The sequence below is a fragment of the Canis lupus genome, chromosome 36 (assembly GCF_048164855.1).
Source record: "Canis lupus baileyi chromosome 36, mCanLup2.hap1, whole genome shotgun sequence".
Lineage (NCBI taxonomy): Eukaryota > Metazoa > Chordata > Mammalia > Carnivora > Canidae > Canis > Canis lupus.
The window spans coordinates 7,034,764-7,106,852 of NC_132873.1; the positions used below are offsets into that span (position 1 = coordinate 7,034,764).

General features: G+C 44.8%; 2 long non-coding RNA genes across 2 annotated transcripts; one reads left to right on the plus strand and one right to left on the minus strand.

Moving 5' to 3' along the window:
- Positions 1-9,774: 9,774 nt before the first annotated feature.
- Positions 9,775-14,807, minus strand: LOC140625853 (uncharacterized). The gene is made up of 5 exons (XR_012025136.1): positions 14,704-14,807; positions 14,370-14,518; positions 12,821-12,913; positions 10,561-10,618; positions 9,775-9,981 (listed from the first exon to the last, which is right to left on the minus strand). It is a non-coding gene; the product is annotated as an uncharacterized lncRNA (long non-coding RNA).
- Positions 14,808-25,512: 10,705 nt separating this feature from the next.
- Positions 25,513-26,502, plus strand: LOC140625867 (uncharacterized). The gene is made up of 2 exons (XR_012025145.1): positions 25,513-25,646; positions 26,039-26,502. It is a non-coding gene; the product is annotated as an uncharacterized lncRNA (long non-coding RNA).
- Positions 26,503-72,089: the final 45,587 nt, after the last annotated feature.

Below are 72,089 nucleotides of genomic sequence, written 5' to 3' on the forward strand. Positions count from 1 at the left end.
AATTTAATCTACTTCAAATGCTGTGAGCATTAATATTATCCATGTGTAGTACTTAGTTCAGTGCCTGGCACCTCATAAACACTCAAAACACTTTAGCTTTTCATGTTATTACTGTACTGTCAACATCATTGTTCACATGATAATCATTGAAATGACACAGATCATTAAAAAGCTAAATATAGACTAGCCTCCTATAAACCTTACCTAAATTTCACACTCTCATTTACCTGTTCTGTCAAATTGGAAGTTTCTTCATTTTATTCTGGCCCTGGGTGTCCAAGACAATGCAGTCACACCTTGCTCTGTTGCTTTAGTTTCCTTCAGTTTCTGAAGGAGTTTGGGGCTGGAGGGTGGAGAAAGGGACAGTGACTTTGCATTTCCTGAGAAGGACAGCAGAGAAGGAAGAGGCAAACAGGTATGAAAAGAAGGGTGTAGGAGAAAACATTTTGTTAAAAAGTGGATGAGAGGTATATATCCTCTTCTTTCTAGGGGCAAAACCATATGTTTCCACACGCACCTGTAATAGTTCCCTTACTTTATGAGTTTTCTACACCAAAGAAGTCGGACCCAGGCCTTAGGCTCTTTGAGTTATAACCCGCATACAATGTCAAGACATTAGGGTGAATGAATGAAGGCAAACTCCTGTCAGAGACCTCTTTGGAGGAGTGAAAATGTTTCTTATAGGCTGAGCCACTGACCTGCTCAGTCCTGGATTCTCCTTGGCTCATCCCACCCTGCCACCCCACCCTCTGCCATCTGTACATCTGCACATTTGTACAGCTGGGGAGCTCATAGAAAAGCTAAAGTGGGACAAGACACCAGAAGATCCCAGAAGAATGTGGGCTTCTGGTGACCTTTCTCGCCTCTCCCAGTCTGGAAATGGTGACTCCCTCTGTATCCGCAGCTTCCTCTGGATGCAAGGCAAGAAAGCCCTGTCTCCCTGAGGATTCTCCTCAGAGAACATTCTCCAGCAAAGCTCCAAAACAATGGTAAGGAGAGTTGACTTAATACAGTGCTTCACACTTTACAGGACAGCCAAGAAAATTAATAAACACAATATGTTTGAAAGTACACATTACGGGTGCCACCTTACACACCTAAAAACTGAGTCCTTGTGGAACAACAACAACAAAAAAAACATGGCTAAAGTCATGTAAGGGATAAGAGGCAGGATTGTGGTTTGATCCTGTGTATCCCACCTCCCCACCCCTCTTTTCTCTTCATCACCTATGGAGAAGTCCCACCCTGGCTCACCAGCATGGCTGGGCTCTTATTTTTATAGGCACCCCTTGGGCACTTATTACATACAGGCTCAAAATTCTTTATCTTTTCCCATAGGTTTCATCTCTTCATCTGGCTAATAAGCCCCATAAGGAAAAAAGGCTTCACTTACACTCTTTTCTATCTCCAGCAGAGTCAAATATATATATACATATCTGTAGGTTGTGAGTACTTTTGACCCATTCAGCCGGGATATAGAAGCCAAGACACTTCTTTCCATGATATCCAAGCATGACATTCTGCAGGTCAGCAAGAAGCTTGACTGGTCTGGAGAACTTGCCTTGGCCCATGGATACAATGAAAGCCAAAGCTAAATCAGGCAGGGAGCCTAAACAAATGGAAAAGAAACTCTTTGCCTCATTATTAGATTCCTTGTTACTAGTGTGTTCCTTGGAATGTGAAATTATAATCACTTCTTTTTTTCTTCTCCCCTCCTTATTCATTTACGGCTTCCTTCTTGTCCTCTTTCTCCTCCTTTATTTCTCATATTTTTTCTCATGTTCTTTCTGCATCAATGCTTCCAGCAAGTCATCACCATTCAAAATGGGGTGGGTAAGTGCTGAAAGTGCTCACCTACCCCTCTGAATCCACAATGACTGAATGCTTTAGAGGGAACATCAGGAACCCTTGATCCTTGACATTTTAATTCATTCATTCAAATGGATCTTGGTTTTTGTTGCCATTGTTGCTGCTTCTGTTTCTCATTTATGGTTTCAATCAACTATATCCTCTTAGTGCTGGAATTAAACTGTTTTTGAGACTATGATCTAGTGATATGAAGGAAGATGAAAAACTAGACACCAAAGAACTTATGTCTATATAAATATTTATCATTCTACATCCAAAAATAATTATCAGTGGAAGTTTTTACTCAATAAGCACACTCCTTCCAAGCCAGAGTGTAAGGGTCTGTGCCTTGGACATAGATGGTCAGCACTTCCTGGTTCCTGGCCCATGTGCCCTCAGGCAGAGGTAGCAGTGAGGATGATGATGCTGGGTGGGGACACCAAGGTGATTGAGGATATTTGCAAGGTTGAAGTTTAGAGGAATAGGACCCACACTGGTCCTCCTTTGTCTCCTCTCTCTTATCAGTATAATCAGAAAGCAGCGAAGGGAAGGCCAGACAGCACAGAACAGAGGACCTCCATTTCCACAGTCAAGTGACAGGTGATACAGTCTAGAGAGGCTGACGAGAGAGGATGCTGGGGAGAGGGGGTTGAGGCAGGAAGGATTGCATGTGCCACAATGTCTACAGAACTTGATTTAAGGGTGGTCCAGAGGCAAAGGGGCTTCTGCTGGGGTTGGACAGTGATGTACATGCTGTACATAGTGGATACAGCAACCTCAGTGCTCAATAATCTGAGAACAGGACAAAGTCAGTGACGAAGAGGCACCAGGACTCATTGACAACATTTGCTAAAGCAAAAGAGAATGGATATCAAAAGAGACACTTTCCTCCCATGATTAAAGGTCTTTGAATAATTATGGAGATGGGAGACATGCCCAAATTATCAAAAGAGAAATATTTTATCAATTTTTAAAATAAAAGTTGATTCTAGAAATCAAAATGTAGAAGTTTGACATTAAAAACAGATATTTTGAATTTATTTTCCAGACCAAACAAGCTCTTGATGAGCCTTTGTAAAAATAATTGATGATCCCTGTGAGCCAGTGAATTCTCTGAGAAAATCCAAGTCAGATCAATACATATATTTCAATAAATTATAGATAGGTACAGGAATGCTATTAACATGGGATAATGAATTTTATCACAACTTAACACAAATCCATTGATATACCTATAGATGCCTTATATAGCTCTGTGGGTGTACCTTATTTTTCATTATATTGTACCAGATACAAAGAAGATGAATGGACTGAATAATAAAATCCTTCGGTATGTTTCTATATGCCCATAAAGAACAGTTAGTGTTTGACTCTATGTTTAAGTTCCCTTAGGAGGGGAGGAATATCTGAGCTCAGAGATATTTCTCTTTTTATTGAGTGATAGAAACTCAATTTTGAATTGACATAGTTGGCTACAGGGACCCAGTATTTGGTGAGTTTCTACCAAGCACGGAAATTATGTCTCAGGTGAGAAGCAAAGTTTCATTTATGGAATAGCGATAGGTCCAGATGAAAACTCACTGACTTATTCCAGGCACTTCTAGGGGTTTGGGAAGGGGTTACCGAGACTGTTCAGCAGCAGCTTTCATTTCCCACAAACACAACAATAACAACTGACAAACACCAAGAAATCCTGAACAGGCCTAAACCAACATTTGAAAATTATTGTAATGAAGAGATTGCCTCCCAGTTTCACAGGCTAAAAGCCTGGTTGGTGCTATTTAATGGCTCTCGATCCTGCAACCGGGACAGAATCTGAGATCATGACATAACTACTCTGCTCTGGCCTGATGCACAGGGTCTCTTGTTCCTTCTTATTTCCTTTTCAAAATATAAATAAACAAAATGTAGTATATTTAACTGACATCAAATGCCTAGAGTCAGGATTTCCTCATTCTGTGCTTGAAGGATTTTCGATATTTATCCCAGAAGGTAACATTGATTAAGTAAGACAGAGGTCTTGAATTCTAAAAAAAAAAGTTTCCATTGGATTATGTGAAAACAACTCAGGGCTTTCTTAGCTACAAGCTAAATATGAGCCCGAAACATGACTTGGCTGCTGGGAAGTAAATCCAGTCCCTGGCGACACTAGTAGAAGTATGATTACATGTTGGAGAGAAGTGATAGGTTTAGCGCTGTTTAGATCCCATCTGGTGTTAAGTCAGAGGCACACAGCACAGACGAGGGCATTAACAAACCTCATCATACACATACAGGCCAGTCTTGTGGTGAGAGCAATAGAAAGAAATTGAGGAATATAGAATATTTAAGAGGATGGCTGATGGCTTCTGCAGATATTTCTTCAATTAGATAATAGTAATAATTAGATCTACCAAGAATGAGACCTGCTGCCTCATGAGACATGAGTTCCAGTCACCAGCTAGTCCTGCCAGATATGCACTTCTAAAACATAACCCATTTCCATTATTTTAGGCATCATGATATATAACATACAGCAACAGCTAACATGAAATTTGTCCTAGGCATTCTTCAAGTATTAACCCACTTAATCCTCATGACATCTCATAGTCTCATTTTAAAGTAGAGGAAAGTGAATCGTAGAGATAACTTGCCCTGAGTCAATGTGCCTACTAGATGGAGGAGCTGGGTTTCAAACTTTTCTCTCTCTTTAAGTCATTTTAGGGAATAGCTTTATTCTCTCTAATTTCTAGAAGAAAAACTTGAAGCTAATGACCAGATGAGCATCAGAGCACAAAGGGACCTTATAGACCAGTTAGTTTGAAGAAGATGTAACCAAATACAGAGGAAGAAATTGACCCACAAACAGTCTTAAAATCACCCATCTATTTAATCTTTGAGCCAGGATTAGAACCCAAATTTAAATTTAAATTTAAATCCCCAGTTCGGTGGCCTTCCATTGTGTCCTGACTCTCATGGTGAAGAACATGGGCCACCCTCTCTCCCATGGGCCAAAACCTGGGCATTCAGAATAAGACAGTGTGTTAAAAAACATGGCAGCCTCATGGAATGGAATGTGTGCTGCTGCCTGGGGAACATTAGGGGGGAGAGACAGGCCAAGAGGCAGGAAATGAACCCCAAATTCTTCAGTTGCATTCCACTGGGCTTGAGTATGTGCTGCATGGGGATGCCCAAGTATGATAGGTAGGACTATGGAACCTAAACTATGGACAGAAAGAGGAAAGAGTTATGGAGAGGAGGAGGACTGAATTCTGGCCACATTGCATGACCATGTGACAATTTACTTCTAGAGCCCAACATCTTTGGTATGACCCCAGCATAATTTGTATGTTCCAGAGATGAAGGGTGATCTCAGATCTGCCTGGAGAAGAATAGGAATTCTCCTCACACCATCCACCTGCCACCTGTTGAAATGGAAATTGACTGTGCTTCCTGCCACATCCCCTCTCCTGAGAACAGCAGCCTAGTTTCCTTTAGATGAGCCACCATGCAGTTTGGGAAAGTTTACTCTTAACCCCAGGCTTTAGGGTCAGACACCTTGATGAGGCCAGGCTAATAACAAAAACATATTCTACTGGCCATTAATTATTTCAGAAGAGGCCCTATGAACCAGGGTGGACCCTTGAGAGCCCTCCCCATGACTCTGACTGGGAAATATTCCCTTTGTGCCTAGGGTTTTCTAAACTATAGGGTGACTTGAGAGCCCTCCCCATGACTCTGACTGGGAAATATTCCCTTTGTGCCTAGGGTTTTCTAAACTATAGGGTGACATTGCTGGAAAGCACCCTTGCCTTCTCTTGAATCAAGTCTGCCTGAGAAAGCAGAGAGAAAGAATGCTAAGAAACTACAGTCATCTGTGCCCAAAACCAGTTGTGCTACTGGACTTTCCAGTTCTGATGGCCATTAAATATCCTATAATATCCTAAACTAGTTTGACTCAGACATCTCTTGTTTGTAACCCAATGAATCCAGACAATTTTCGTTTTCTACTATTAAGTCTTAGAGGAGGAGGGGATGGATCAGAGAATGGAGGCCTCTCCAGGAAAGCCTTCACTCCTTCCAACACTTCCAAACCTCACCATGAAATGTGCCAAAGCCTCCTTTATTCTGACAATACAGGACTTGAAAAAGTCTTTCAAATCATCTTTCCTGAGTTTATATGAGTGTGCAACTAAACCTATTCAAAGAGATGGGCCTTTTCTCTGTTTTTGTTTTCATTAAGGCACTTCCAAAAAATATGTATTTGTAAAATGATCAGAGCTCAGTACTATGAAGTGTGTTTGAATGTGGTGATTGTATGTCAACCCTGTAGCCAAGGAGCTTATGCAGAGAAAAATAATGAAAGTGTGAGACATTATGCAAAATAGACACAATTCCTCTAGATTTTCACATACAATGTTGGGTCAGGCAGGGTGTGAGCATGAGAAAGACAAATGGAACATTTTCTGGTTTGGTGTTAACTTGGGAAGAGTTTTGAACTGTCTTAAGGGAAGGGAGGGACACTGACAACTGGGAGGGTGGAGCAAGTGGGGAACATATGCATAGAGCCGGCTAGGTCATATGCGTTTCCTGAACTAGAAGCTTGGTGGTCTAGAGTCCTTTCACCACCACCCCCAACTCCCACAATCCCGTTTCCTGTTCCCCTCAGCAGGAAAGGAACATAACGTAAACTGGACTCAACACTGATATCAACACACTCAAGCATGTTGAGCATAAAATTAACAGTCTCTGAAAAGAGGCAGACATTCTCAGGGAAGGAAACAGCAGGGTGGCCCATTGACACCAACCAAGTCATCCGAGAAGTCTCTGCTGACTCTGTCCTGACAGCATTGGGGTTTTCCTGGAGCCCCTCAGAACATGTGTAGGGTGAGCAGGGTGTGTTGGATTTCATTTTATTTCCTTAATTAAAGCAAAATCTAACCTCAAAAGAACCCTCAATGGTTCAGACAAGATGAATTGGAGGATTTGAAATTCCTTTTCCATGACCAGATGTCATTCTGAGCCCTACCTCCTTGGGAAGGAAGGGTTCAGGAAGGCCTGTAGTGGCCCACAGTTGATATGTGGCCCTAAATAGGACCCTTACTTCAATCAGAGCAGCAGCTGGCATCCTGCTTCGTAAAGAGGGTGGCTGGCCCAGAGAACCAACAGAATGGCTTCCCTCCCTTTGCTGGACCTTGTGCACCCACTGAAACTGCTTGGTCCTCACACTCCCTACCTAGAAGAAAAGCAACTGCATCAGGAAAAAATAACCCAAACCACAACCAGACTCCCTGGGCCATCTGCCCACGCAGCAATAAACATCTGGTCACCATGGAAAAGTCCTCTCCATCCCCAAGATGATGTCTTACTTACCTCCTCTGTGTACTCTGCTCTAGATCCTAGAGGTTTCAAGGTACATGTTTATAAATGTAACCCAGTCAACTGGTCTCAACCAAATTTCCAATAGAATATATGACATACTCCATAATCTAACTAAATTCTTCAGTTTGTACCTAAATTTTTGGAAGCAGGTATATCAATGATAATTCATTTTCCTTCCACCTGATTTCATCATAAATTCCACCCACTCTAATAACATACATAATTCAAGCTGGATTGACATGGTATAATTATGCCGTTCAAACTATCTGATGAGAAGTTTTCTCTGATGATGTCAACAATGGACTAGATTAAATGGGTGTGGAAACTGGAAGGAATAGGACTATTTATTTAGTAAACAGCGTGAGAAAAATTGATTATACGGAGAAAAAGAATGTAGCTTCTTATTTCACACCAGACACCAAAATGCATCACTACGGATTCAAAAGAAAAATAGATAACTATCATTTTTTAAAAATCTATTTACTTATTTATTTTAGAGAGAGATAGAGAGTGCAAGCGGGGGTGGAAGACAGAGGGAGAGAGAGAGAGAATCTCAAGCAGACTCCGCACTGAGCACAGAGCCTGACATGGGGCTCAATGCCAGGACTCTGGGATCATGACCTGAGCTGAAATCCAGAATCAGCTGCTTAACCAACCGGGCCACCCAAGCAATCCCAAAATAGATAACTATTATATGTGAAATGATCTGATTGGGAATAAAGAAGCTGCTTTAAAGGTAGAAAAGTAAAGAGTTCTTTTTTTTTTTAAGATTGCTTTTTTTTTAATAATAAATTTATTTTTTATTGGTGTTCAATTTGCCAACATACAGAATAACACCCGGTGCTCATCCCGTCAAGTGCCCCCCTCAGTGCCCATCACCCATTCACCCCCACGCCCCCACGCCCTCCTCCCCTTCCACCACCCCTAGTTCGTTTCTCAGAGTTAGGAGTCTTTATGTTCTGTCTCCCTTTCTGATATTTCCTACCCATGTCTTCTCCCTTCCCTTCTATTCTCTTTCACTATTATTTATATTCCCCAAATAAATGAAAACATATAATTTTTGTCCTTCTCCGATTGACTTATTTCACTCAGCATAATACCCTCCAGTTCCATCCACGTTGAAGCTATACATGAACATTTAAAAATGTTAATATCTGTAACTAAAAAAAGTACTTTTAAATGTTAAAAGTAACTTATGCATGGAGTTGAAAGGTAAGTCACAAACAGGAAAAAATATTTGCAAGAAAGGGTTGCAAATATGTAACAAGAAAGGGTTAACATTTAAATGTATAAAGCTCTCACAAATCATAACACACACAAAAAAAAATCAAGAAAACAAGGCATAGGATGCAAACAGTTAATTCTTGTGAGATGAAATGTAAATTGCCAATTACCATAAGGGGGGAAAGTCATCTATAATCACAAAGCAGCAAATTGAAGTAACAAGCAGATACTTTTTACACCCTAAAGTAGGCCCTCTTCTACATGAAGGTAATAGTAAAATTCAGTATATGCCTTGTGGATGTTAGTTTGATAAATGCTTCCATTGGCTCTAAAGTGTACATGCACTTGACCCAACCAAGCTGTGAGTGATGGAGCACATGCTACTAAAAAGGAGATCACTGACCCAGGGGAGGTTACAGCAGTGTCACAGAGCCTGCTGGCTGTCCTGGCCCTGCCTCTCATGCTCTGCAGGATGACACTGCCAGCCTGCACTGTGGGCATTCTCAAAACCATGGGGCTGTGCTTTGGTGTCTCGCAGCTGGACCTGGGGTTACACTGATTGAGATGTGGCTGAAGGAGCAGGCGGGAACTGGATACCATCTGCCTCTATCCTCCCATTTGATAAATGAGCAAGGGGGTGTGACAGTAACCTGCCCAATGACTCACAGCCAATGCACAGCAGAGCTTGGATCTGCGTCCCAGCCTCTGCACTTCTAACCCTGGCTCCTGCCACTCTTCAACTCTGCATGCTTTGTTCCAGCTAGTCAATCATCTGAACGATGTGGTTCGTGGTCCATCATCTGGTTTTCATTAATAACTAGCCAGTGTGGTATTTTGTAATGATCTGTCATAGTGTCCATGGCTGTTTCTTGGCCCTAGTCACTTCTGGTGTGGAGTAACAGGGAGGGGCCTGACCAGCAATGGTCTGGAGATGACACTGCACAGCAGACTATATCTGGGCAGGTCTTCTCCTCATAGGAAGCAAGAAGTTCAAAGTGACGATTTTAGATATGCTTTCCAAATCTGTATTGCTAATGTAAGTATTTTCTGAAAGTCTTGCTATTCTTCAAAAGAGCATAAACTACTTATGCAGACTGCATAGAACAGTAAACATGCAAGAAAACTCAAGGATGCCAAAGCAATTGTCATCCAAATGCAGATTCAGAAGATGACTCAAAGAATAAAGCTAGAGGTTGATGCATTTTCTTCAGCTGATGTGGGGTTCGAGTTAAAACCTTGAACCCTGTCATAGGGATGGCTAGGCCCAGGGAGTGGTCATGAAGCAAGGCAATGGTATACTTTAGATCAGTTTTGCTCAACAGAAACATAATATGAGCCATATTTGTAAATTTTTTAAAATATTATTTATTTATTTATTCATGAGAGACACAGAGAGAGAAAGAGGCAGAGACATAGGCACAGGGAGAAGCAGGCTCCATGCACGGAGCCTGAAGTGGAACTTGATCCCAGGACTCCAGGATTACACCCTGGGCCGAAGGCAGACCGTCAACTGCTGAGCCACCCAGGCATCCGTGTAATTTTCAATGTCTTAGTAGCCACATAAAAAAGTAAAGAGATAGATGAAATTAATTTTAATAATATGTTTTTATTTCACTTGATATATCCAAAATATTGTCATTTCAGCATGTAATCAATACAGAAATCATTTATCAAATATTTTACATTCCTTTTTCCTACTAATCTTCAAAATCTGGTATGTATTTTATACTTAGAGTACTTCTCAATTCTAAAGCCAAAATCTTTTTAGAAATACTTGAGCTGTATGTAGAGCTTCATAAAATTTACAGGTGAAACATGATCAAGTTGTTTCAAATATACGTAAAAGCTCTCCAATAACTGAAATGCACGTTAGTTCTTAAAATTTAAATTAAGTTAAAAATTCATTCCTCAGTTTCGTTCACTACATTTCAAGTACTCAATAGCTACATGTGGCTGGCTAGTGCTATCATTTTGGACTGCCTTAGACAGAGTCCTGTGATTTCTGAGTCATTTGACCGCCTGCCTCCATCCTGAGAATATTCAGTTCTGTAGCCCAAATCACCAGCTTATTCTAGCAGAGACACTAATGCTGAAAGATCTGAAGAACAAGAAAGAATGATCAGTCACCTTGTGGTGGGGGTAGGGATGGGAACCACTGAATAAAAAGAAGTGAAGTTTGCATGACCTGGGGAGAGAGGAGTGAAAGATTAGCTATCTCTCTGCTCCCAGAGAAAGCTATTGTCCCATCCTCCTGAGTAGAAATAGATATAAAGTATTTGATAAATACAAAAGTCCCAAAGCTCCAGCCCTCTATAACCCATTCTCTATCTGTAGGCAATATACATCAACCTGGTATGTCCCTACTTTCAAGAAATTATAGTCTAAGAAAATCTGATCTCTGAAAAAGAAAAGTGATTTTTATTTTTTTATTTTTTTAAAGATTTTATTTATTTATTCATGAGAGACATAGAGAGAGAGGCAGAGACACAGGCAGAGGGAGGAGAAGCAGGCTCCATGCAGGGAGCCCAATGTGGGACTCGATCCCTGGACTTCGGGATCAGGCCCTGAGCTGAAGGCAGACGCTCAACTGCTGAGCCACCCAGGCATCCCAGAAAAGTGATTTTTAAAGCTCTAATAGGGGGTACCTCGCTGGTACAGTCTGTCAAACAGCTAACTCTTGGTTTCTGCCAAGGTCATGATTTCAGGGTCATGTGATTGAACCCCACATTGGGGTCCACACTCAGCATGGAGCTTCCTTGAGATTATCTTGCTTTCTCCCTCTGCCTCTCCTGTTCATGTTCTGTCTGTCTGTCTCTCTCTCTAAAATAATAAATAAAAAAATCTTAAAAGTAAAATCAAACTCTAAAAGGACTTTGCAATGAGATCAACTACATGGTTTCTTTAAATATCCAGCTTCTCTCTTATATTTAGACTGTGATTAGATTAATGGGGAAAAAAATATTGACTCTCAACTTTTCAAGAACACACCTACTACAGAAAGCAAAGAACACCTGTTGTTGACCTTATCTTTTGAATCTTAATTTCAAAAGTTGTTTTCAAAGTTAAGACTCTGCTTATAGAATGGTCCCTCCCAATGCTCTTGGGTTTACTTAGGTGATTACTTAAAAGCATCCTGCCTTGATCTCAGTGTCTGGACAACTACCCTGATTCTCTACTCTCCAGGCCCATGTCAAATTAGCAAAAATATATTTTACCAGAGAAATAATTTCACTTATGAAATGTTGACGTTGTGTCATTTTGACTTAAGTCTTCTGTGTATACTGAAACTTTCCAATCTTGTAGAATGTGGAGTTTGACATTTTAAAAAGTCTACTATTTGCACATTCCCTTTACATTCATCCACATCTAGTCTTCCTATTGAGATAAACTTCAGAAGGTGTAGGACTGGATTAGACTGGCTCACTTAGAACCCCTGGCACTCTACTCCATGCCAATGGTACTTTAGAAAGTTTTCTCAATGGCATGGGAGAGTGAGAGGGAATGCACCAAAAATGTTTGGCATAGTAGAACCTTATTTGTTAAATAAAAACAGTAGAAAAAGGAAACCAGAAGAATGGTAGATGAATCAGAGGACAACGTTTGGGGAAAGAAGGTGGGCAGAAGCTGCCTAATTCACTTTATGTCTTCAATTGTCTTCATGTCAACACTCTTGGTCCCAGATTAGTCCAAGAGCAGCAGCAAAGCCAGCAATGGTGGATGACAAAGAGAGCCAAGCAGGAAATAAGATGAGAATTAACTCACCTGCCTCCCTCCTTAGGAAGCCATTTAGTTCTCTCCCCAGAGCACAGGCTCATTCTGACATACGTTGCTTAGGGTAAGTTTTATAAAGCAAGTGATTCAGGAAGTGAGTTGTCAAATGACTTCCAGACACGGATACTGTGGATTTTCACGATCACCACAGTGTAACCTGGAAAAGCTATACGTGCTTCTCATAGGTGCTTTGGGACGCTTCTGCTAAACTCATACAAGGTAGTAGGTTAATGGTGCAGCAGATGGGGGTAAGATGCAGCAGGTGCCAAGAGCGGGGACCCGTACTTCAAATCCCGCAGGCTGCTGATGTTCCCTGCCTCACCCCAGCTCACAACTCTTAGCCAGGCCTCCCTGCATAGATTCCAGAGGAAGAATGAAATGACCAAACAGGGATTGGGGCAGCACTAACTTGAGATAATTGCTAGTTGGTGTAGAGGTGAAGGGAGGATGGAAAGCAGATTAAAAGTGGTCTTGCGAAATAGATAGGGTTTCCATCAGGAGAATATCGCACTGTTGGCTATCACTGTGGGCAGCTACACAACAGGAAATGCTATTCATTCTAACAACAAGAAAGAGGGGCTGGATGAGGAGTTTGGGGAAAAGAAAGACAATTTACCTGGGAGTGAAAAGAACCATATTTGGTCTTGGCCATGCTACTGGCCACCTCTTCAGACTTCAGCAAGTCACTTCCTCTCTTGACTTCAATAGCCTATAATATATAACAATATAATCATCTTACTATGTGTTTTAAAGACATGGGATTTTAGAGGTGTTTATTTATCGGACCCTAATGTGGCACTTGAAACTGAAAGGCATTGTTCTAGGCATCCTGTAAATATTAACTCGGTTGATTCTCAAAATGACCCTTTGGGGTAGATGATTTTTGTGCCCCCATTTTACAGATGAAGAAGCTGAAGCACAGAGAGGCTTAGAAATGTGCCCCAGGTCACTCAGCTTGTTAAGTGGCAGAGCCTGGATTCAAAGGGACGGCATACAGAGTTTCTCCAAGTGTCCTCCATGGGTCACCTCCCCTGGAATCATCCGCAGTCTCTTAAAATGCAGGTTCCTGGGTGTAGCCGAAACTTACCTAATCATGCTGTCTGAGGGGTGGGACTTAGCACTTTTTATTTAGGCTGGTCCCTCAGGGACTTGGATGCATACCTGACTGTGAGAGCCACTGGACTCACACTGAGTCCACTGACGCTGACAGGAGAGCGTCATCACTTGAAGCCCTGCTTCTCTCAAAAAAGCACCCTGAGAAAACAGTTGAGCCTTAAACTCAACTGTGCATCTGGGCCAAAGGAGTAGAAAAGGCAGCGCACAACCAGGTTGGGGCCCCAGAAAGGTCTGTGGTCCATATGGGCAGTGAACCCCAGGGGACACCAGCCCCACCCCACTCCATTCCACCCCCAGCCTGGAAGGAACCACTCACGTGGAGTGCCACCCAGGTAACTCACACGGGCTGTAAAGCAAAGGGAGCTCAGGTGATAAAAGTCATTGCAAACTCTACAGCAGTTGGCGGGGGCTGCTGGACTCGAAATCCCACCCAAGAGGTGACAGCAGGCAGACCCCAAATCAAAGGAGACAACATCTGTCCTCCTTCCCCCAGGTCTTTCCATCCTCCCAGGTGTTGCTGGTTGACACTGAAGAAAACAACAATGGGAGGAGTCTGCTTGACGTCCGACCTCCTGGGGGTCACTGCTCAACAGTCTGACTCTCCGTCTCATGCTGTGAGCACGAGGGGCCTTCGTGCCACTGGGCAGTGAATAGAGGAAAGCACCCGATGCTCATGCCAGTTGTGCCATTGGGTGTGGGTTGCCAGGAGGTCACATCTGCCTTCTGGGCGCCTGGTGTCCTATATGTAAAATGAAAGCGCTGGAGATGTTCTCTCCAAGTCTCTTTCGTCTCTAACACCATCTGGGTCTAAGCAGCCTGAGCCTCCAGCAGGAATAAAACAACCTTCCAGGGCAGGAGGAACTCGGTTCAACAGACATTTCCTGAATTTCTATCACGGCAAAGCAGTTACCCTCTACTCGGCCTCGGGATCCTCTAGGGTCCAGGCCAAGAACATAGCACAAAACCTTTAGATGTTGCCCTTTCGTCCCTGTTTCAGGGTAAAATTACCACCAGGATCTGGGGAGGAGGGGGAGCTGCTGATGGCATACCTTCATTCTTCAGAAGAGAAGTCGGGCGCAAGGGTGACGGGTGCAGTGACTCTAGCAGGGAGCTTCTCTGGGATCCCGTCCTCCACACACAGCAAGAGCAGGTCCCCCAGGTTCCTATCCACACCCAGCAGAGGCTGAGGGGAAAGGAGCTGCACAAATGAGGAAAAGCAAAGCAGCTTTCACACACGAAAGGGACAGCCTAAGAGGGAAACACATCTATATTCCAGCCTCGTGGCCACAGTGTCTGGGCCAGGGAGCTAACACATGCATCCCCCAGGAGAGGATCTCCCCCTTCCAAGCCTGCCTGCCTGCCTCCTCCCCCGGCCTCACCTACCAGGGGCTCAGCCAATGCCTCTGGCCCTGGGGCTTCTAGGGAAGTGGGAAAGAAGCGCCTGCTCTGGTCATCGAGCCACATGATGCTGCCTCTGGGTAATTCCTCCAACCCTCCCCTCTTTGAGCATTGATTTCTCTACTGGCAGGTTGCAATAGCACCACAGAAACCATTTCATCTGCCAAGTATTTATGTTGTCAAATGTTGACTGGGCCCTTCCTTTGTACACAAGACCTTCCTTTCTTGGAGGGAAACGTGGGAAATGAAAGCATTGTCTGGAGTCGAGAGAACCTACGAACTTCTCAAGAGACCCCACAGATCTCTTTAAAGGCCCCCACCTGCTTAACTCCTCTCTCTCCTACCCGGGGCCGGGATCCCTCTCTGTGGCGAGATTGTGTGCCGCTTCCTTGCACCGTATGTGATGAGGGTAATTCTGTTTATCTCAAAGACTCCAACTTCCCTGCCCGTTTTCCCAAAACGGTGACAAATCACTAGACAGCCCCAGGTGCACCTGTTCCCCTCCCTAGCTCAAGCTTGGGCTAACTCCTGAGGAGTCTGCAGCACGGTGTGCTTTGCAGGATGGTCCCCACCTTGCAGCAGATGACAGAAGAGACACAGATGGGAGGCTATGTTCTTGCAGAGCTTTGTGGGCATCGTGGAGAAGGGCCCTGTCCTTTAGAGGACAAGGCTGTGAGATCCTTTCTCAAAAATGGACAAAGAGCTGTTGGAGGACTCTGAGGTGAGGGGAAAGGTAGATGAACATGGCAGAAAATGATAAATGAAAGGAAAGAAGAAGAAGCATTTTCAAAAATATAATCAAGTCAAGGAAAACAGAGGGGTTGACCCTTGTGTCCACTTCAGTGCCTGGAAAAGGAGAGTGTGGAATTTCATATGCCTGTGCCCTGGGAAATCTGTCTTCAGCACGGCAGAGAGTTACTCAACTGGCTACCTCACAGAGCCAATCTGTACACTTGAAGCCAAAATCAGTCAATCCAATAGTCGATATAAATCATATTGTCCCACAACAGCTGGGACAGATTCAGAACTGAATCACCAGGGTATTGGTTATAAGCCTGGAAAGCATTTTGCATCTGGGTAGGCACCCTCGTACACTTGTTATGTTTACTCTTGGCCTCTGATCATACCCAAAAATTCATCCAGATCAGTGAAATACATACACAGCTGGACCACCACAGCATCCAGTGTTTACCCATGGAGGCCCATGATCCTATCTGACTCCCCGGAAATTGTGGTTGGCCCAGGAAAAGGGTTTGGAGACATACATCTGCTTCAAGAAAGCTTGACTTTGGGGCCAAGTCATGGCAGCATGTATCATGAATATGCCTTGTATTCATTGTGTCGATCCCTATGAAACAACCCTGAATGGAAGAAATGAGTCCCTTTAAAAAATGAAATTAATAAAGAAGACCCAAGGAGCAAAATCCAGAGATGCCTAAGTGAGAAGGTGTGGGAACTGATAAAAGTCTAAAGAGAGGAGAAAGAGTCCTTTACCCAGGCAAGGGTAGCTGCTACCTAGAAGCAAAAATCCAGATTAAATGCCTTCCAAAGGCCCCTTTCTGTCCTGGGGTTTTAGCTCTCTGATTAATTTTCCAGAAGAGAGGTGATAGGAGCAGGATAAGTGGGAAGTGTTTATGAGGAGGGGTGGTAAAGAAAGTAAAAAGGGGGGAAAAAAGCAATAAAATATTTCCTTATCCGACAAGAAGCATGTGTGTTGGGGTGTGGTTGGGAAGGAGAGAACCTGTCATCTGAGTGTTGAGCAAAGGTTCAAGGTCATTTCTGAATTCATCCAAACAACCTCTCCCGGCACTTGTTGGCACATGGCAGATCTGGGATTTGGGGTTTTGGCAAAGACAAGCGCATCAGGAATTCAGAAAGAAAGAAAGAAAGAAAAAAAAAAAACCCTTCCAGTTTCTGAGAGAGAGAAGATGAAAAAGGCTGAATTTCTTGGGGTGGCTGCCAAGGGCGAGGCTGATGAAGAACAGAGAAAGGAGGAGACCTAGCAGCCTGTGAAAAGCAGGAAGGTCACCAAAGCTCAGGAGGCGTGAGAGCTGGAACAGTCTAGAGCTTCAGTGGACACGGAGAAGGGCAGCCTTGCCCACAGCAGTGTCAGTGGCCTGGGCTGGGATCGGGCTGTCAAACAGCCGCTGGGGTTGGGGGGCAGCAGCCTTCAGTTCATTAGTGACCCCATGAGCCGGCCAGACAACAGGTCCTACAGGCTGAAGGAGCCCCAGTTGGAATTTTGATAGAAAAACAGCCCCCGTGTGCTGCCCTGGACCCTGGAGAGCTTTAACTTGGTTCACCATTACCCCAAACCTTCCGGAAACTTCATCCGTGAGAAAAGGAGAGGAATCCTCATTTCAAAAGGCAGCATGAAGTGATTTTCAGACTTTACTTGAATGGCACAACTATTTGGTTGCTGCTGTTTCTTTTTTTATGTTTTTAAGCAGAACCCTAGTTCGGAAGACAGGTCAAAGGAAATCTTGTCAAGGCAGAAGGTGAAGCATTAAGAACTGGCCCGCCCCCTCTTGCCCCACAACCACACACAACATTTACACAGTCTCGTGGGCCCCGAGATCCTGGCCAATTCCTGGGCTATTCAGGACACAGGCAGTCTGAAGGCTCTTGGGGTAGGGAAATATCACAGCACAATTAGACCACCCTGAGTTTATTTTTTTTTTCACCCTGAGTTTAAATGCCAACTTTACCACTTAATTTCCTATATGACCTCACCTAACTGCTTAATCTTTCATACCTTAGTTTCCCCATTTGCAATTAGAGCCCCACCTCATGGGCTTCTTGTAAAAATGAAACATTTTACAAATATAACGTATGTGAGGTTCTCACAACAGTCTGAGTTCCCCTTCATGTAAATGATCTTATTGTCGGGGAAGCCCTAGTAATTCTGCTTTCAGGTGGCTTAGATTCAATGTAAATATTTATTCTTCTTAGTTTTAAACCAGCAGAAAAGGTAATCATCCTGAATATCTCTGTGTCTGTGCTGCATAAGCTGAAGCTCCATCCCAGGACTCTAACCCATAGTATAAAAACCAGTCAAAAGCTCAGAGAAATGAGTCACATTTGATTCAATATCATCACAGGGTTTTTTTTTTTTTTGTAGGAATTGACAAGTTGAATCTAAATTTCTTTTTTTAAAGATTCTATTTACTTATTCATGAGAGACAGAGAGAGAGAGGTAGAGACACAGGCAGAGGGAGAAGCAGGCTCCATGCAGGGAGCCCAATGTGGGACTCCATCCCAGGACCCTGGGATCATAACCTGAGTCAAAGGCAGATGCTCATCCCCTGAGCCACCCAGGCACCCCTGATTCTAAATCTCATATGTAAACACAAAGGACTGAGAAGAGCCCAAACACCTTAGCAAAAAACAAACCTTATTTTAAGCTTTATTATAAAGCCACAATAATAGAGGGAATAAGGCACTGGTGCCAAGATAGACAAGTAGATCTATAAAATATTGAGTCTAGAAACAGACCCCATAGCCATGGTCAGATGGTTTTTGACAAACATTTAAAGATAATTCGGCATAGGAATGACATTTGTCTATGAATTTGTTGTGGAATAAATGGAGTTCTGCCTCAATACAAGAAATTCAAAAGTCTCAAAATTATTACACAGTTTAGTAATTTAATCTACATGGACCTCAATTCCACTTTCTTAGTAATGAAAAGAGTTAATCATGTTTAGGGTCTACTGAGAACTTGATGACCTTCTTCCAGGAAATATGGTCCCAGGCTGAAATACCCTACAGGACAAAGATGCTACTCTGTTTCATTTATACTATTCCCCTGCCTTCCAGATGTGTGTTCTGAGCTGCTCTTCCGGTCAAGAACTTGGAACTGAAGTGACTTATCCACACCTTGTTCCCACATCCCCATGGAGACCATGACAGTATGCCATATGCATCACAAGACATCTGGCCAGGACTTAGTGCATGGGTTGTGGCCACAGAACAGAGCAAAGCTGAATGACCACACACAGGGTCAGAGCCTCTGACCACAGTCCCTTAGCTCGGCCTGCAAACCAACCCCACTAAATGAAAGCTTCCTTTCCACCTTATGCACGTCAAATGTGTTCCAAAGGAAGCTTCTCACCATTTACTCCCAAGTTGCTGCTGTGGAAAGAATCCTTCACTTCTTGCGTATCCCCTTGCTTAAAGAGGGCAGCCAACTTAACCACAGCCTGCTGGACTGCTTATGGTGACTTTGTACTTCAGAGCAAAAGACAGCTGTGATGGTGACAGAAACTCCATCAAACACCAAGGTCAAGTACAAGCCAATTGAGAGAGAAAGTGATTGTGTCAAGTTTGATTGGTGTTCTCCACCACCTTGCTATCTGTATCATGGGTCTCCTTCGCTTTTCTTTAAGACTAATGAATAATCCATGAATGTTCCCAACATTAGCTGCCCCTGGTTCTTCACCTCGTCCCTGCCTGCTTGCCCTCTGTCCAGGTGTGAGAGGATTGTGCATGGTGGTAAAGAATGTAGGCTGAGAACAACTGTCCGGGTTCATATTCAGGCTCTCCCACTTGCTGGGCAACCCTAAGCAGCTCACTTGATGTCTGTTAGCTTCAATTTCCTCCTTCATAACAGTACCTGCCTCCTGGAGTTGTGATGAGGGATAGATGAGATAGTAAGAGAAAGCCCTCAGCACACTGTTTGACACTTACTTAGTACTCAAAGACTAGCTGATATCATTATTAACATCATTATCACCGTTGTGGTTGTTGTGATGATAATGATGATGGGGATATGTGTTTATGGTGATGAAACAGGCTGCTCCTCAAAATGGAATTGTTGGTGTAGGAGAGATCCCAGGGAGAGGCTCTTGACAAGGGGCCAGACTGGCCTGCATCCAAAGCAAAATGTGAAGCACTAAAGACTTTTCTATGTAATGAAGGCCAGCGGGGAGCTGATCTGAAAAAGCAGCTGTATGCTGTGTGATCACGAAGGCGGGGCAGGTAATGATACTTGACAATATCCAGGATAGTTAAATCCAGAAGGTGAACATTTATGCAGGCCAAAGGTTTGGGAGGCCACCGAGATTCGGTATCTGGGGAATCACGAGAGAGAAGCAAGCAGTGGAAGAGACAGTGAGAACCCCTCAAAATGGAAATAGATGGGAAGCTCAAGAGAGAGAGAGCCTAGGCTTTGAGTTTCCAAAGTGGTTAGTCCAGAAAGAGAGGAGAGGGCTGGGGGAAACATGATGGGAGAGCCAAAGGGACACAAAAGGCAGAGGGCTTTACCAACCCAGCGCTGTGCCTTCTTAGCCCATCTTTGCTGCTGAGGGCAAGGAAAGAGAGTGAATAGATCCAAGATTTCCTAAGACTGAACCCAGAAGTACACCAGATGCATCCTAGGCAACTGCCCAAAATAGTATCAGCTCAAAAGTGAGCCAAAAAAGTAAATTCTGAGACAAACTAGAAGAACAAAATTGATGAAGGTGTAGGGCATTGGAAAAGACAGATCAACCTAGGCTGAACAAAGGAATAAAGATTGATGAAAATGTGGGGAACTCAGGCAGTTTAGAAAGTGTGTTTCTAAATCTCAGCAGCATGGATGAGGAGCTTCACTTTCATCAGAGGATCGATAAGAAAATAAGAACCTGGATGTTATTTCACAAATGTATATATTCATTCCCCCAAATTTTCCAAACCTCAATAATCCATTGATAATCAGTTTTAGTTAAGCATGGAGACGGAGTGTGTGTGTGTGTGTGTGTGTGTGAGAGAGAGAGAGAGAGAGAGAGAGAGAGAGAGAGAGAATATCTTGCAAAAAAGCTGGGGGACAGGGATACTGCCAGAGAGGCTAGAAAGTGTCAGAGCAAAAGATTATTTCCCCTTAAAAAAAAAAAAGATTATTTCCCCTTGTTACTCCCATGGCCCTGCCTGAAAGATCTAGCCCTGAATGTAGAATAAAATTAAGAACTACCTGCTGTGCTGGGTGATACAGTACTTCAGCTTCATTGCACATTATTTAGTGATCACCCTGATAATTTTTCAGAAAGATCAAAATTTGGTTTGGAGACCAATCACTGTCTCTTTTAGTGATCATAGCAATGGGTGCTTTAACCTCATATTTGTGCAATGCTTCCTGAATATAGGAAAATGGAGATATTACCTTGGTAAGGCTCTCCCAGCCCCCTATCTGATTATCTGATGGCCATGAAGGAATTCATCTGCCTTGGAGATTTCTCAACCCTCAAATTTTTATTTGAGTTGCAATTAAATATGATGGGTAGGGTATATTTGTGGTCTTCACAAAAAAAAAAAAAAAAAAAGGATTTCATTGCAAATCCCAAAGAAAGGATTCTTGAATTATCTTTGCATGATGTCCTACCTTCTGCAAGCCCAACTCCATTGGCAGTGATGGACAAGGGCAGATGATAGGTTTCTCTGCTAGTAAAAGGTTCCTTGGTGAGGGGACATTTCCTATATTGTATCCCTTGACACAAGACTGACACTACCCCTCTCTCCCTGACATTATACAAAAGGACATTATGTCCTATTTTCCTCTCTTTCACTCAGGTACCTCTTCCATCTTTAGGTTGGCAAACAAGTATGATTTGGTGGGCGGAGACTTGGCCACCAGCAAAGAATTATGTGATGTTATTCTGTGGTCAATTCTGTTCTTTCTCTGAAGTGCCGCATGATCTCCAGTATAAGTCTATTTTTTCTCTTCTCCTGGCTCTTTTTCTTCACCACATTCTCCCTCCACCTTCTATCCATATAAGCATCACAGTGAAGAACTAGCAAAGAAGTTAAGAAAGTGTACCAAGAGTCAGAGCTGCCATTAGAAAGCTGTTCAGAGAGGCATGTGTGGGGCGGGGCAGCCTCTTCATCCTCATCCATTTATAACGCAATTTCTATACAGATGGGCGGGGGGTAAGGACCTCTTATGGTCCTTCATGGCTGGGGATACTGACTCAAGACTGAGGTAAAGATAGGCAAAGAGCTACATGATACAGGGAGGACAATCCTGGGAATTAAAAATGTAAGAAAGAGGAAAAGAAGGAAATAGGCATAAAGGAAAGAAAAGCAAAGAAAGGGAAAATCAATTCAAAAGTGAAGAGTGGTATCATCCATTGAAAGTTTATTATCCATTCTTTCCATCATTCACTCAACGAGCATGTTGAATGCTACTGTGGGCTGGGTGCTCCATTGGACATGTTGAGACAAATCATTCTATTTAATTCTACTAACAACTCCATGAGCTAGCCATGATTCCCCTTCTATAAATGATTCAACTAGGACCCAGAAAGTTTGAGAAGTGAGCCCCATTTGCACAGGTAACAACAATGGAGCAGGTGGACCTCAGATCTTCCCGGCTTCATGACGTTGGCTTTTTTGTCATGGAGCTTCCATGCCCAACATCCTAGCTAACAAGTATTTTGAATATCTCAGGATAACGGACAGTGGCAAACCCCAATTTTTGGAATCGTCAGTTCTATCTGACCAGTTCTGTCTCTTCTTGACACAAACGAGATTCTTGGTTCCCTCACAACTAGAGCAGCTTCGGATTCTAACTACTGTAAGAACCTTCTGCATCCTTCCTTTCTCTTCCCACTTCTCCATACTCCTCAAATAAGAACTCATTTCCATTCCTCTCCAACCACATCCCTGAGCCCAGCTTGATTCCTCTGAGCACAAGAAGGGGAAGGCTGTACCTCCTAACACCTGTCATGTCACCAAAGAATTCAGAACATAGCAAAATGAAAGACAGGGAAGTACTGTTGGGTGTGTCCACCATGCTGTGCACTGTCTACAGCACTTGACGTGGGTCATCTTCTTGAACCTCACATTATGAGGTAAATATAAAGACCTCTGCTTTGCAGATAAGGAAATTTGAGACATTGAGTACATTTGTTAAGGTCACACAGTTAGGAACTAGCAGAGTTCAGACAGGAATCCAGGTGGTCTGCTTCTAACTCGTTTCCTTCACCCGAAGTAAGTGTGAAGATATTCAGGGGGTGAGAGTCAACCCCTGGGCCCAATGAGAGCTAACTCTCATCATTATTAATAGATGCAGCAGGCAGCAAGCCATCATCCAAGGATAAGAAGGCTCAGAGGAGCCTCATGATGACCCCCTGCAGGGACCTCTCATCCTGTGCTCTGTGCATAGCCCTTAATGACCTAACAAGTCCTAAAGCACTGCCTACCACCCCGCCTTTCTACATATTTCAAGCCACTTAGCCCCAAAGGTTAGAGAAAAACCTCTGTGAAAAGAACAACTGTGATGACCTTTTCGAGAGTAGAAACTAGGGAGAGAGCAAAAGAGAAAGAAGGAAAGAAAGAAAGAGAAAGGGTGTGTGTATTTTCCTTGAGGCTGGGAAGGGACCCAAGGAGCCTGGAGATGTAATGGGATACGGTGCAGATTACAAAAGTTTTGCTACAGCTGTAATAGCCTTTCACAAAGGCATGGCCCTCCAGAGGGCCATATTTCATCTCAGCTTTCCCCACCACATAAGACAGAGGGTGAGGAGTTGGAAAGCGAGATTGGAAACTCATGCCGGATCTGAGCGAGCCCTGACGTCCCCGTGACACTCCCATACAAACCAAAGTGAACTGGACCCAAACGTTCTTATCCTAGCAGGCATTGGATCTCACCCTGTCATCTGTTTATTTTTTTTTTCTTCACACTCTCCTTTCTGGAAATGCATTGCTTAGCAACCTGCTGTCTTATTCTAAACAGTCATGCACACAATTGTACGCACGCGCTTGGAGACACTGGATAATATTTGAGTGGCCTCGCTAGGACCAACGGGTCATTTACTTGGAAGACTTAGTTCCTAGTCTTTTTTTTTTGCATTAGTCAGAGTTGGTCCTTGGGCAGTCCCTGTGACCATCTTAGTCCCTCGAGAGACGGAGGAAGGGCATGACTGTCTAATGGTAAGTGGCTAGAGACAGCCACAGAGGGATTCATGAGAGGAAGGCAGGCACCAGCATTGATCTGACGGAGAAGATCATGAGCTCCCTCATGCAGGTAAGTTACCCATCAGCTACAGAGAATGTTCTGAAGGTGCTCCGTTCACTTCAGACAAAGAAGAAGAAAACTCACTGGAATCACTTTCCAGTTCAAAGGGATGGGGAACAGCCTTGCTTCCTCTCTGCTTTGCCATGCCAGTGTACCCCTCCTCAAGGGTTATCCTTGCCAAAGTCTGGGTGGAGATACTGATGTCCCCGTGAAAGCTACTATAATGACATGGTTATGTCAACTGGGAAGAGGCGCATGACAGGGATTCGCATCCCAGGAAACTGGTAAGTTATTTTAACCCTTTAATTTAAAAAGAAAGCACAGGTACAGAAAACCACGCAAAGAACATGTATAACCTAATGGGTTACTACAAGGTGCACTGTACTGTAGCCAACACGGAGGTAAGAAATAGACCCTCTCCATATGTCCCATCTCAATCGTGACCCTCCTCCCATCCCTCAAGGTCACCACTCTCCTGGCTTTTATAGTAATCACTTTGTATCTTTTCATCATGTTAGCACCAGGTTAGCATTCTCAGGTACTCTATGGTTTGATCTTAACACTTTTTAAAAAGGTGATGAGTCTGACAGATGAATGGATAAAGAAGATGTGGTACACACACACACACACACACACACACACACACAGGAATATTACCCAGCCATCAAAAAGAATGAAATCTTGGCCATTTGCAACGACATGGATGGAACTAGAGGGTGTTATGCTGAGCGAAATAAGTCACTCAGAGAAAGATAGTTATCATATGATTTCACTCATGTGTGGAATTTAAAAAACAAAACAGATGAACATAGGGGAAGGGAAGGAAAAATAACATAAGATAGAAACAGAGAGAGAGACAAACCATAAGAGACTCTTAACTCTAGGAAACAAATTGAGGGGTCATTGGAGGGTTTGGGGGTGGGGAGATGGGGTACCTGGATGACGGGGCATCAAGGAGGACATGTGATGTGATGAGCATTGGGTGTTATATGCACTGATGAATCACTAAATTCTACCTCTGAAACTAATACTATACTATATGTCAATTAAATTGAATTTAAATAAAAAATGTTTGAAAATATGATGAGTCTTTTTCATCTCTTTTCATCTGTGGTTCCCCCTTTACCCTTTTCATTTCCTTACAACCCAATTGCTGAAGAATCTGAGGCATTCAAGCCAAGAGTTTGAAAATGGGCAATTAAAAACATGACAGACAGGGGCAGCTGGGTGGCTCAGTCTATTAAGTATCCGACTCCTGATTTCGACTCAGGTCATGATCGCAGGGTCCTGATATTGAGCCCTGCATGGGGCTCTGCCCTCGGCACAGCGTGTGCTTGAGAGTCTCTCTCCCTCCCCCTCTACCCCGCTCTCCACACTCTCTCTCTCAAATAAATAAATAAAATCTTAAAAAAGAAAAGAAAAGAAAAACAACAGAATGAATGGGCTGGGTTTCTCCTTCAGCTTTCCTTGGAGTTCATTTTCCAGGAGATGTTAGGGTTGGGGAGAGAAAAAGTGTATGAGTGGAGTAGTGTTAGTAGGGCCACGGGACATTTCTTAGGCATGTGACCATATTTTCCCAGGTCCAGAGTCCCCTCCTCCCCTGCCACTCTGTTGGCAGGGCTGTACTAACAGGTGTGGCTGGGAGGCGGGGGAGGAGGGTGACTGGCCCAGCCCCCACCCCAAACAGTTAGGGAGCTTCAGCTTCAGCTTGGAGTGGCGGATGGGAAAGCTACTACAATCCAAAGTGAAAAGCCCAAAGGCTTTATCCCTGTCAGGAGCAGGGCTGACAAGACAAAGGCAGCCTGGTAACCAGAGAAGCCAGTGGGGAGTCAGAACACCTGCCTGCCCTTCCGGCTTCCATCATTGGTTTGCTAGGTCCTGAAAGCCTTCCTTCCCCTCTCTGGGCCTCAGTTTCTCCCCTTGGCAGCATGCAGATGTGAGCATCCATCTTATGGAAGCATGTGGTCACGCATGTTTGCAAAGCCCCACTTCCCTGGGGAGGGAAGACACCTGTGTAAATAGAGCAGCGAGGCGCCATGTGCTTGTTGGCTGTGTTCTAAGGGAGGCACCGGTCCCAGGCTGCGGCCTTGATGCTGCGGGGGGAACAATGCAGGCTCTGTTTGCCCAGCTGCAGCTCTCACCTTCCCCTTTGCTGCCCCATTCTCCATCCTCACCCACTTTTTCTGCCAGGGGCCCTGGGCAAGGGGCTGGGTTCCTATCAGAAAGCACTGAGGCACCTTTGGAAGCTTTTGTTTGCCTAAAGTTCAGTGTGGTGATAAAAAATTTAAAAACACCAAGTGGGATTTTTCTTTTCTTTTAAATTTCCAGGATCACCCACCACCATGTGTGCTTACCTGGAAAAGCAGAGAGCCAAGAGAAGACAGTGGTCCACCTGATGCTAAGCCAGCCCCATGTTTCCCAGTGATGCCCAAGAACAAGGCATCACCCTTTCTCCCTACCTCACACTCGCCAAGAAGCCCACATTGATGGAGAGGAGTCCTTCAAGCTCGTCTTAACTTCCATACATTTTGGCATATGTCCTCAGCAAAGAAGAAGAGAGACCTAACTGCCCCTCATTTGACTCAGCCAGCAGCAGTTTGGGAAGAATGAAGGATGAATTGGGAAGCCATGTTTCCTTAGGACAGCTCAGAACTGCTTGACTCTCAAACTGTTTATCTGGCTGGGATGGTTTTTTCAATGTGATCTCAAACTCAGACCAACATAACATAAAGCCCTGAAGATCAGCTTTTTCTTTTTCTTTTCTTTTCTTTTTTTTTTTTTTTTTTTTTTTTAGTGTTGGAGCAGACCACTGCTTCTGCTGAAACACTTGAAGTAACTGTGCTGCAAAATGTTATCTTTCTAAGGAATTTTTGAGAATAATTTTGATAACATACTGTCAAGCCTAAGTGGTTTGGCCTAAATACTTCTCCCTCACCAGCTGACTCTTGGCTGGGCTTGCTTAGATCTATTTACTTGGTTTAAAGCTCAGGGAGTTCTTAGGAGAATTATCATTACCTGTTGACTAAGTGGGCTGGACGCAGCTGGAGAGCTGATAATAGCTAGCAAGTATTTTCTGCTCAGTGTTAATGGAGTTAGACTTGATCTGAACTCCAGAGTTTTGGAGTCATTAGGGAGGCTGAGTCTGTGGATCTCTGGAAAGAAGACGGGGTGCTGAATAAGGGGGAGCATATTCCAGAATAAAAACCTTAAAAGTTTTGCTCTTATCATTACTGACTTTAAGTCAGCCATGCCTCCTGGGGAACCGTTCCAGCTCTAGTCTCAACAGTGTGAGGAACTCAACCATTTTCTGGAGAATCCCTCTAGCTCTATTCTAGACAGCATGGGGAAGTCTACTATTTTCTGGAGCACCCCTCCAACTCTATTCTAGATAGTATGGGGAAGTCTATCATTTTCTGGAGAACCCCTCTAGCTCTATTCTAGACAGTATGGGGAAGTCTATAATTTTTTGGAGAACCTCACCAGCTCTATTCCAGGTAGTATGGGGAAGTCTGCCATTTCCTGGAGAACCCCATCAGTTGTAGTCTAGACAATTTGGAAACATCTATTATTCTCTAGGGGCCTGAGCTCAGGAGATAGGAAGACCCCCTGGCCTGAATGTTGTCTTTTGGAAAGCTTAGAAGGTGGGAGAATCAACGTTCCCCATTCCAGCAACATGGACTTGAAAGCCAAGGGTTTAACAGGCCAGATTATGAATTTTTCAGGACTTACAGAGAAAGACTTTGAGAAGTCCAACACTGTGAGCTTCAGACTTAACCTAATGTCAGTCCCCAGCTAGCCCTCCACTCCATTCCAATCCCCTGCTCCTGCTTATCTGGCCTCGTTCTATACCCTGACTGTCTTCCTTTATGGTTTTTTACTACAGTTTTCTGGACTGTCTCCTATGCCCTTTTACTACATGCAGCTTAAAGCTGTCTGCTTGGGTTTTCATGGTTCTTTCCATTTTCACTCCCACTTCTACTGTTGGTCTTGGATGGGCTCTCCTCTCAAGTTTCAGTAACTTCCTGGCATTTTCCACTGCTGCCTCTGAGATGTGGCTTTTCCCTCCATGTCCTCTATTCTCTTCAAATCCCCAGTCTCTCATCTTTAGCTCCATCTGCATGAACCATGGGGGCCATTTAGATTACCAAGGAGTGAGTGAAGCAAAGGCCTGAGAGAAGCTGAGATCCCCTCAGCCAACAATTCAGTAGACTGGCCAAGAGAAGCACTAGAAAGAAGCATTTTTAAAAAGATTTTATTTATTTATTCATGAGAGACACACAGAGAGAGGCAGAGACACAGGCTTCCCCTGGGGAGCCTGATGTGGGACTTGATTTCAGGACCCCAGGACCACACCCTGAGCCAAAGGCATACACTCAACCACTGAGCAACCCAAGCATCCTGAAAGAAGCAATTTTTTTAAAGTTTTTTTTTTAATTTTTTAGAAATGAAAAATTAAAGAAAAACAATGGACAGAAGCAGCATAATTAAGAGGGAAAAGAGAGGGTGATGATAGGAGAAGCAGAAAGCAAAAGGATATAAGAATGTATATACCAAGCAAGTTAAATTCTCTTTCAAAAAGGAATAAGGGGGGTAGCCCCAGTGGCTCAGTGGTTTAGCGCCGCCTTCAGCCCAGGGTGTGATCCTGGAGACCCGGAATCGAGTCTCACGTCGGGCTCCCTGCGTGGAGCCTGCTTCTCCCTCTGCCTGTGTCTCTGCCTCTCTCTCTCTCTCTCTCTCTCTGTGTGTGTGTGTCTCTCATGAATAACTAAATAAAAATCTTTTATAAAGAAAGAAAGAAAGAATAAGGGGTGTAGTCATTGGTCTGAGCTTGAGAGTTTACCTTCAAAGGTAGAATTCAGAAGAGATATTCCTATACCCTCCTGGGTTTACACAGATCAGACATGGTTTTCATTTAATCAATGGAATTTGAAATTTAGACTTTCTCCTGTCCACTAAGGATGTGTGGCGTTGTGAGTACCCTTTCCTGGAGATCTTTAAGAAGTGATGAAGAATCTATTTGCCAGGGTTCTATTGCAAGAGGGCTTAAACCTTGTACTCCTGGGACATCTGCCAGTGTGAAGAGCTTAAACAGAGAGACTCCAAGACCACTGACCTTCCCATTTGCCTAAGTATTCTACTAAGCTGGAGAAAGGGGATAATATACTGAGGTTAAGAGAGCAAAGCAAAGGAAATTTTTTTCTCTAGCCCTCATTCTTCCCTGACAAAGGGGCACATAGGGCCTCTACTGGATTAAATAATGTCCCCCTCCCAAAAAATCTGGGCCCATCCACAACTTGTAACTGTGGCCTTATTTGGAAATAGGATCTTTGTAGATATAACTGTTAAATGAGGTCATATTGGATTAGGGTGGGCCTTACATCCAATATGACTGGTGTCCTTACAAGAGACAAATCTGAACAAAAAGACACAGACACATAAAGGAAATGCACATGAGAAGGCAGGGGCTGAGATTGGCCCTAAAAGCCTAGGAACACCAAGGACCTTGGTGAGCTCCAGAAGCGGGAGTTGATGAGGAAGGATCCTACGCTACACCATTCAGAGAGCACACGACCCCATCAACAACTTGATTTCAGACACTCTCGCAAGCACCCAGAGGAAGTTTCTGTACCAGCCTCCAGAATTGTGAGAGAATAAATATCTTTTGTTTTAAGCCACTTAGTTTGTGGCACTTTGTTATGGCAGCCCTAGAAAATGAATACAGGATCCAATGCCTTAGTGTTAGCCGTACGAAGGCCCACAAAGGAGCTTTAAGACTTGGTTGGCCTTTGTCTGAGGACATCTTTCTGGCTGCCCCCTAGGTCAAGGCCCCTGAGGCCACCAAGCCCTCATCCTTCCCTGAGTGACCCCCTGACAGCTCCTTTCCACTGTCTTGCCTTTCATTAAACAGGCCCTCGTGGAGGGTTGCCGGCTAGTGTGTCTGTTGCCTTTTAGTGCTGCATTTTATTTCTGTTTCACATAAATATAGAAGCCCACTTGGACGGAAGCCTGCCTTGGCAAGGAGGCTAGGGCCGTTCTGCCAACTTTGCATATCTCTCAAATGAGTTATGAGTGGATGGGGACCGGGAACCAGGCCTGGCTGCCTCTCCCCTGAGCCCCTTCGTCCTCCCAAGAAAGTGACCCAGCAATTCCCCCAAACTCCCTTTCTTTTCCAGGAATAGAATAGCCACTGGGCCACAGCATGGGGAGAAAAGACAGGGTATCTCACACATTCTCCCAAAGCTCCCCTGATCTTCACAAAACACTTTGTCAACAGCAGTGGAGTGTTTCGAGCCGCTGTTCTTTGTGCATAAGCAGATTATGGAGAAAATCTCCTGGCACAACCTGGCTCAGGGCTACTGGTTCATGACTTGAGAAGAGGCACATGCCAGATGTGTGCTGGGAAATTTGACCAGGAAGCTGTAGAGACTCTGCAGGTGAGAACAGGGGAGAGTCCCGGGCAGAGGCCTGAGCCAGCCGAGTGGGTCTGACCAATGGAGACATAGGACAGGGCCTCGAGTTTTTAGTGGAGTGTGTTTCCTCTCCCTACTGTGGCCACTATGCTTTCATTCTCCCAAGTACCCAGAAAATTGATCCTTCTGTGAGCAATAAACACGGCTGGGAATTACTAGCACTGTTTCTGTGCTCCAGGCACAGACTTCTAGAATAGCAGGGACTGGAAAGAACCTGAGGATCCCCGAAGACCTACTGGTGCACTCAAATTCAGTGTGGGCACTTGAGGAATTGAGCAAGACAATCAGTTAGGGTGTGGGAAGAAAATGTTGAGCATCCCAGCAATGTGTGTTTTGTTCTTCAAAAATAAAAAAGAACTTTATTAATGGCTAATACAAGGATTGACTGGAATGAAGGTGTACAATTTGTCAATATGTATAAATTGGGTATGAGCCTCTTAACAATTAGTTGTAATTGGTTATGCATCATGATCAGTAAAGAATATAGAGTCTACCCTTCTGGTCCAGAGGCTTTCAAAATATGTGCTGGGGGTGAGGACATAATATAAAAAGAGAGGGTGTCTTAAGCAAGTGAGGAGTCTACTTAATCCTCTCTGGGCTTCATGAGGCAATTCAGCTCTGCTTCTATATGCTCAGCATTCTAAACTTTTACATTTTGATTTGTTTGATAAAAGAATTTTACTAAAAAAAAAAAAAAAAAAAAGGTTGGACAAAATGAGCTATTTTAGCTCCTTTATTTTTCAGATGGGAAATCTAAGGCCCAGAGGAAAAATGATTGACTTGAGTAACACAAGCCATTAAGGCCAAGGTCAAGGTTACAACTCCTTTTCTTGACTCTTAGTTCACTGTGTTTTCCAAATGAGCCATGCATGCTCCAAACCATGAACCCTGTTTGGGTGACCCTACATTAAAAAGCCAAACCAGAAGGAGAAGGACCCTACCAGCAATGATCAGGAATCCCAGAATGGAGCCTTGATCATAACGACTTTTCAAACTTAACTTTGCTGCCTATCCAGGACTCTTCCTGGGAGGTGAGCAGCCTGGACGCCCTCACTCTTGACTAGACCCTCAACCAACAGGTTACCAACAGGCTTGACCACTTGGTCCCAGTGACTGTCCCTTTTGTTTACAGAAGGTTGGAACTTTGGAATGTGGTGAGGACACACAAATTAGAGATCGTCAGAAGCTTTCCTCATTGATCTGTATTGATTTTAAACAGGGAAAGCACAGATCTTTTTCTGACTTTAGGCCCCAGTAATCACACAAAGTGATTTGTTTCCTTTGGGGAATCATCAAATCTCCTATGTTGATCCATCCCCTATTTCCCAGACTCACACGTGTGTGGCTACCAGGCCACCGCTCTCAAACTTTCCCAAATTCTTTATATTTTTAGGGAGTTTAATATAGGCAAAGCTGTTTGGAGGACAAAAACCACTGCAAGACAGGTCCTCTGCCTTTAAGGAAAATATTTTATGGATTAAAAAACAAAATCCAGAAAAACTCACAAAAAAATACAACTAGCCAAGAATACTTCTTCTGAGTGGGTATTATAGAAATTGAAAATTCTTCCTTTCACATGCAGACTCCTTGAGGGTGGGGAATGTGTCTTAAATCAATATGCCTAGTGCCTAGCAAATTGTAGATGCTTATTAAATATGTTCAGCAGTCAAGTGAACAAATGAATAAGTGAATTCCTAAACAAATGTACACAGAAACAAGAAGAGGGGGGGAGTCATTTTGAGTGATCCAGGAATCTTCATTGTTTGGGAAGACTTTGAAGAATGATTGGAATCAGGAGAAGACAGAGCATGTTTTAGGTGGTGAGAAATTACCCAGACAGTTGGGTATGAAACCAGAGAACCACTTTGCTGGTGTTAGTTGGATAGTCAGCCTGGCTTGAGAGGCTGGATTGTAAAACTAAGGATTATGCTTGCTCCTACAAACAAACATTACTGGAGGAGTGCCTGGGTGGCTCAGTCAGTTGGGCATCTGAATCTTGGTTTCAGCTCAGTTCATGATCTTATGGGTTGTGAGCTCAAGCTTCAGGCTGGGCTTCATGCTTAGTGGGGAGTCTGCTTGAGATTCTTTCCCCCTCTTCCCCCTCCCACACACACACACTCTCTCTCTCTCTCAAATAAATAAATAAGTCTTCTTAAAAAAAAAAAGAATTACTAGAGGCCATTAAGCAAGAGGAAGGTATAATGAAAGCAATGTTTTAGGAAGGTACATTCGAGGTGACGTGAAAGGTGGATGAGAGCAGGAAGGGATGATGCATCCCTTTCCTTATAAATCCTGTTCTTCCACTAGAACATTTCTCCCTGACCTTCAACATGACTCTAGCCTAAGATCCAAGGCAAGCTAAGAAAATCAGGGCTTATTCTTTTGTCCTCATTTTTCTACCACCTGGGATAGGGCCATCTTTTCTCTGTAGGTTTTCCATGTGGCCCAGTATGATTTAGCACCTAGATCTTCCTACTGAAACCAGTCAATTCAATTTTTAAAATGGCCAAATTAGCTAAAAATCCTACTTTTTTGATGAACATGCTCTCCTATCATATCAGCTCTTATAATTGACCTGCAATCTGAAACCCCTTCTCTTTATTTTCTCTGCCTCAGGCATCCTTGCCCTGGCTCTGTCCCCACTTTGGTTGCTTCTGTCATGGTTTATCTCTCTGTTTCTTCCCTCTTACTCAGCAGTGTGCCTTCTCTTTAGAATAAGGCTATAATATGCACCCTGAGCTCTAGCGAGGCAATGTTTTTAAATAGGCATTATTTCTTCTTGCATTCCCACTGGGAGTCCTTTTAGATCTGTCAAAAAATTCCGTCCAGCAGCTTGAATTATAGCCACCATTTTCTCAAGGCCTCTGAGCAACTTTAACCAAACCCAAGGGTCCCGAACATACATTTCTCCCAAATTATGTTCTACGAAGGCACATCTACCCACCAGAAGGAGTCTTTCCAGAGAAACCTATTTAACTTGGCCACTCTCCTTCATATCTTTCATCTATTTTTATTAGTAATGATAAATATTTCCTTTCTTGCCTGATAGCATGCTAAATCAGAAGGCTTAAGCAACATCACTATGTCAGGCTTAAGCAACATCATTATGTCTTCATAGCATTGTTTCAATGTAGTCTTTGGAAATCAACTATAGTACCTTTTGCTGAGAGTGATGTGTATACAAGAAACTACTTTTTGGATTTAGGAAGTCACCAAATGTATGGACTACCAGACTTTGGATAGAAGTCTAGAAGGCAAGCACCATGTCATATTTATTTTTGTAGTATGAGTGCTTCATATAAGCTATGGGTTCAGTAGATGTCTATTAAATAAATGGATTAACTCATGAATTATTTCAAGATGTAGTTCACTTAATTCCAGTTGTTTTAACCATCCCAGGTCTTTTTAACTTTAATCTATACCACTCTAGATGATTCTTATGTCTATAGCTTTATTGAAGTGCACACTTGTATATTTTTGTTTTGAAGCCCTATGCATTTTTCCCATAGGACCAACTCCCCTCCACTGCATGGCAGATTAAGGATAGTCACGATTTCTTTGTCACTCTTTCCATTAAAAGGTGGAGTGTATTTTTCTCTCCCCTTGAATCCAGGATTGTCACTCTTTCCATTAAAAGGTGGAGTGTATTTTTCTCTCCCCTTGAATCCAGGATTAGACTGTTTTGATCCACAGAGTATAGCAAAAGTGACACTATATCAGTTCAGGCCTGACCTTTAAAAAGACTAATTGGTTCTACCTTCATCTCTTGGAGCCCTGCACTGAAATCGTGCCTACCATACTGAAGACACCAGGAGCCCAGATGACCCAGCCTTCTAACTGTCCCGAACAAGGTGCTGGGCATGTGAGTGAAGCCAACCTGGATCCTGCAGACAACACAGCCACTCTGCTGTAAAAAGCCCACATAACATGAGCCACATGAGGACAGTCCATTTGATAGTTCCAGCTGAGCTCCCAGACAGCAGCCACTATCAATCACCAGCCATATGAGGGCACCATTTTGGATGCTGGGCTCACTAAAACCTCCAGAGAATTGCAGCCCCTCCCAGCCTGTACCTGACTACAACTCCATGAGAGATTGCAAGCAAGAACTACCCAAGAGGGCCCAGTCAACACAAAGAACTGTGAATTATAATGATGAATTACTGTTTTAAGCCACTAAATTTTAAGGTCATTTGTTATACAGAAGTAGATAACCAGAACACACTGCCATGTAAATGGAAGTGGAACTAAAGGGCAGGAATTCTGCACCTTTTCTACAATGCCTCCTCGATGGCTTTGTCTTCAGCTGAGGGAGGATAGTGCATCTCATTTTACAGACAGAAGGACCAAAAATAAATAGGACCTCCTCCTCATAGGGACTATGAATAACTCCATATCAGCATGGTTGGCATGCATCTGCCACCTGCCTTCATGGTATCCTAGCACTGGGAGAGACTATGGACAGCACCTAATCCATCCCCCTGCCTCCTAATACAACTACTCCCTAAAATAAATACTACTCAAAAATTCTGCTTGTGTTTCTTCCTCCTCCTCCTCTTCCTCCTTGTACTCCTCTTCCTCCTCCTCCTCCTCCTCCTCCTCCTCCTCCTCCTCCTCCTCCTCCTTCTACTTCTGTACCAAGTAAAAAAGCTCTTGTAGCTACCTCTGGGAATGCATTCCAACAGGTCATAAATCTTAATTAAAGCATTCTAACAGATGCTTCACCTCAATTCCTCCAGATGCAGCTTCAGCCCTTCCTTCTTGCTTCTTCACCTTGTCTTCTGCCTATACTTTCCCAAATGTTGAGGAGTAGTGAAGGAAATATGACCCACAAGCTCCTTTTTATTTTATTTTTTCATGGACGTGAAGGGATGCATCACTTCATTCCTTTAGGGAAGCTGAAATGTTGTCATTCAGAGACATCCCAGTTTTCTGATCTGAAAAATGCAAGATAAAACTACCTGCCCTGCTTACTTGAATGAGTTGATGAAAAGATCAAATTGAGGGGGCCTATGGGAAAACATTTCATAGGCACTAAAGCATTCTATAAATTCATGGAATCCTGGGCTGAGTTCGCTGTTGGCTTAAGAAATCTCACAAAGTCATTAGTTCCTGCCTAAGGCTGGTGGGAATGGAAAGGTCGGGGAATGATAGCTAAGGAGTGCAGGATTTCTTTGAGGAATAATGAAAATGTCCTAAAAGTGTGGTGGTACACAACTCCGAATATACTAAAAGTTTTTGCATTGTACCTTTGGAATGGGAGAACTATATGCTATATGAATTATATCTTAATAAGGCTGTTAAAAAAAGGCGATCCCAAAGTTTTCATCTCTTTTCTGGGTTTGCATTATTCTTTCTTCTTGGGGGTCTGTTGTCATTTCCTAAGCCCCATCAACCATATGCCTTGTGTCCCATCTCCAGCACTTGGACTATTTTAGTATTGGGGGCGCCCCATGAAGAAGGTCCTCCACCAAAAGCAGAGAACAAGAGAAGAAATGAACTAGCATCAAGTGAGCAGCAAACATAGACAAGACAAAATGGGGTGGTTAGAATCTGAGCTATGACATTATAAAGTAGGTTATAGTCTCTAGCAAAGGCTGCCAAAATGGGACCTAAAAAGATATTCAGTTGAGGAAGCCTTACAAATCTTACAACTGGGTTATGGAGCTCAGAGATGAGGGGCAGTAAATCCACCTTCGTCTTATATTTAAAGACACTCTCCTCCCACCTTGCCTCTTTTTCATCCCCTGGAGATGCTGAAGAATGAGGAGAAAGAGGTTGGAGGACACAGCTCACAGCTTACCTCAACTTACCCTGCCAGCTTCCCTAGGTCTGTCTTGTTCTAGAGAGAACCTTCTCTGAGGCAACCATGAGAAACAAGTCAGAAGGAGAGAGGCCAGGAGGGCAGTGAGGCCTCCAGAAATCAAGGGTGATTTTAGGTCACCAATGGGCTCTGGCCAAAGAGCTGCCCCTCCACTGGCCCTGGCCTGGTGTTTCCAAGGCCCTGACAATGATGGAGCACTCCTGAGGGAGGCCCTTCGGAAGGACTTTGTATCCAAAGTACCCGAGCTAGCATGCTGTTTTAGGGTCTCAGCCTGTCTCAGAACAGTCTGGTCTAGGATCAGCACTCCACAAACTATAAAAATAAAAATGAATCCCACTCTTGGGGAGCACATGGGGCAGTGGTATCACTCACCCTGGCTCATGACAACCAATACCCTGACCCTCAGCCCCTCCCCCATGCCCCCTTCCTCCCCTGCCTGCCACTCTCAGCTCTATCCAGACCCTCATCTTGCCAGCACGAAGTCAACAGAACGGGTTTTGGACAGCTGGAATAATCATCATCCCTCACTTGATGTCTCCGATCCCTGCGGAGCCTGCCCTGTGCCCTCTCCCTCCCACCCTCCCGTGGCCTCGCACTCAATTCGTTCTTCTCCTGGCACCCACAGCTATTTTCCACCACCCTGCCTGGCCCTCATCCAACCCACCGCCCCAAGGGGTTTTCACTCCCCACTTCATCTGTCTCCTTCATGCTCCTCCTGCTGGAACTGGATCTTCCAGCTCTATTTCTGGATTCTTTCCACTGCCCGCTCTTTGACAGGGAGGCTTGCTTCTTCAATCTCCCTTGCATCTCCCTGGCCTCTAATGAGCCTCTCTAAAATCCTCCAATGTCAGGTGTAGAACTACAGTCAGTAACTATGTACTTGTTTTCCCCTGCAGTGGATTCCTCCTCCCTTTCCTCCTCCGCCTGGTCACAGAAAATAGAGCTTTGTGAAATGAGGGCTTTGTGGTACCTCCTGTGTCTGAAAGAGGTCTTCAAATCCTCTCTGTGATGCCACTGTCATTAGGGAGAATGGGGGAGAAGTCCTCTCTTTGTTGGACAGAAGCCTGTACCCACAGCTTTCTCATCCATTCTTTCACTGATTTTCCATTCCTATCTTCTCCCTTGGCTCATACACTGATAGAAAAAGCCTAGTCCTCACTTCTATTATTATAGTTAACATTCATCCATAGGACTTGACACTAAAATTCCTCACAGGGACTAGCCACTCTGGCTACTGACCAGTTTCTATCCTTGGAGGACTCTGTAGCTTAGGGAAGAGCCCTCTTTTTCCAAACCTGGGAATGCTAGGTCTTGGGCCTTCTGTATTCAGATGGCCTCTCTATTCTCTTGTCATATTCTTTTTGAGAAAGTTGTGCTTCATTCTACCTGCACTAAACCTAATTTCCCAAAGTCCCATTTCTAAGAATCATGAATATCATCTTTACACAACATTCCCTTACAGGAAACTAAAACATTTTTGACTTCCTAAAATGGCTTCAATTAGCTCTCCCTTTACTTTTGAAAGTAGTAGTTAGCCCACATTTACAACTTCATATATATATATATATATATATATATATATATACATATATATATATATCCTAGAGACAGAAAGTACAAGTTCTAGTCCCAGCCACACTATAAATCATCTGTATAGTGTTGAATAAACTGGATCACCTCCTAGAGCTTTAATTCCTACATTTAGGGGGCTGAATTAAATAGCTATCAAAGGGCCTTATAAGCTCTAATTTTCTGTTATCCCTCTCTGACTTCTTCAAGAGTATTGATTATATTTTTAGCAATTATTTATCAATAAAACCCCAAAAAGAAGAATTATGATAGCTCTTGGTTTTTCTTTGAACATAGAAGTTAAATTCTGGGTTTTTAAAAAGATTTTATCTCTAAGTAATCTCTATACCCAACATAAGGCTTGAACTTACAGCCCCAAGATCAAGCATCACATGCTCTACCAACTGAGTCAGCCAGGTATTCCCAACTCCTGGATCTTAGAGTCTGCCTGCCTGCATGGATTGAGCAAGTACTTAAGCTCTTTAAATCTAAGTTATCATAATTTTTAAATGAGTATAACAGTACTCACATTATAATATATGTACAGCATTGAGCATGGGGAGTGGCACATTATAAGTGCTCAATGAATTTCAATTATCATCTATGCATTTATCATTCATTTTCATTGCTTCTATGACCCTTATTAAGTGTAACTAAAAATGCCTCTGCGATAACCAGTTTGGTCATGATCATAAGAGCTAGTATGTTTGGCAAATGAAGTCTACTTCCATCATCTGTGAATCTCCTTGGATAGTTCCCATTCCCACATTAAGGTTCCAAATGTACCATCAAGGTTGGATGTTTTCACCTGGATGGATATGTTCTCTGCCATATTCTGAAACTTAATGAGTTTTAGATTACCAGTCAAACCTATATTCCCTACTATGGACTACTGAGAGCTGGCTAACAATATTCATTCAAAAATTTTCTTGGATTTGTAGCTTAGGTTGAATTTTTTGTGTATATGCAAGGCACTCCTGGAAATCAACACAAAGAAAAAGAGAGAACACCCAATAGAAAAATGGGCAAAGATGTGAATAGGCAATCACAGAAGAAGAAATTTAATGGTGTAAACAGGATAAAATGAGACAAACTCATTTTTAACTGAGATACACAAATAACATAACAATAGCATATCATTTTACACCATCAGATTGCGATATTATCAGAAAATTGGGTAAGAATGGGAGCAAAGATATCCTTGCAGTCTCTCATGAGAGTGTAGGCTAATGCAATCAATATAAAGAAGATCTGCTGGTACTCAATCAAATCAGGCTTATGTTCAGATATTCTCTATGACCAGCATTCGCACTCCTGACTAGTATCCTAGAGAAATTCTGTACAGGCTTTTAGTGAAAATTTATGAGATTATGTCACCAGATTGTTGGGTTTTATAGCAGAAAATTGGAGGCAATGTGGGTGCCCATTCCTAATGTGGTAGATGCACATTACAGAATACAATACAATCCATAAGAACCACAGCAGAGAGACAGTAATGTGCCTTTTGACCCCACCCCCACTCACCCCAGACTGTGAAAAACAACTCTTTTATTTTTCTTATTGCAAGCGTAATTCATACTTACTGGGGATAATTTTTTAAATCCACATAAAGAAAACAAGAAAAGAGAAAAGTCATTTTTAATCCTACCACCCAAATGTAATTGACATTTTTATGTGTATATCCCCAGAATTTTTTTTCTATGCAATTCCATATATATAACTACCTAACATACTTAATTTGGAGCATACTATCACTCTACTTTGTAATCTTCTTTTGTCATTCAACAACATTTAGTGAACAGCCTTTTATCCCTCTGTATCTGCTAGGAACCCAACAGGAAACAGATGGCACACTCGAAATAGGGATGAGTCCAGAAGGGTTCGCTCACAAAGGACTGTTTACAAAAGTGTGGGTGGGGGTGTAGATAAGGTGACCATGCATGCACATTTGCCTGGGATAATCCTGGGAAAAAATCTGTCGTTTGAGTACCATATCCAGTATGACATTTCCCAGATTCTCCACTTTTTAATAAGTCTTATTATTCACGGTTGGACTGAAATCATGTGGGATGAGTTTGGAAAACTCCTTTTTATACTTTCAGTATCTACCATGATGTCATCTAGTAGTCTGTGAGATGTGTGTGCATGGAACAGGTAGTTAGATCTGGAAGTCTATCTGTGATAATGATCTCTTTTTTCTCTACAATTCTCAGACCCAATGTAATTAATGCCTCTTTCCAAGAAAAGTATTCCAGGTACCTACTAATCATAATTTTTAAAAAAATTAGACCTGGACACAGGCATGTAGGGACAGCAGTTCCTAGTCCCAGGTGTAGTGTTAGAGGTTTTTGGTGCTGCTGTTCCTTCTTAGTCACTGGAGTCTACAGCCGTTTGGTAATAGAATGTCCCAAAATTGAGAAATGCTGACGCTAACAGATAGCAATCAACTGGCAATATGGTTATGAAAGGTGAGAAATATAATACATGATATATATTTAATGTATATAATATTATAGGAAATACACAAGGAGTAACAAAATATGCTACAATAGATTTGTTGTTTCTTTTGGGTACAACATAAGCTGCAATTATTTATTTATTTTTATAGTTTGGTAAACTTATTTCACAATAAACTCTTCCACCACCAGTGACCTCTAAAAAGACCCAAGTTCATATGTAATGAAAAATTAAGTTTCAAATTTTCATTTCTCAAGAAAGTTAATGATGGGCATGGAATTTGCACACAATATTTACTGACATTTATTGTCTACCACAAGGAATAGTCCTATTACTATTCACATGAAATACAAAAGACACAAATATGGTGAGGAAGCACTGCCATCTATTTAATTAAGAGATATTTCTTTAAGGACCATGACCTGAAACAACAATTTTACAAGTTATAGGTGTAGAAAGTCCATTTACATATCCGTAAACAATGATTTTTTTTTATGACTTTGCACTTAGATCAAATGAATGTTCTCCTAACATAATTTGCTCTTTTTTAATTTCAGATTTTCTTGCAGATAAACAAAAAGTTCAGTGACATCTTTTAATCTAGTGACTCCATTAGCTGGAAAAGAAAATGGCAAACAGTAAATAATTCCAAGTTTACATTAGTATTTTTAGATAATCCAAATAGGAAATCAGTTATCTGAATTTTTTTTTAAAGACTCGATTTTGAAATTCAATTCATACCATCAAACTAAAACTTTTGGAAATTTTATCTGACATGATTGTAGATACTTAAAGTTCAGTGAAGAAGTCCCACACTGAAGATAAAATTGTTCAGGTAATGGTAACATGAATACAAATTTTGGTAAAGAATAACATCACAGTAAAAAATAGTGTTTCTTCAAATGAAAAAACTCACGTAGCAAAAATATACTTAGAACTGGTTAGAGTACACACATAATTCTTAATTATTTTTAAAAAGTCTACAATTCAAATAGAAGCTGTAGCTGTCAAAACATGCCTTGTCTAAAGTAGGAGAGTGGATCTGGAGGGCGAACAGGACATATCTGGCAACTCCCTAAATGCTCTTCTCCCAGAGTGGTTTTTAAACTATTTTTAACTATGAATCTTTGGTTCAAATTAAATCATACGTGGAAGCCTAGTTTATAACACAGAAAAGTACCGCTCAAAAATGGGAGACCCAGAACCCAAAACCCCACCCTCAAGAACTTCATGGAGAATGACTTAAAAACCACTGTTTTACAACATGAGTTTAAATGTCTGCATAGCCCACTGATTCTTGTGCCACCATTCACTAAGATAATCGTGAGACATAAATTTCTAAGTTTCAAGTTTTTTGTTATAAGCAGTGTTGTGATTAACATCTTCACAGCCAAATCTTGGCACAAAACATTAACTATTTGCTTAAAAATATTACTATAAGTAGAATAATGACTCTATTGTTTCATGACATTTTTGTTTCTTGATGTGCGTTGCCTCATTTCCCTTTCAAAATACCGTACATTTTAACACTGCAATTTACGGTGCTTGAAAGTCCCAGTCTCTCTACATTCTGCCCACACTGAGTAGCACCTTTTTAAAAAATATTTTTGTCACTGTTTTAGACACAGAAAAGTCACAACTCATTGTGATTTGGATTTGTAAAACAATTTTCTTTTGTTACCTTTCAACTTGATCTTTTTCTATTTTTATTGGGCATTTAAATTCCTTCATTAATTATGTTTCTCTGTTACTGCCTTGTAAGAGCTCTTTATGTAAAAGATATATGGAACACATATTTCCGGCATGTGTGCTTTTTTGTGCAATTGTGAGACACACAAAAGTCTCGCGAGTTACAGAATCACATCATATCAACGTGATTCTTGAATTTCTTCTCTTGATGTGGTGCTTGGATGAAGTCCTTCTGCACCTCAGGGCAGGCTGTCCTTAAATGAGCTACTCGGATTTTTTTCTTCCTTTACTAAGAAGTAGCCTGGAGAAGCAGAAAGAACAAAGATTAAACTGTGAGAATAAGAACCAAAAAAGGAGGGAAGGGAGTAGAAAACTCTCAAAGCAGCCAGAAGATGCGGGTGAACTTGAGATACTTTGCTGTCAGGATTTAAAGCCAGAACTCAGGATGCTGAGGAGTAAAAGATTCACTTCTTTCTTCTATTTGAATTGAAACTTAGTCTTCACCTGCCTGGGGTGAAGGCAGGAATAGGATAAGTTGGCTTCCAAGGGGGATGGCTCCCCAGAGCAGCAGGGCCCTGGCCGGGGGACGGAGGGACATGCAAGCTTGCCTACCTAGGGTGGGGCTTTCCTCTCTGAGACCTGGGTGAGCCCCATGTGATATGCTCAAGTCCCAGCAATGTCCATATTCTAGTTAACTGGAGTTCTTGTTGTCTGATGCAGGAAAACTAACAGTTTGGCTTAAAAGGCAAAAAAAAAAAAAAAGAGGTCTAGAAAAAAGTTGGGTGGGGTAGGACCACCACCCTCCAAAAGGGAGGGAGGAGTCCTCCCACCCCCTCCCCATGCACCTGGCGAAGCCTCTGCCCTCAAGGGACCACTCCTTCCCTGGCCAGCTGGTGTTTTCCCATCCGCCCCAGGCCTGGCCCCAGGCCACAGACTTGCTCAGGAGTGATGTCTCTCCTGGAAAGATTTCTGCAGATGCTATTTTGATAAAACCCTAATCCTTCCCCCCACCCTTCTCCCCCTTAACCTCTCCACCTCTAGCCAAGGCCTTTGTGTGCTTGTGTGCCTGTGTGTTTGGGGAAGGGAGGTGGGATGGAGGGCAGGGTAGCTTCATAACCCACAAGCACAGGCTCCAGTTTCCTGGAGGGGATTAATGCAGTGAAGTGGCTGCTCGGTCTCAGCTACTGGAGCCAGGTCCCCGCTGCACAGAGAGGTTTCCTGGTCAGGACTTCAATCCACCGGAAACATAACATGACGAGGGGTTGGATGGAATACTGCTGTCAATGAATGAAAAATGTTCCCTTACGTATAGAGATTTCATTTTAACTTCCCTTTCCTTTCCCCACTCCCCTCAGAGCTGCCAGACAAAATGCAGCATTCAGAGTTCAATTTGTATTGTGGATAAACAACAATGCGTGGAACATATTTCTAAATGTATCTAAATAAATATGAACATAAATAGGTAGAGTAAGAAACTCTTACTGCCTACCCCTGTTCCCATCCGCTGGCAAACTCCACTCATTCACTCACTCTTGGAGCTTTTAAAAGCCTTGGTGTAGGAGCTCCTTGTAGAAGGACAATTCAAAAGGTATAGAAACCAGAATCCCTTTGGCAGCTGTCTCGATTCCAGCTTTCCAGGGGAGCTGCCCATTCTGAGGAGGTCATGGTCCTATCTCACTCCTGACTGCAAGGCTAAGGGAAAAGCTGGGGTGAATGATATATGGGGCTCCCACACTCTGCATCGATAGGAGTAAAGAGCAGGAGCCAGAGGTACCCATAGGAGCTGACACGTAGAGAAGAACAAGCAATAGACCCAGACTGACCGACTGCACAAGGACTCAGTACAGCCCACAGCTAAGCTCCCCAATGAGACAACTACAAACTTCTTTGACCTTCTGTCTTTTCACCTATAAAATAGGAAGCATTAGTGTACCCAGCTCACAACCTGAGTTTGTGGTGACGATTAAGTGAGATAATGTGATATATCAACATAGCACTGGGCTCTTGGGAACCAGGTTCTGACATGCTTTGGCATGTGCTAACTAGAACTCTTTGGTTGGATTTTTTTTTCCCCAATTGTCACTAGAAGCAACAATGAATCCATCTAGGATCATTCATTCTTTTTTTTTAATATATATTTTTTTATTGGAGTTCAATTTGCCAACATACAGCATATGGGTCATTATTCTTAAGCAGAAGTAATATTCAATTTGTGAATACAAGAAGTGTCCAAAAATTTTTTTTTAAGATTTTATTTATTTATTCATAATAGACACAGAGAGAGAGAGGCAGAGACATAGGCCTGTGGGAGCCTGATTCAGGACTCGACCCCAGGACCCCAGGACCACGACCTCAACCAAAGGCAGATGCCCAACCACTGAGCCACCCAGGTGCCCCCAAAAGTGCCAAATTTTAATTAACTGTAGACTGATTTTCCTTCTGTGTTTTCAGTAAACACTTGTTACCTGCCATGGCCCAACAATAGGTTGGAGCTGTGGAAAAATAGGCATGAGGATCACTGATTCTTTGCTTGTTTTTTATCGAGTATCCAGAACTCCAGTGGAAGGTGAATTAGAATCCACTGGCACTTAATCTTGCACAAGATCTTGTGATTTTTCAACAGCAATCACAACACAAGGGCACAGTTGTAATAGTTGTGGCATGCTGAATAAATAGCCCTGCAAGGATGTCCGCATCCTAATTCTGGAACTCATGAATATGTTATCTTACACAACAAAAGGGATTTTGTGAAGTGTGATTAAGTTACAGATTTCAGATTGAGATATCCTGGATTAGTCAAGTGAGCCCAAGGTAGTCACAAAGGTCTTACAAGAGAGGGGTGCAGGATGATCAGAGTCAGAAAGTGATGTGATGGGGATCCCTGGGTGGCGCAGCGGTTTGGCGCCTGCCTTTGGCCGAGGGCACAATCCTGGAGACCCGGGATCGAATCCCACATCGGGCTTTCGGTGCATGGAGCCTGCTTCTCCCTCTGCCTATGTCTCTGCCTCTCTCTCTCTCTCTCTCTGTGACTATCATAAATAAATTAAAAAAAAAAAAAGAATAAAAAGATTAAAAAAAAAAAAAAGAAAGTGATGTGATGATAGAAATAGAGAAAAAGATCTGGAGATGCTGGGTGGTTGACTTTCAAGAAGGAGGATGATGCCCTGAGTCAAAGCCGTTGGAAGCTAGAAAAAGCAGAGAAACAAATTCTTCCTTGGAGCCCCCAGAAGGAGCAAGGCTCTGCTGACACCTTAATTTTAGGACTTCTGACGCCGCCCCCCCCCCCCCAGAGAAATGTGAGGGGACAAAAAAACTGTGTCATTTTAAGCCACTAAATGTGTGCTCATTTGTTACAGCAGAAATAGGAAATAAATACGGTAGCAAAACAAGAAACAGAAAATTGTGAGGTTATTGAGTTTCACAGAGGAAAATATTAAAATACAAGAATTAGAGGAAATGGAAAGGAAAAATCATTATCATAGCACGTATTAACATTTCATATTATTTTAGGACACCTGGCCAGCATGACAGGATGAGGGTGTACCAACGGTGCTTAGTAAACACCAAGGAGATGGCATTACCCACCCCCCCACCCAAGAAGTATAGGTTGAAATACAGTCTCTTGGAGTTTACTTATGCCCACAGGTGTCAAGGTCATGTAGAGAACTGCAGAGACAGTAGCCCTGTGGTCTTACCCAATTGGGTGGTGCTTGTGAAGGCTCAGATGGAAAGTTAATGGTCAAATACGGCACGTTAGTCCACATGCCCGGGGATCTGTGTCAGCAGCAAGACGTACACCCCCCCACCCAAAGGAGCCATCCTGCTCACCTCCTGCACCAATACGAGGGATGTCACATGGGTGAGTGTGATGTGGGACTGGTGGCAAGTGCAGGGCGCCTCAAGAACCTGCTGGAACAGGTCGTAGGATGAATCTCAAGGCTACTCTCACTGCCCGAACACTTGGAAGAGTCCTTGAGGGTTCAGCCCTGAGTCCATGGCCTCCAACTCCTCCTGGCCCCCACTCAAACCCCCACCATTATCATGAACGCTACAAATAACTGCATTGCAAGACAGAGAGATTTACAGGGGTGTAGACGTGCCCAAGTCACAGCCCCAGGCACACAAAACCTCGCGGCATAACAGAGGAGTCTCTTCAGAAATCACTCTGTATGTTAATCCTCTCCACCTAATCCCCACATTCTAAATCTCAGGGTTCATGCCTGGCCAGTCAAGAAAGCTTTTCCTCGCTCTCTTCAGCTGTTATCTTTACTCCAAAGCAAGTGATTCTCCACTCTCTGGCTATTTTGAGTCTGTAGATCCTTGTCAGTTCCCTTCTTTCAAATTTCGGGTGCACACTTCACCCCAAAAAAACAAGAGAGCTCCAGGCCAGTGTCCCCGACAGAGGGACACTCCTGGGGCAACCTTGTCTCCAGCTGCCACAGCAGGTGACACCATTCTTTCTACCATCACTTGTCTTCCCGGTAGCTAGCACGCTCGTATGTCCCCGCTGTCACTCAGCCTTCTCTCCTCCCCTTAGCACCCTTCCGCACAATCTCGCTGTCTTTGGTCTGACCCAAAGCCATGTTCACTGCCAAGCCACACCCGGATGGAATGACGGAGCCTTGAAAGGTGCTCCAAACCTACCTACAGCAACACATCCCTTCTGGTTATTTCTGTTGACCCAAGCTCCTTTTAACCAGTGACTTTTCATATTTTTCTCCGAGGCAATTAATACACACGTGCTAATGAAGACGATCTGGTCACCAAGGAGACCCCATCCTTACAGTGCTGTGTACTCCACTGCTCCGCCACCACTTATTCACTCATGCTTCCATTCATTCAGCAAACGCGCAGCATGGTGGGCCTACAATGCAGCCATCATCTGAAGTAACCATTCACCACGTGCATACACACCCCCAATACCAGTGAGGAGACAATGAGCCCATGAGGGTCAAAGACACAAATGCCATCATGTCCTTTCAGACCTCCTGGCTTCATTCATGTCCTTCTGTCTACCTGGAATGTCCTCCCCACACCCCCTTTCAGCACACAAGGACTTGAATTTGTCCTTCCCAGGTTCCCATGGTGAAAATCCATGGACGTCTTCTGTACCTGGTTCCACCCAGGCCCCCGGCACTCGAGGTAGCTGTGCTTATGTACCTGCCCTCCTACCATAAACTCCCAGAGGGCAAAGACCATATTGGATTAAACATTGGACCCCAGGAATCCGTATAGTGCCTAATATACTGGGGCGTCATAAATATTTGCTAAGGCAATTTTTTTCCGTCGTGGAGTCACTAAATATAAGTGTGTGTGTGTGTGTTCATGAGTCTCTGTGTGTATATGTGTGTGTGTATAAACCTGCAACTTAACTAGCTATAGGTCCTCGGGCATGTTACTTCTCTGGGCCTCAGATTCTAAGAGAAAATACTTCGTTAGGCTGGGCAAACGAGCACATAAAGGGCTCATGCATGGAACCTCTCAATAAATATAATAAAAGCAATAATAGTCGTAATTCATATTATGCTAATGTATGTTATTCCCTCAACCCTAGGCTCTTTATTAAAAGTTAAAAAATGAACCAGGCCCTCGCCCTGCGAGAATGTAGAGTCTATTTCTCTGTGTGCTTGCGTTTCCTATCGTTCTCTGAAAGAGGTAGTCTAGAAGCAAAATATAAGAAGGTTGCAGAGCTGGTTGTTTCCATGAGGCTGGCAGAGGCAGCTGGGAACCAGGACAATGGGGGAAGGGGAAAGGGATGTGTCTGACCATGGGGGAGGAGCAGAGGCTGTGACAATGGCCTGTGGCCGGGGGATTGCTGAGATCTTGGTCCAGAGCAAGTGGTCTTCATTTTAAGGGAAAAGTAAGTTCTGCTCTTATTTGTAAGTTTCCTGGGACAACGTTCCCCCCTTTCCCTCCTCTCTCTCCTGGTCAAAGGTTTAGTAGACCCGGATTCTAAAAAGGCCTCGGTCTGTGCTATGCCTGCCTATATGCCACAGGAGCACTGGGAGGTAACAGGAGGCTCAAGGCTGTGAAGGCTTCTGTGCAACCGCCTTGGCCATCCTGGGACTGGGGGGCTCGTGCCCCTTCAGCCTGTCCCATGCCTGTGGCCATCATCAGGCTGCCCCCTGGGAGCAGTCCCATGGATCTGGGGGGTCCCGGCATCTTGGGGCCCCAGCCCCGGTGACTGGGATAAGGGGCCAGGGCCTCTGCCCTGAACAGCCAATGGAGGGGGTCAGAGATGGGGTCAGAGAGCACAAAAGAAGAGAGGTACGAGTGGGGCGGAGTAGGAGGGGAAGAGAGAGACCGATGGAAGGCCACAGCGGGTGCTCGTGAGGGAAAGCTCCCCCATCAGCCCTCCTTCCTTGGAGACTTTCCATTTAGTCAAAACAGAAATTCGGTTCCAAGGGAGTGCAGGAAACTTGTGGTTGTCAAAGAAAAAAAAAAAAAAAGCAACTTTCCCATCGCTCTCTCTCCTCCGGCTCTCCCCCAGCCCGGGGTAAATTTTCCTTCCAAGGGCTTCTGATGATGGACCAGGCGCATGGCCCCGATGGGCATCTGCTGCTTGCAGAGGAAACCCTCCCTGCCCGTGTGAAGTCGTTAACGCTGTGAGCAGGTCACTCTGCTGGGGCCGGGGGAGGCTCGGCTGCTTCTCACACCCCCCGCCGGCGGCACCCCGGGCCCGGCCTCCTGCGGTGGCTTGGCCGTGGGAACCTCAGCAGGAGGGCGAGGGTTGGACCCCAGGACACAGCTCAAGCCCGAGGGGTTACGGGCCCCTGAGCCCTCTGGCTGGGAGCGAGGCAGTGACGGAGGAAAAGTCTACACTGCCGAGCCATTCACACCTGCCGGAGTCCCGGCTCAGCAAGTGGCGTGCCCCTGCTTTGTCCTCAGTTTCCTCAACTGTATAATGGGGCAGAATCAGCCGACGTGGGAAGGTGTGGATAGCGGTGATTCTGGTGGAGTACAGAAGGCTACGTGCCTGGGCTTCCTCTCTGAGCCTCCCCAAAGCGAGAGTGAAGGAGCCGAGGGGTGCAAGAGGCAACACAGAGGCTGAAAGGCCCAGGCACATGCTCGTGGTGGAAGACCAGCGGAGGGGGAGGCCTACCTGCAGGAAGGGCACAGGATGCGCCAAGGGAGGGAAGCCAATGGGAGCCAGATCCCTGCGGCCCTGGGGAAACCAGAATGGCTCTGAGATTTGGGGCCCAGGTACTGTGGAAGGGAAGGGCGAAGCCTGGATCTGGGAACAGCAGTTACTGGAAATCCATGAGCCCCCGACAGACTCCAGGTTCCCTCCTCCAGCCCACGCAGAAGGCAACTCTCTGTCCAAGGAGCGCAAGGCAGAGGTGCAGGGTTGGGTTGGAGTAGAATTCCACATACACCGCCCCCCACCCAGCTCCCAACGCCACCAGTCCCTTCCCCGCCAGGAGCTCTGGATTGCTGCGAGCCAGGGAGTCACATCCCATGCCAGAGGTTGGAGAATTATCTGGAAAACTGAAGGAACCCAGAGAAGAGGTGTGTGACTGTTGGCATTGGGGGGGGGAGTGTCCCCCAATGGAAACTCCAACTCACAGCCCAACCACCGCAGACTCTAGGACGCAGGGAAGTAAAGTCCAGCGATCCAAAAGCCCTGCCATAAAACACAATTCCAACCAGTTTTTCTTACATTGTAAAGTATAAGGTACATGTAAAGAGCACATATGATGCACGTATACAGTTAAAATCATCGTATTAAAAACACCTGCATGTCCCACTCACCTTAGGAAGTAGAGCCCCCCACCGCCCAGCTTTGAACCCCATGTGTATTCCTGCCCTACTGTGTCCTCAGTCTCAAAGCAACCACCAGGCCAGATTTTGTTTTAATCATCTTCTTTGCTTTCCTTTGTAATTTTGCCACACATGTATGTATCTCTAAACAATGTTCTGTTTAGCTTTGCCTGCTTTTGAACTTCACATAAGCGGTGTCACCCTGCATTTATTCTAGGCCTTGCTTTGTTTGCCCGCTGTTATGCTTTTGAGGTCCATCCGCACTGAAATGTGTATGAAAATTTATCTTTTCATTGATGTATAGAATTACATTATAAGAAAATCCTGTAATTTTGTATCCATTCTCTTTTGGGTGGATTTCTGGTTCTTTCTCGGCTCGGGTTATTGTGAGAGCAGGGACACCCTGGCCGATTTTGTACAATGCTCCTCCTAACTACATCCGTGCCGCGGATTCCTTGAAGTATATATGTATGTAGAGATGAGCTTGATGGGACATAAATTTTATTCATGTTCAACTTTACTGGATAATATAAAATAAGTCCCCTGCTGAGTCTGACCAACTAACACTCCACCAGCTGCATGAGAATTTCCTGAGCTCCACATTCTCACCAATATTTGGTATTGCCAGTTTCATTTCTGCCAATCTAGAGGATGCAAAATAATGTTATTTCCACACTAATCCACATTTCTCTGACCACTAATGAGGTTGCACACTATTTCAAATATTTATAAATCATACATACATCCTCTTTTGTGAAATTACCACTCGATTTGTTTTTATTTTTTTAAAGGAAGAGACTTTATTTTATTTGGTTTAAGTAAACTCTATCCCCCACGCGGGGCTCGAACTCGTGACTCCAAGACCAAGAGTCACATGTTCCACCAACTGAGCCAACTAGGTACCTCTGCTCATTCATTTATTTGCCCATCTTAAAAAGTGCATTGTTAGTCATTTTCTTAAAGTTCTTTAAATATACTAACTACAGTTTTTTATTTTTTTTTTATTTAAATTAAATTTGCCAATAATACCCAGTGCTCATCCCATCAAGTGCCCTCCCATCAGTGCCCATTCTCCAGTTTCCCCATCCCTTCACCCTCCTCCCCTTCTGCAACCCTTTGTTTGTTTCCCAGAGTTAGGAGTCTCTCATGGTTTGTCTCCCTCTCTAATTTTCCCCCACTCAGTTCCCTTCCTTTCCCTTATAGTCCCTTTCACTATTATATTCCACATATGAGTGAAACTATATAATGATCGTCCTTCTCTGATTGGCTTATTTCATTCAGCGTAATACCCTCCAGTTCCATGCACGTCAGAGTAGACAGTAGATATTCATCTTTTCTAATGGCTGAGGAATATTCCAGTGTATACATAGACCACAGCTTCTCTATCCATTCATCTGTCGATGGACACCGAGGCTCCTTCCATAGTTTGGCTATTGTGGACATTGCTGCTAGAAACACTGGGGTGCAAGTGTCCTGCCGTTTCACTGCATCTCTATCTTTGGAGTAGATCCCCAGTAGTGCAATTGCTGGGTCGTAGGGCAGGTCTATTTTTAACTCTTTGAGGAACCTCCACACAGTTTTCCAGAGTGGCTGCACCAGGTCACATTCCCACAACAGTGCAAGAGGGTTCCCCTTTCTCCACATCCTCTCCAACATCTGTGGTTTCCTATCTTGCTAATCTTCACCATTCTCACTGGTGTGAGGTGGTATCTCATTGTGGCTTTGATTTGTATTTCCCTGATGGCCAGTGAGGTGGAGCATTTTCTCATGTGCTTGTTGGCCATGTGGAGGTCTCCTTTGGAGAAATGTCTGTTCCTGTCTTTTGCCCATTTCATGACTGGATTGTCTGTTTCTTGGGTGTTGAGTTTGATAAGTTCTTTATAGATCTTGGATGCTAGCCCTTTATCTGGTACGTCATTTGCAAATATTTTCTCCCATTCTGTAGGTTGTCTTTTAGTTTTGTTGACTCTTTTCCTCACTGTGCAGAAGCTCTAAATACAAATCTATTGTTGGTTGAGTTGAAAACATCTCTCAAATTCCCAAATCCAAAAACCCCTTTGTGAACATACAATACACACTTTCCTCTTCTACCTTTGCTGGTTAAGCTTTGTCTTTCCATGCCTGCTTATCCCCATTGCACATCAGGACTGTATTGCAGATGGCAAGAGCCACATTGGCCTTCGCCCTCTGGTCTGGCACCCACCATGACTCTGTGAGACTAGACTATTCAACAAAAGCTTTGTGCTGGAAACATGGAGGAGGTGATGGTGACCCACACTGAGGCACGGTAATCTGAAGGCAATTCTCTCCAACACGGTTTATCCAATCTAATGTGTACATATAAATAGGCCTCTCTCTGCACCATCATTTTCCACTGGTGGTAGACTTACCACTAGCTGTTTTCTAGACTCTCTCTGTCCCTAGGACCACAAGTAGTAGATATTGCTGTACAAAGTACCTTATAGGAATCAAAGCTCTTGCACAATACAGAGGTCAGGGAAGCATTGATGGGAAGACTGTGGTAGCCATCATCTCTCTGACTTGTAGTCATGTGTACACAGAAGCTGCCAAGCAAATACTTAAATATTCCAATTAGAAATTGAGAAATTGAAGTCATTAATCTTTTTCCTTTCCACAGGAAAAGTGTTAATCAAATTATAAACTCTAACGTAAGAATGATTAATAGCATTTTAGGAATGAAGGATTGAAAGAGGGCCTAATACAGTGGTTCTCAAAGTATAGTGCCTGGACCAGTGGCATTAGCATCACGTGGAGAGGTTTGGGAATATAGAATCTCAGGCCCTACCCAGACTAACTGCTTCAGAAACTCTGAGGGTAGAACCCAGTAATCTGGGTTTTAACAAGGCCCCCAAGTGGCTCTAATACCTGCTGAAGCTTGAGAACCACTGATCTAAAGTCATCTGGCTCCCTTTTTGATAGATGAGCAAGCTGAGGGCAGAAAAGCGAAGTTAGACAGTCAAAGCTACACAGCCAGGAAACAACGGGTCTCAGAAGCAAAGCACGATTTTATGCAGAGCAGTTTCTATTTTATGGTTTTTTCTTCTGTCTACTGATCCCTACCGATACATTTTCACCTTCCACCGTGTTCTTAGAACAACCAGCTTGTGTATAACCAGTTGCGACAGTTCATTAGTGAGGGTAGCTACCAGCCAAGGTTAAGGATTTGATCTCCAATTGGAATCACTTTCCCTTCTATGACCACAAATGATACCCCTACCCCCAGTAAGCCATCTCATAAATACATTCTTTGCCAATAGGAAGAGCAGGTGTAAAAGTTGAGAAGATGTAGTCAAAGTCTCATCACTTCTACTGGGGAGATAATAGAAACACGTTCACGTCTTGGTTCTGTGACACCCTCTCTGTACAAGGGAAGCAACATTGTGTGTTCACTGCACATAGAACAGTGTATTAAGCCAGGACATCACACCAGTCACCCAGTTCCAGTGCCTTCAGCCAGAAATGCTTTATATGATGCCAGTCTACCTCCTAAACTTGAAGCTTTCATGGATCAACAACATTTCCAAAAATTTTTGAGGAAAGATATATAATTGCCCTCTTTCATTTTATCAGATAAATATATAGACACAAAAATAATCATTACTACCATGACTGTACTTACCACCTAGTATCACCATCCTTTCTTAGGACCCCAAAAAGATATGGCACCTCAGAATAAAGGCCATATTTTCCAATAAATAAGGATTCATGAACTCATATTACATTGTCCACATTTTTATCATGTCTCTTCTAGCCTATGAAAAGATTTTCATGGGATGGCACAGATCTGAAGATTAGGGTTTGGGAGCCACTTCTCCTTTAAGCAAAAGGCCATCTGCACAGCCTGGCTTGAGGTCTCCCTGGGGACCCCCATAGCACCCTGTGCCTATCTCAATGGTTGTCTTTTTCATATTCATTTATAGTTACCTGCTTATATGTATATTTGTCCTACTCTAGTGGAAGTTCCAGAAAACAAGAATTGAAACTACTTCAGTGTTTGACTTTATTTCTTTGGCACTTGCCTTGTACAAGAGAACCAGGCAAGAAATAATTGTGGAAGGACGGGAAAAGGAGGGAAGTCAGGAAGACAGGAAGGAAGGCAGGATAGAACAAAGAACTGGAGTTTGCCATGGACACAAATCTCTCTAATATCTAGTATTTCTGGCTTTAATTCTTAGAAGTGAAAGGGCCCTTTAGCATGGGCACCTGAGCCAGATGGTCTCGTTCTGGCCAAGAAGGCAGCATCAAGAGCCAAGTCAAGCCCATACTTGACTTGCCATCTTATCAGATATCAGGCATGACTTCCCTCTCACTGCTCATTTTAGAGACTGTGGCTTCCAGAAGGGAAACAGAGACAGTAGACAGCTGGATGGGGGAGGGACTTGTGGGAGGGGTCTGACGGGAAGCTGTAGTTTATTAGAGCCGTGCTCTGTGGAGCTACCAGGCAGGCCAGGGGATGGTTTAGACAGTGAGCCCAGAAGACTGTGAGTCGATGAGCTTCCTCCTTCACACTGTATCTTAAAGGCCACATTGACGCAAGACAGTTATGAGTGTGTCTCTGGAACAGGAGCCTCTGGAGAATTTCAGAAGCTGCCATGGTCTCTCAGTTCCTGGCTTGGATGAGCCGTTGGTTGGTGCACCGTGATGCAATGGGGTTTGATATTTCAGAAAGGGCCAAAGACGGGACAAAACCACCTCTTGGCCAGGAAAGGAGATGGTAGGAGAGGGAAGTGGGCCACATGAGAAAACCCAAATGGGGAGGCAGTCTTTAGTTTCACTCACTGACAGCCTAGATGGCAGGAAAGAGCATCCTCCACCAAAATCCCTCAAGTAGGGGCCAGGGACACTGTCACCTCTTACCCACCCATTTCCTTGCCTCAGTGCCCAGGGATGTGTCATGGAAGACAGAGAAATGCCCTCATGTCTGCAGCCCCGGGACTTTCCTAAAGGGAGAGAGAATTTGTGTTTGGGGATTTTTTTAAGTCTTTGTGTTGGATGTCTTCCCCAGGCGCCGCTTCCAAGTTAAAGCAGAAATTAAATGGGTGTCAGAACTTGCTGAAAATAGGGGACTGGATTTCATGACCCCTAAAGGATGAAGTTAGCAGAGGAACTCAGAAAAGGAGACTGAACAGAGACAAAAGAGGCAAAAGTTACAGGAGGCAGTGAGTGGCAGAAGCAGGAGTGGAGGTGAATGTGGATCTGAAGTTCTTGCAGGGATATTTGAAAGAAATGGGAAGTGATTATCATTAAGAAAATATTTAGAGCAGTCCTCCTACCTGCCAGCTGGTACGCTGAGCCCCTGCCCTCCAGGAGCTTACAGTCTATTAGGTCAGAAAAACAAGAGCCTGCAGGAGCAGTTCCATCTACTGGTCGCATAAGGGCCTGCTGATGCCAAGCAGGCTTCTAACCACTGTGCATTTAATCCCCACAACAACTTGGGAGGCAAGTCCTGTTATTAGCAGCACCCTCATTTTACAAATGAGGAACCTAAGGCACCAGTAAATTAAGTAACATGATGTGTATCATCCACGTATGAGTGGTAGAGCTGGAGTTGAAAACCTGCATTCTTACAATATTGTGCTGGGTGGTGCCCCGGGGTGGCTCCATCAGTTAAATGTCCAATTCTTGATTTTGGCTCAGGTCACAATCTCAAGGTTGTGAGATCAGGCCCCACATCCAGTTCCATGCTGGGCATGGAACCTGTTTAGATTCTCTCTCTCCCTCTGCCCCTCCCCACCCTCACTCTCCTTCCCTCCCTTTCTAAAAACAACAGCAACAACAACAATAACAATAATAATAATAATATTGTATTGAGTGCCAGTATTACCACGGCAGTCAAGTTCACAAGAAAAAGGTAGGAGAGGACAGTAAGATTTCAGAGAAGGAAGCTCAGAAGCCCTTTCATTATATCAAAGATGAGTTCTGGAAAATAGTGGGCAAATACCCAGAGAAGACCATTAAAACATGAACTGACTTAGAAAAAGAATCAGGACATTTAAACTAGGAAATATAGAAAGGAACAGAAATTAAGATTTGGCATTTTTAAACTAGAAAGATACAAAAATTCAGCTTGACAGGGCCATATGCACTGGCTTTGGCCTTCACAAAGGCTCCCTCCCCACCAACCTCAGCATCCCTACATTTCCAGCCCCTGCCCCAAACAGAAAGGGCTGCCTGTGTCATCTCTTCAGATCCTCCTTCAAGCCCAGCGCTGATTTAAACCCAAACTAAGTGAAGCCTTTTTAAAACATTAAATAAATTAAAATAAAATAGGAGATGAGCAAAAGAAATTGGGAATTAGAGCCACTAAACGAATCCTATGTTGTACCAAGCCTTTACGAAGTTAAGTCGATAGGAACAGAAAAGACCAAAAAAAAAAAAAAAAGGAAGAAGAAGAAAATAATAAGTCAGACTTTTTTAGGTAAGTGCCATTCACTAGAACTCTCTGGAATGATTAAAATGTTCTAGATCTCTGTTATCCAATATAATAGCCACTAGTCAAGTATAGTTATTTCAGTTTAATTTTTTTATTTAAATAACATTTAAAATTCAGTTCCTCAGTTACGTTTGCTACATTTCAAGTACTCAAGTATGGGGCTCGTGGCTACCATATTGGACAGCACAGTTCTGGATTAGAACATTCCGTTGAGGCTTCTTTGTACAATAAAACATAGAAGGGAAATTCGGAGGTAAACTACATCCAAATTCAGGATGTAGTTTAGTAGTTCTATGATACATGGGCTTCCTTTAGGAAAGAGAAAAGTTTTTCTAATAAAAAAGTAAAAGAAGCCATAGAGGAAATGAGAACATAATTTAGATGTAGATTTGATAGGTTTACATCAGATATTTCTTTTGATAAGGAAACTACCCACTGAGTGAGGAGACCTACCTCCTAGTCTCTCACCCTCAAGCTGACATTTGCTGGACTGTGAGCTTCACAAAAGAAATCCTCTCTGATCCTTTCCTTCTTCTCCAATGAAGACTTGGCCTTGCTCGTGAAGGACCGGTAGGAAGCACATACACCACCATCCCCTGTGCCCATTCCCACTGCAGACACAGCATTCTCTCCCACGGAGCTGAGGTCAGCTTTGGACTCCTTTACAATTTATCCTACCAAGCAGGCACCAAGAACTGATCAAAACTGTCACAGAAAAGGAAACCTTTTTGCTACCTCGGTTTGAGCTACTCATCAGATCAACTTGTGATTGAGAACTCAGTCGGCAAAAAGAAAAAAATAATAATAAACAAAATGAAATAACACTGAAGAGACCATTATCCAGACAAGTCTCTTGCTGGCCACTGGCCAGGGCCATCCAACAGCCTTTCTCAGGCATCAGATCACTTGTTGTGTTGTTTAGGACACTTTGACAAGAATTCGCTCTGAGATAGTAACTCTGCTACGATGATTAATTTTACGTGTCAACTCAGCTGGGCTGTGGTGCCCAGGTTTTTGGTCAGGTGCCAGTCTAGATGATGTTTTGAAGATGTGATGTAACATTTAAATCAGGAGACTGAGTAAAGTCTATTACCTTCCACCTGTGGGTGAGCCTCATCTAACCAGTTGAAGACCACAGGATAAAAGACTGAGGTCCTCGGAGGCAAAAGGAATTCTGCGTCCAGCTTGCCCTCACACTCAAGACTGCACAGTTAACTCTTCCCTGAGCCTCCAGGCTGCTGGCCTTCCCTGAAGATGTCAGACTTGTCAATTCCAATTGCATGGCCAATTCTTTAAAATCTTGCTCTTTCAATTTGTTCCTCCCCACATATGTATTTATGTGTGTGTGTGTGTGTGTGTGTGTATACACATTTGTATACAACCTATTGGTTCTGTTTCTCTGGAGAACATTGACTAATACAGCAGTCAAGAGCACGACTCAATACACTCATGTCCGTACACTGTCACAGGGGCACTGAATGCACAGCCATAGGATAAACATAAGCATTTCATCTATGGAGTAGGTGCTGATGTGTCTGTAATTTGTGAGGTGAACGGTTCTGGGGACTCCGAAGCCCTATTCTAAACTTTGTGTTGGCCCAGAAACCTCATTTTCTATAGAAAATATTTCCCCATATCTCTTTCTGCCCCTGGGTGCAAAGGGGAGAGGGCAGAGGGAGTCCACCCCATTGAAAGCCCCAGCGAGCAAATGCACGTGTCCACCGCTCCTGTGTTGACTTGGTCTTTGTGATGAAAGTTCCAAGGGGATAATTATCCGGCTAATTGCTGGGGAACAAATAAGGCCTGGGCCCACCCTGAAGACGGAGAAAAACAGTGGAACAACCAGCATACGCACAAATAAGGCAACTTCCAGGAGCCAGCTCATCTCACTCCTTCCTCCTGCACCACTCAGCAAACACGTCTTCAGGAATCGGGCAGGTGCATGAGAAAGAGGCGTGAATGTCTCTAACCCACAGTCAGGTTTTATTTGGCCGTTATGCCGTTTGTAAAAATTGGAAAATTTCACATTCAAATCCAGATTCCAGTTTCTCTTTACAAAGAGGAGCGTGGGGAGCATTCAGCCCCCAGTTCTGTGAGGCAGGAGCCAATTAGACGGGGCAATCCTTAAAATTCAACGAACCTCTTCTGTTCCCTAGTTTCTCGCATCAGGTCCATTTGGATCACCCCCTGGACATGTAGACGTGTGAGGTGTAGGGCACCTTAGCTACCCCGTCCCGGGCCACAGGCTTCTTGAAAGAGGCCCTTACTTATTCATCTGGGGTGCCCCGCAGGGCTCTGCACACACAGGATTCTCCAGGTCTCCAGGCTCCACTTCACAAGATCTAGCCCAAGTCACAGCTTGACCTCATAGTGGCAGGCAGCTGCCGGAGAGAAGCAGGGGGGAGGCAGCTCCAAGGGACTAATCCAGCCCCAGAAGGAGAGCCCGGTGGGGTGTCAGGGCCAAGAGTGCTCCCCAGCAATTAGAGACAAGAGCTTGGGCGCACCTGCTGACCCGGCAGGGTGGCTCTCCGTGCGATGGGACGAGTTTAAAGTGACTGAGGGGGGCACTTGGCGGGATGAGCACTGGGTGTTATGCTAAATGTTGGCAAATTGAACTCCAATAAAAAAAAAAAATTTTTAATAAAAATAAAAATAAAAGCAATTGGAAATATTTTTTAAAAATTTATGAGCACTTTAGATACAGTAAACTTTCCATTATCAAATAGCTTTTTAAAATATATAATTACATATGTTCATAGCATTAAAAAAAATAAAAATAAAAAAAATAAAGTGACAAAGGCATAAGACCCAGTGCTCATCCCACGAGTGCCTCCCTCAGTCACCCCAACCCCCCACCCACCTTTCTTTCCATCACCCCTTGTTCGTTTCCCAGAGTTGGGAGTCTCTTATGTTCTGTTAGTGTGCTAGATGTTGGCACATCGAACCCCAATAAAAAAATATACAAAAAAATGGGGCAGCCCGGGTGGCCCAGCGGTTTAGTGCCGCCTTCAGCCCAGGGCGTGATCCTGGAGTCCCAGGATCGAGTCCCACGTCGGGCTCCCTGCATGGAGCCTGCTTCTCCCTCTGCCTGTGTCTCTGCCTCTGTGTGTGTATGTCTGTCTCCTGAAAAAAATAAAATCTTTAAAAATATATATATACACAAAAATAAATAAATAAATAAATAAATAAATAAATAAATAAATAAAGCTAAGCAGAAAATGCCTCATGTGCTGTCAGCCCTGAGGGCCCAACACCCCCCAGCCCCACCCTACCCCCACCCCAGCCCCGGGCCAGGGGAAGGGAAGGAACTGGAAATATTAGACCAGCTCAGAAGAAAGAAAGCAGTGAATACTTGGCAGAAACAAAACAATCATCAGGCATCCTCCATCCTCGTCTTTGTTATTCTGGGGTTTCCTGCTGTCCCGTTGCTCCTGGGGAATGCTGCTTAAGTGGGTTTCAGAAGGGTCCCCTGAACATAAAGAGTCCCCTTCCTCCTCCACGAGGCCTTTCTTCCTACCGTTGCCCGAGATCCTGCATCTGTGCCCTCTGCCTTCCTGTTCTCCAGGCCCCACTGTCTCCTCCAGACCCAGGGTGAGGGCCCCCTCCCGCCCCCTGAGGCTTCCTTAGGGCCAGCTCCTTCCCTCGCAGGGTCCTCGCAGAAGGCCACGGTGCCCCAAGCTGTGAAATGTCTTTCTCAGAGTGTGCTGAGACACAGCCCTGATGGCCAACCTGGACTAAGCCAGTAGAAGCACAGATGCCCAGAGCCAAAGAGGATCTTGGGATGGACACTTCCAGGCCCTCTTAGCCACAGGCGAGCCAGTTAGCACCGAAGAAGGAGCAACGACTTGTCCAGGGCCACAGAGCTGTCCGGTGGCTGGGCCAGAATTAGAATCCAAGTCTTAGACATTTTGGTAAAATCAGATGTACTTGCTAAAGCACAGTCTGGGGTTGGGTGGGCCATCTTTGAATCCTGTCCCGGCACCAACTGGCTGTGTGACTTTGGGCAAATACCTGGATCTCCCCCAGGTCTGCCTTCCTCGTCTGTAGAACGTGAGTAATGACAGCACCTCCATCCAACTGGTGCTTTGCGGATTAAAAGAAAGAACCCATTTACGGAGCTCCTTACCAGTGCCAGCTGCTGAGCTATTTATTAAGAGGCCTAAAGGAAGTGGTATTTGTAGAAGTGGTTTGTCAAATGCCCTATTCACTTAAGGGGTTGGTACTGTCCACCAGGTTCCCCTCATGTTTCAGAACTGCTCAGGATGGCACCCACCAGCCACATATGGCTCTTTAGACTTAAATGACTTGGAATTAAATAAAGCTTAAAAATCAGTTCTTTGGTCACACTAGCCGCATTTTCAGGGTGCGATAGCTGTGTGTGGCTAGTGGCCACTGTATCGGAGGGTGCATGTACGGACCATTTGCACTTTGTAAAACACTCTGTGGACAGGTTATAGTTTTTTTAAAAAAAGATTTTATTTATTTATTCATGAGAGACACAGACACAGGCAGAGGAAGAAGCAGGCTCCATGCAGGGTGCCCAATGTGGGACTCGATCCCAGGACTCCAGAGTCACACCCTGAGCTGAAGGCAGGTGCTTTAACCGCTGAGCCACCCAGACGTCCCAGGTTACAGTTTAAGAATCTAGAATGGAACTTTGGAGTCCAGCACAACCCTGAAAAGTAGGGGCAGCTGAGATCTAGGCTCCTTTGAACAATCCTTTCCCTTTCCTTCCCTTCAAGGGCGGCTCTGGATTCTTGATCTGGACCAAGAACAGGGTAAATTCCCGGGGGAGACATCTGGAACTGTTCTGACTGCAGCCTGCATCCGTGTGGGGTGCATGATCTGGGAGGGAGGGGACCCAGGCAGAGCCAAGAGAGACCACTCCTAGCATCGCCCTTGCACCGGCCGGTCTCCCAAAGACCCACGGCTCCTGATGAGGAGACGGGTAACACCCCAGGCCTCAGGCTTGGCTCCTGTCCCCAGCCAGAGTCCTGACAGAAGGAGAGGATGGGGGAAGGATGGAACTGGGCCTGGCCACGTCCCTCCCAAGTGGTAGCAGGGATGGAGGGCAAGGGGCCGTCTGCGATCTGGAGTGATGGCCCAGAGCACCTGGGCTTTCACCTCGGCCTTCTCTGCGTAGATGACCTGTGTGGGGCCTCGCAGCCCTTGGCCCCACTGCTCAGAGCTGACAGCACTGTTCTAGGGCTCCAAGTGGTGTCCAGCTGCAGCTGCCACCAAGAGCAGGGAACTCCTCCCTCACCCCAGGACTCTCCAGCCAGGAAGACCTGATGCCAAGCAGGTGCCTCAGGCCCGTCTCTCATTAGCACTGGCTCCCTGAAGGGTCCTGCCTCTAACTTTGCACTCACTGCAAAGGCTGAGCGAGATGGAAAAAAAAAAAAAAAAATAGAGGGAGCGGTGGAGAAAGATGAAAGAAATGGGGAGGGGATAGGAGTAGCGGGGGTAGGAAGGAAAGAAGAAAGATCCCAGAAGGTGGATGAACAATGAAGAGATGGAGAGAGCGGGAGACTGGGGAGCAGAAATGCCCCAAGTTCACAGTCGATGCTATGCCTGTGCTGCTGGCAGACGTGGGCTCCTCCCGCCTCACACCATCTGCTGGGCTGACTCGCCCCTGGTGGCAGCTGGTCAGTGGGACCCAGCGTTGACCAGGCCAGAATGGGGGGGGGGAGACAGGGTGGAGCTCGCTTTCCTTCCTCAGCCCCTAGAATGGAATGCTCCGTCCCAGGCCTTCCTGCCTGACCCCAGGCGCCAGGCCTCACTGAGCTCTAGCTGGGTGGAGCGGGCGCAGTGTAGACCACCCCTCTGCGCAGCCAGCTCCTCGTCCACTCGCTCTCCAGGGAGGCCCGACTCAACGAGTCAGGGCGACGGGCTGCTGATGGGGGTTGAGGAGTCCAGAAAACGTTCTGAGGCCCCAGCTCTCCCGCAGTCTGTCTAGGGTGAGAGGATGACCTTAGGGCGTCCCATGTCCATGCGTGCTCAGCCCGTTGCAAGCTGCCCGTGGTCATCTGCAGGTGAGCAGTCTACCCGAAGCAAACTGGCCCAGGCTCTTCGGTCACCTCCCCATGGTCCACAGCCACCTGTGCCTAGGGGACCTTTCTGTGTCTCCGCAGGGCATCAGGTCACACGTGGGCCACAGTATTTGTCCAGCGTCTCCCGGCTGGAGGATTCATTTCTGCTCTTTTACAAATAGAGGAACTGAGACCTGGAAAGGGAAGAGGACCAGGTGAGGCCCGCTTGGCCGGTGGTATCAGGCCAAGGTTGGAAGTTGGGGCTCGGGATTCTGGGTGCAGCTCATCTTCCCCTGATCCTCCAGGACAAAGAAAATGACAGTCCCTTCCACATCCCCATAGCATAGTCTATGGGTGCAGAGTGCATAATCACAGACTTCGGGACCCCCACCACGGCTTCTTAGGGGTCTATGTCTTTCCCCTTTGAGCCAGACACTGCCTCTTTTTTTGCTGGTCTTGTTGGCTGATTTGTGTAATCGTTTGGAATCTCTGCCTCCCAGGGCTGTTGAGAGGCTAAGAGGCGAGAGTAGGTGGGGGCAGGAGGAAGGTCTCACAAACTGTCTGCCATGGCCCCTGGGAGGTACAGTCCTCTGAGTACCAGGAGGCAGGGGGGCTGCCAATGGCTCCCCCTCCATCCACCGCACCCCCCAACCCCGCCAGCTAGGACCTGCTGATGAAAATCATTACATGGGGCCCTCGCAGATTCCTGGAAGGGCTGAGGCTGCAGGCATGCTTAGTGGGAAGACACCATTTCCAATCTCCAAACAAATTCACAGCTCAATTGTGCTGCCTGGATGGTGCCAAATTCCTCCTGCTGAGCCTGATTTCTCTCCGACTTTTTTTTAATTATTAAAAATACAGGCCATCTGCCATCCCCGTAGGAGGAAGGAGGTGGCCAGAGGGCCACAAACAGATCCTACGTGACGCCAGGACCATCGCGTTCACCTCTGCCAAACAGCCTCAACCATCCAGTCCTAGAAAATGCCCAGAAGATTCCAGCTATTTCTTCCCTGGGGACTTTTCTGTTTCTGCTCAGAGGATTGGTTTCAAAGGGCAGATGCAAAGTGCACGCAGCGAGGAGCAAGAGGTCAGGATGTGGGATTAGGAGAGACGAGAGGCCTTGACAGGAATCCCATAGCAGCTCTTTCCTTGGGAAAGTCTGGGTTTTGCATGGTTTCTAGTTCCTGCTGACTCAGAGAACTCGGACCTCGGATTTCCACACCAAGGTGCTTAGCATGGCCTCACACGCCCACTGGATCCCCTGTAAAACTATTCATTTGACTTGACATCAACAACCCCAGTTTGTAATAAGATAGTTAGTTATAAGGTAACCTAGACTTATTTGGCTTCATTTTCGTAGGAGCCCTAGGGCACTATGGGAAATGAATGGTGTGGCCAGAACTTACAGAGGTACCTGAAGGTGAGACCTCTTTGCCAGCACAGAATTCTGGAGGATCCATGTATCCAAAAAGGGTGCATTTGGTTTCCCAAAGACAGTAAGCCAGCTCGGTGATGCTGGTGACAGGCTGCTGCACCCCCATAGGTGAGCGGGAGCCACAGGCTTATTGTGCTACAAAGGCAACTACTGCTAGTCTGAGCACGTTGCTAGGGTGCCACGGCCTCTGGAGCCTGGCTGCCTGGCTCTGAGCACTGGTCCCTCCCTTTCCAGAAGTGTGAGCCCAAGTCGGTTACTTAACCACTTTGTGTCTCTGCTTGCTGGGTGTCATTAGAGTACTTGTATTGCAGGGTTGTTGAAAATGTTTTGCAAGTTAATGCAATGAAAACCTTTTATTTTTCTTTTGTTTTTTGTTGTTGTTGTTGTTGTTTTGGTTTGTTTTGTTTTTTGTTGTTGTTGTTTTTTGTTTTGTTTGTTTTGTTTGTTTGTTTGTTTGTTTGTTTTGCAGTGAAAACCTTTTAGAATGAGGCCTGGTATAGATATCAGCTATCATCTTTGCTGCTGACTTTAGCTAGATACCACTTCCAGAAATGGGTCCCGCCCTTTTTCTTACCACCCCCCCTTCCCCTGCCCACCTCTGTCATGTGGGATTCCCTTGTTCTGTCCTGTCCATCCATGGAAGTCCAGAACACTGTTTCGCTCTTCAGAGTCTAGATTCCTGCCTCTTGGGGAACTGCAACAGCCAGAGCAAAATGGCCAGGACAGCCGGCAGTGGGCAGGGCAGCAAGGGCTCGTATCCTATAGCCTCTCGCAGAGAAGGAAAGGCTCCCAAGCTCATAGACCCCACATGGAAACATCACGTGGCTGGAAAAGATCTGTGGCTTGTTGAGCTGGCCAGGACCAAGAAGGAGGGTCTCATTTCCCTCTGCTTGAATCTGGACTGGCCTCCTGACCTGTTTGACAATAGAACATGGCAGAGGGACACCCTAGGGCTTTGGGGGCTAGGTCTTGAGAAGCCTCATAGCTTTGTCTTGGGTTTCTTGGAATGCTTTTGGAGTGGCTTTGAGCCACCACAGAAGAAGCCTGATTATCCTGCTGCAGAGGCCTCGAGGAGGAACTTGAAATCACATGGAGGGGAAGAGGGCCTCACTGAGCCCAGACTTCCAGCAATACACCCAAGGCACCAGACACAACGTGACCCGGATGGATGCTCCAGCTGAATACCATTGAGCCATCTTACTTGCCACTCTGTGGAGCAAAAGAACCACCCAGCTGAGCCCTGCCCATATTCCTCACCCACAAAATCATGAAACATAAGAAAGCTGTAACAAAATTCTTGTTGCAAACAATTAAGTTTGGGGATAGTTTGTCACACAGCAATAGACAATAGGGTCTGTATCAGATACCAGCATAGCCAAGAGCAGCAAAATCAGACATGTCTGAATCATCCCATGAGTTAGATGAGAGGATTTTTTTTACAAACCTATTCTGAATCCCTTCCTTTGGGAAACCACTCCTCTCTCGTTCTCTAATAATGCTGCCAGCATAATATAAGCATGACAATTGGTGGCAGAAATGGTGAGCCATTCAACAAACCAATTTCTTTTCCTGCTGAGCTCACAGCTAGTTTGTATTTCTCAGACAGTGTTATAGTCTATACATATGGCCAAGCACCAGCCAATGAGGTGCGGGCCTGGCCCATAAAAGAACCTCCTGCAGCCTCGTCCAGTTTCTCTTCCCCTGCTTGTTGGTTGAAAGTTGATATTCTTGGTGACCTTGGAAGCCACATATTGAAGATAGCCAAACCTCCCTCAGCCTGTGCACTTGAGAATGTTCTCTTGATTCAGTTTACATGATGTAAAGATAAACTTCCATTGTGTCAAGCCGCTGGGACTGGCAGGGTTTGCTGTGACAGTGGCTAGAGCGTCCTTATTATTCCATTGTGGTAGGGACTCCAGCCTGCCCAATCAGAGAATCTCTTCCTTCTGGCCATGACATCATGCCAGCAATATATGTAGAACTCAGGATGGACTAACAGAGTCAGTTCCTGAAATGTGCTAGGCACTCTCTTTCTCTGGAACCCATGGGGGCATTTTGCTGAGAGAGAGAGAGAATGAGAGCACGTGCACGCGCGAGCATTTTGATGACATTAGTGACTCCTGGGTTTAGCTATACCTGAAGCTAGACCACTCCTTGGAATACCAAGTAACAGGAGCCAGCAGAAGCCCTTTGGGAAAAAAAGATAATAATTGGTGATATATCTCTATGCCTTGCCACCAAGAGTCCTAACTAACCCTGGAAGATCATCCCAGATTTAAAAAAGCGTCTGTGGAGAGCAGGGCATCCTGAGCCTAGTGTCCATGGTGAATCAGACACCCAGAGCATCTGCTTACACAGAGCCCTGCTGATAATTCAGCAGGATCTTGTATTTTAAGATCATTTCACTACATTCCTTACACACTAGCTAGGCAAGTAGCTCTGATCTAAGAAATGAACCAAAGGTAAGAGACAAGAGTCAGCTCTGTCTCTCTGGGTAAAACAGAATATTTATCTCAAATATGGTGTCCCTTTGTAAATTTCAAACAATTTTAGAAGTTCCCAACTCTAAAGTACAATGGTATTGTCAAAGCAAAGGGATAGTGCCCAAGAGGCAATGGAGGACAGGTAGCAACACGTGAGGCCTGAGGAGTAGGAACCAAGAATTAGGCAAGAGGCATAAACCTTAAGTTAAACTTCCACTTTTTGAGAGAAACACCTGAGCCCTCACACACTTTTTGTCACACTCGTCTGTCACAAACTTGTTCCTTTTGCTTTTGTTCTTATGTTTCTACCCCCTATACATTCCATGGATCTTCATTGTAGTGGGGTCAAATTGTGTCCCCCAAAAAGATATGTCAAGTCTTAACCCATAGTGCCTGTGAATGTGACCTTATTTGGAAATAGGGTCTTTGCAGATGCCATCAAAGGTAAAGTCATTCTGGATTAGGGTGAGGCTTTGGTCCAAAGATGGGTGTCTGTGTAAGAGGGGGATTTAGATACAGAGAGAGAGACCCAAGGGAGGAGGGCAAGTGATGAGGACAGAGACTGGAGAGATTCAACTGCAACTCAAGGGACACTGAGGCTCAACAGAAGCCACCAAAACTAGGAACGGGCAAGAAAGAATTTTTCTCTAGGGCCTTCAGAGGGAGTATGGTCCTGCCTGTACTTTGTTTTCAGACTTCTGGCCTCCAGAACCATGAAAGAATAAATTCACTTTTTTTCTTTTTTAAGCCACAAATTCGATAATTATTTAACTCATTTTTTGTGGGTTTTTTTTTGCGATAATTTGTGACAACAGCCCCAGGAAGCCAATATACCCAAGTTTTTTGTGTGTATAAATGCTCCCTCATAGTGGTTAAGGCAGAAAAGAGGCGCCCAAGCTGGTGGATGCAGTCATGGATTGGAGGGAGCGAAGTCTGTCCAACCAGGGGTATGCAATGGGTTTCAAGATAACTGGTTAGAAGGAGGATGTGTTTGTATTTCCTGCTCTGCACCCTCTCCCTGTGCCTACATTCATACAGATTCATAATTCTCTGTAAGGATGATACTAGGTTTAGGTAATACCAACCTGCTACAGTTTCTGTGCTCATCAGTGGAATGAGCCAAGCCTGGAAAGTTTGTTCTCCCAAATGTGACCGCCAATTGGGATGGTTAATGGCACAGCGTGGGAAGTAGACTTCTCTACCACTGTGTGACTTTGAGTAAGTTCCTTCAGTCCTCTGAGCTACACTTACCTTTTCTATAAAATGGGCATAATCAACGCAGCTACCTTGTGAGGTTATTGCAAAAAGTCCAAAAGCTGATATCTGCAAAGCACCAGCTCAAGTCTTGCACAGAGGGAGTTCTCCAGGGCTGGCTGTGGATTTACCAGCTGTTCTGAAGGAGACAAACAGATACTAGCAGGTCAACATGAGGACAGATTTCGACCCTCTGTCCTTGTCTCTCTTTTTCTGCTTCTTCTTCTTTCTCTGTCCAGTTTCTCTCCGACACACTCACAGTTGTGTGGGCTCCCCCATCTCCACTCAGTCTCTAACCTTCTGTCCATATATCTCTTCTCTCTTGTCCTTGCTCCCAAATGGTGTGGTCTGTCTGTCTCTTGGCCTCTCTCATCTTTACGTAAGCCTCACTGAGGACATCCTCTGCATCACCATGTCTCAGGAGATTACCTGCTCCATTAGTGCATGACATTATTTATTACAGACTCTGAAGACTTCATTTAACAAACAAACTCTCAGCCCCTCACCCTCCTCCTGCTTCCTCAATTTGAGATGGAGACATCTGGAAACCAATTTAATAAGGTGGCTGACAGGCAGCTGGTTCCTGGAGCTTCTCAGTGGGAGCTCCAGGGAGCCATTCCACAGAGGAAGCCACAAGCCAGTTGGGTTGATGGACTGCTGGTCTCAGCGAGAATCCAGTCAACTGCTTCAGACAGGAAGGGTTGCTTCCCACCTGCACTCCCAGGAAGAGTCTACATCTGTCCAAAGAGGAAGACATGAAAGGATGGAAGCATCTGCATAGGAAAGTGTCCTGTGCTCCCTGCTGGGCCCCCATGAACTGTGTGCCCTTGAGTAAGACACTAGACCTTTCTGAGACCTCTTTATCCAAAAATGGATTTGACAAGATGAGTTCTGAGATCCTTTCTTGCCTTATCATTCTAGAAACCTTGAGTAGAGCAGAGCCCTACTCTAACCCTGCTTGGTCAGAGACAGAAAGGGTGGAAGAGCAGAAAAAGATCAGCCATTGTTTATTGAACTACAGCTGACAGAGTCTGGGCTTAGTGTGCTGTAGGGTACCAAGATAAATACAGGATCTTGCAGTTGGGAAGAATATAAATAATCGTCTCCCCTATATCATAGTGCTCAGCTGAAATGGCATCTCATCTCCCCATGCCCCAGTGAGTTCATAACCAGATGGGAGAAACAAAACTTCCACTCACAGAAAGAGAAGAGTCCAGCAAAGGCAGAGAATGATCAATGTGACTAAGAACTGAGTGGCATGTATGGGCCATAACTCCTATGGCGGTTGAGGAGGGGAGACTATCCAGAAATCGGGAAAGAATCACGATGGGCTTCCTGGAGGAGGTAGGACTTGAGTTGAACCTTGAAAGACTTATACCCATGGAAAGAAGAGGACGATGATTACCTGGGTCCAGTGCATCACGAAACTGTGCTCTGAAATTAAGAATTTCAACACAGCGACAGAACATTCACCAAGTGTGGAGCCCCCAGCAGTGCTATCTCAAGACTCTGTAGCGTCACAGAGAATCCATTAGCAGCATGGACTCAGGAGCTACCATCCAGGTTACAATCTTGACCCTGCCTCCTGCCAGCTGAGTAACCTTGGGCAACTTACTTAGGCTCCAATGCCTCAATTTTCTGATCTGTAAAATGGAGATAATATCATTATTACTAGGCAATGGCTACTGATCAAATCAGTTAATATATATGAAGTCCTTAGAGCAGACTTGATTTATGGTTACGTACTCAGTAGATCAGAGCCTTCCTTGTTCCCAGAGGCTCAGGAATTTCAGACTGACCTTGTCACCTTCTGCTGGCCCCACCTCCCCAGCGCCCAGCTAGGTTTAGGCTTAAGCTCAGGGTATATTTATGAGATAGGTAAGTGTGGCCATGACCACCCCTGGCCCTGAGGTTAAAGCCCAAAGAAGGACAATTTACCCAAGCAAGAACATTTTCGGACAGCCCCTAGTTCTGGGACCGGAGGTCGGGGGGCAGAAAGGGTATAGGAAAACAGCAAGAGGACAAAAAAAAAAAAAAAAAAAAAAAACTCCAGTCCGCCAGGCTCTTGGAAATATCTAAGTGTGAGCCTCCCACGGTTTGGCCACATTCAATTAAAAGGATTTCTCCCTTCCAGCCTCCTTCACCTCCATGGCTGTGGCCACAGATGATGCAAGAAAAATTAGAACTGAATTCTCTCCAACTTCGGGAATTTGCATATGGTTTCCGTAAAGCTGTTTAGGTAATATTATTATTTCACTAGACTTCCTCTTTTTTTTTTTACATCAATAAATCTTATTTTATAGGCAATTTTACATTATTACTATTCTCAGTCAGGGACAGCAAACAATGGCCTGGCAGCCAAATCTGGCCAGCCATTTACTTTTTCAAATACAATTTGATTGTAACACAGCCTGTTTGTTTACATATTTTCTATGGCTGCTTTTGCACTTCAGCAGCAGAGCTAAGTAGTGGCAATAGAGATCTTATGGCCTGCAAAGGCAAAAATACTTACCAAAACTGGCTCATTGCAGAAAAAGTTTATCTACCATGTTCTGGGTGAAAACCTACATCACTTAACTAGAAGGGAAAAGCAGTAATTAATATACTGGAAACAAAATATTGCTATATTCTAGCTAGATTCTGTTGTTTTCACTCAATAACTGCGTGTTCATCTCATTTATTCATTCATTATCTATTGAGTACTTACTCAAGACACCCCGCAAGGTCCTGGGGGACACAGAGGCAAACAAGATAGAGAGGTCCCTGCTTTCATGGGGTTTATGTTCTAGTGGGAATGGATAGATACTGAAAAATAAGTATCCAAAGATACATGCCAAAAGAAGATATCCAAATTAATTTGCTATTGATTTTAACAGAAAAGAACAACACGGTACATGATGGAACACCTGAGGGTTAGATAGAGGACCAATTCAGTTAAGAGACCAGGAAGCTCTCTCTGAGAAGGTGACATTTGGACACAAATTCCAACATTCCTGGCAGAGAGAACAGAAAGTGCAAAGGCCCTGAGGCAGGAATGGGATTGCTGTGATTGTTTTGGACAGCTGAATGCCCATAGACAGCCAACTCTAATAATGTCCCACCCATCAGCACATACTGGTAGCTATTGATTTGATTTGTCAGGTTGTGTTTTGGAGAACTGCGCCCCCACCTTATCCACACTCAGGGCATGGAGCCACCTGAGGGCTGGGACTGGGCCTGAAGCATGGCTCTGAACCACCCCTGGGGAGAACCGTGCAGGAATGGGCAGAGGAAGAATTTGAACTAAGATGTAGCCCGACAAGTCCTTGGACACACTGGTGTGGAGCTCTGAGTAAGCACTGCTGCCCACCTGTGGCCTTGGTCAAGCAGGACTGGCCAAGCCTGGGTACCCTATCCTGCTCAGTCATCAGAGTCGGGAACAAGTGGGTGACCTTCGGGGAAATCATTCTCTGCAGCTGACGCTGGCCCTGGTGGAGCTGACAGCTGGAAACCTGCAGCTGGGCGGCAAACCTGTCCCAAAAGGGGCATCTGGGCGGTCCATCTAGGTCGTCCATAAAGGGAAATGCCTTACTGAAGAGCGTGCCCCTCCCACCAGCCTGCCTCTCTTCTGCCCCAGTTCCTGGCCCACTGTGCATCCCCCGGGCTTCCCCTAGAATCTCTTACCAAACCAGCTGCCTAGAAAGAAGGGTGAGAAAGTGACCAGGAAAGCTAAGTCCAGCAAAGATGTGGGCTGGAGCGACTTACAGCACAAAGGTTTTTCTTTGAGGACTCACAGACGGGAAGTCATCAAGTCCCAGTAAATAAATAAATGTGTTCATTAGCTCATCTAATAAGAAATTATGAGTCATGGTACTGTGCACAGCAGTGAAAGACTCAGAAGCTCAGACACTGTGCGCCATTGGGGTATTTTCTGGTGCTCTGGAAACACTAAATAGACACCCTCTTTCCAAGCCGACTCATGAGCCTGGCCCGCCCTGAAGCCCTCCATGCCTCAGGCCTTTGGACCACCAATGGCTGCCCCATCCCTGGCTGGCTGACCTACCACAGCCAGGGGGAGAGTCATGGTGTGCTTACTCACTGACCAGATTAAAGGTCCTCTTCAGCTCAGGAAAAACCCAGAAATTCCCCCCAAGGAACCCTTGGGAGGAATGAAAACAGTAAGGCCAATAACTGGTCAAGACTCCACTCCTCTCAAGCTCCTCAGAGGGATGCTCTAGCAGCAGAAACCTCTCTCCATAAAAAATGGTTTAAGAAGCCTTGACTTGGGCCCATCAGCTTTCTTTAAAATATCAATTTATTTATCTTAGTGATAGGGGGAGGGGCAGAGGGAGAGAGAGAATCTCAAGCAGACTCCCCGCTGAGTGTGGGTGGGGCCTGACAGGGCTCGATCCCATGATCCCGAGATAAAGAGCTGAGCCAAAATCAAGAGCCACCTGCTTAACCGACTGAGCCACCCAGGTGTTTCATGGCCCATCAGCTTTCTTTAAAGATGTGTTGTCCTGGACAGCGAATGCTCATGCTCTACTCAGGCAGAGGCCCCTGGAAGTGAGGTACCGTTTGGGAGACACACAGATATGGGTCTTGCCAGATATGGGACAAGAATCCCAGCTTTGGGCCCCCCTTCTTCCCATCTCCCTTATCACTGTCCACTGCAGTGTCCCCTCCTCCCCATGGCTGATCCTCTTAGCTGGTCAGCTCCCTCTGGGCTCCGTGGTAGGCCCCGTGACCCCTGACCCTGGGCCCAGCCTGCTTTGGAGAACTGGCAATCTCCTATCACGTGGTCAGTATCAGCTCACAGCACCTTCATCCAGCTGCTTCCCTGCACATGTCTCAGAACTGACTCCCCGCCAACCCTGGGAGACATTCCAGGCCCCACACTGCCCTGGGGAGCTCTGGGGATATGGGGGGAAGATCCCACAGGTGAGCAAGGAACAGAGCCACAAGGCCCTGGGGA